Here is a 72,089-nt window from a genome sequence, read left to right on the forward strand (position 1 = left end):
AGTGGGAGGGAAACGTATTTACACTGGTTTGCATTAAAGGACAGGCTGTCATTGTGTGTGACTGAGATACGATCTCAACACATCGCTTCTAAAACTGCAACGCCCGACAAAGCGATGCGTCACTTCAGAAACCATAAAACGCAGAAATATGACTTGCCGATCCTCTCGAGGGATGTTTACAGCCTTTGACATATTCTAGTGTGACCGAGTTAACCGCACAGAGTCACTGACGGCATACCGAAGATGATGGTTACGCCAGATAACGGCGTCCAGCTCCTTTTTTGGTTGCATGAACGTATTATACAAACATCAGTGTCAAGCTTTGGTTATACTGGTTTAGTTTGGTGTTTTCATTTGTGTGCTACTGTGTGTTTTCATCAACTGCATGATGAATCTGATGTGTTACACAACTGCAGCTCTGAGTGTTTTAAAACCAAGGCAGAGACGTTTTTCATTTGCTGCTGCCTGTCAGTGAATAAATCATGAATTCAATGCATCTTTAACCTGATCTTTACACCCAGCTGTTATTTCAGCCTGTTGATTTACTGCTGAAATTTGCGATACAAAATTAAGTTTCCTTGAATTTGGATGACTTAAAACCAAAAATTTAAAAAGTCTGAAAATAAGATGAAGTAATAAGATGGCACTGAAATGTGAAGAAGAGTTTTTGTCCAAGTAATTAAAGTCAGCATGAAGACACTACAGCTGTAACCTCAAGCTTAATAACTCTTAGTGAGAAATCCACAAGAAAATCCAGTCTCTCTCGGTAACAACACATTTTGTCCCTGATCAGCAGATCAACTCTGGGTTGAAGAAGTTTGCAGGTTCGATTCCCACTACTGTTAGTCTGTGTAGTGAAGGTTAGCTGTGAATGGATTAAATGCAGAGCAGCAACTTCTCCAAGCTGATCAATAAATCCTTCTTTCTTTCAGTGACAATAACACATGATTTGTTAGTCAACAAACAAATGTATACCGTAAGTAAACCTGCAGTACCAAAAAAATGAAGCTTTTTAAATCATCATTGAAAGTTTGGATATCTATGAGTTTTATTTGTTGTTGGTTGTTTTTGTGTCCAGATCCTCTCTATCACTGAGTTTGCGTGTGGCTTTTCAAGTAGTCCAAACTGGAACACAGCTGATTTTAAATAACTGAGACTAAATGACTAAATGAATTCCTGCCTTCAGCTCCAGGACGATATCAAGTCCTTTTCCACTCAGAGATACATTTACACGTGCAGCGGCGCTTCATCTCGCCAACGTTCCTGGTGAAACGGCAACAACAAAGCATGAGCAGAACACTGAGAGAGCCACGTAATCTAATTTAGCTGAAGTTTGGCGAGTCTCACTTGAAATAGACACCAACAACTGCCGGCTGGATGCCTCACATACCTGGATTGCGGTTATTGAGCTCAGGGGTTATTTTTACCCTCTGAATATTGATTCAGTTCACGAAGTTGCTGAGGAAACAAAACTAAGAATTTAGAATTATCCTGAAGTTAAAGACTTATATTACAAGTTCAGCTACGGCGTCCGCGGGCCTCAGTGCGTCTGCCGCGGCGCCCTGCAGGGCCGGGATGTCTGACCTCTCACGTGAGCCACCTGCGTCCCCCCGGCGCTGCCACGCAGCGGTCGCCACAGCAGAAGGCGGCGGGCCGAGGTGCTGCCTGCTACCCTACATGGCTGTTTGGCTCCTCGTCTGCCCACTACTGTACACAGACCCACAGTCCCGCTGTGATCTATTGTTCAGCTGCGAACGGCTCGCCACTTCAGGCCAGACAGCTGCAAGGTGTTTCATGGAGAGAAATCCCGACCGACACTCCCGAAAGAAACCCCCAGATAGCCGCTATTTCTGGGAGGAGACAGATCGAGCGCTGCATCTCCTCTTTACTCTTCTGATTCGGATAAGAATCTTTACAGCCTGCGATGTGCGTTCGTTCGTCCCTCTCTGCTCCCAAAACTCGTGCATAAATTGTTTCTTTACACACTCGTGTTAACAAAGCCGACTAGTTTCCAGTGTGAGAGCTCTTTTCAGGGCCAGACGGTCAAAACAGCGACTTAGCCCCAGGTTGAATAAATGGATATTATCTTTTCTATGGGTATGTGTAGCAGATTTGTCACGGACACTGTTTTTAGTCGTCATGACCGTCATTGATTTTTTTTTTTTTTTTGCCTCACATTGAATCCCATCAGTTTATTACTTGTGGTTTTGAAGACTGATGTTCTTGTTAAGTATTTAAAAGTACTACTTTGTTCTTCTTTCACGTCATATTTTGGTGGAAAAAAACACTGTTTTTGCCTGTTTGGTATGTTCTTTTCATAAAGAGCCTTTTTTTTTTTTGTAAGAGTGAAAAGGATTATAAACAAACAACGCATGAAATAAACCACCACCACGAAATGCTTCTCACAAGTTTAGGAGTTTTTTTTTTTCACTTTTAGTGAAACAACACATTGAATATTAACCAAAAATGTGCATTTTTTTCAGGAACAGGTGGAACATCTGAGCTCCATCTAAGGTCTGCAGCTTCTTTTACTGTCAACACTTAACCACAACGTAGAGGCATCTGATGTTCTTTTGTTTTTTTTAAATCGTCTCTGACGGCACGAGGAGCTGTGGGACGTGTTTGTGATCGCTTTAAATCAAAAGATTGAACCGCCAGCGCCCGAGACAGCGCTGACATAACAATCCCTCAACATCTCCATTCAGTATGTACACATTGCCGGTGGCTCTGCGTTTTAAGGTCCCCGGAGCGGCACTTTGTTTGAGTATATTTGTCTCCTGCGAGAGTTATGGCGATGGAAGCGAGAGGGGAACGGCGGCGCCGGATGAGAGGAATGGGAGCGAGCTGACAGCTTTACCTGCTGGGGAGGACAGGGACTCAAACACACGCCAGGCCTCCCACTCCGCCGCCTCTCACACTCCTCTGTTCCTCCGGGATGCTCCCAGCATGTGTCAAGACTCTCCTCACTCATCTCAGATCAGCTTCACGTCTGCGTCTCCTACCTGCTGTTCTGCTTCAGGAAGGTTTGCCCGCTTCTGATTAGACGGCCGATTCCCCATGTGTCCCGGGGATGATCCTGAAGGCAGGTGAGGATGCAGGAGACCGGCCTGTGATGGTGGGACCGCCTTCCTCTGGTCTACAGCGACGGGAGCTGCCTCCCCTCCGAGCTGTCCGTCCTCACAGGGGGCATGAGAAGAAAAGCAGGGGCATCGCGGGAGAGCCTTTCCCCCTCGGACCTCCCTTCCCTGCCTTCCTCCTCCTCCATCTCCTCCTCTTCCTCTCCCCACTCCCACTTGCTCCTTACATCCCTGGTGCTCTATTTTTTGCTGGGAAGCATTCCCCGGTACCAGGAGGGGAAGTAGGATTGTTTTCTGAGATCAATGGCGATTCCGCTCGGAGTAAACTTCCAGCGCTGTTATTTACTGCGTGGCACACTGGCTGGGTCTGGGCTCGGGGTATAAGTGCGTTTCCAGAGAGTTTGTTTCAGAAACACCTAAAAACTAGAACAAGGTGGTAGTGAACTATCTCAGAATGATCATGTCTGACGTGATGACCGTAGGGTTTGGTGACTGAGCTCCAGTGAAGACAGAGAACAGGCAGTCATATGGTCTCGGCTGAAATACTACTTTGTTCAGTTTTGGGTCACAAAGCTTCCACTCAAAACTCAGGCTGCTCAAAGTTTTGGGATTATCACAGAAAGGTCACAGACAAAACTAAAATAGCTCATCCTGCTCCTCTTTCCTGCGTTTAACCCTGTCGTGTCAGTTATTTAAGTGTTGTGAGTTTCGGTCTGAGCCTCTCGTTCTGCCCTCAGACACACGTTACATAATGCTGTATAATGAAAATCTTTCTAAAGACTGCCTGTCGTCCCGTCCCTGCTGGGGTTTTCTGGGTTTTCTTGCCATGATCCAGAACTGCCGGTGAGGCAGGTTAGGTTGGAGGAGTTTTAATAAAGACTGAAGTGAAGTGAAGATTGAGAGGCGTCACTTTTTTTGTCCATTCACCCATCTCCCATGATGCCTCATCCAGTCGGGGTCACATGGTGCTGGAACCGGACCCTGCTGATTCAGGGTGAAGGCAGGATACAAAACATGAAGAGAACCATCACCGATCCTGAGGCAATGAAAATTAAGACAAAATCCAACTGTGGTCCTAGTTCCTCTGGTCCTGGTCTGTGAGGTCGGGGAGCCAGACGTTGAGACACTGAGCTCTTCCTCTGCCTGGGGGTGAATGGAGGGCCTCTGTTTCTAACATGTCAAGGACTTTCTGCATGAAAAGTGATTGATGAATAAAGACTGATTGACCTACGGGTCTCCATCTGGCCATGAACACCTGTTTTGGTACATTTTGAGGAAAGCAGAAACAAACCACGTTCTCTCTGCTGGAGAATCTTATAGTGGACTGAACTGAACAGAGGATCACTGTACTGAATAAAGATGCAAAGATCTGTTTCTCAGATTGCTTTTGTTGATTTTCTAGATGTCAAACATTATCTGGGAGCCACAGTGATAACAGCTGTGCATGCTAAATCCTGTCAGCGGCAACAGAGCGAGAATAGAAGTTTATTTTGTATGTTTAATCCGACTTGATGATGTGATTAAAGCACAGAAAAATAAAAGCTTTATGTTGATCACATCTGGGTTTGACTTCAGTCAAAAGTGCAGCACAATCAATGAATTCATCACTTTAACCATATAGAAACAGTAAACTAATCTAATCACAATTTAGATGTATTCCTTATCAATGGATGTATAACACTGAGAAAATGCCCATCCTTTTATGAACAAATTTATGATTTAGAGTAAATGTCTTGTGCTAACACAGGGATTTCTGTTTTATTGCGTGATCTCAGTTTTCTTCTGCTCGCCAAGAACTGATTAAAAACAAACAAAACAAAACAAAAAATACTTGACATTAACTAGTGTTTTATATGCATGTACACAAACCTATCTAAAAAAACAACCAACTCCAGCTATTTCCTTTTTTTTATTATTTTTTCTTCTTCTTCTTTTACATAAAATGTTTCTGGATTGATTCACTTTTGTAACCTTAACTTCTCAGTGGAATCGATTTCTTGCTGTCTAGGTCTTGATTAGAAACTGAACACCGTCATTAACCAAACGTCAGGCCATTAAACACTGTTTCCTTTACTTTCAGGCAATCAAAGCCCCATAATTTGACTCTTGCTTGTTCATTGAGGTCTCTAGTCTCGCCCCTGTGTGACGGCCTAATCAGTGATCTGAATGGCTAAATTATCTTCTTTAACAAGCATGGTTCAGATAAAATGTTCTTCAATTCAAAAATAACTCGTGCAACCAAGTGGAGAGGATCTTATGACATCTCTCCAGACTTTCAGTCAACAGCTGAGGCTCTGCCGTCGTCACTCTGTTCTTAACAAATTCAGGCGCATTTACATTTTCATATGCACCCAAAAAAAAAAAAAAAAATACACACCGCACAACTTTTCCTCAACATACAACAAGAATATTTGTTCATCTTGCAACGACTGCATTTTAAATTCTCAAACAAAAGCCAACAGAGCATCTGACATCCCTTCATCCCTCGGTCAGTTTTCTTTTAAAGGATAAAAATGCTGCTGCTAATTCCTAAACATGTCGTCTTCCTCAGATTAAATGCTGCTTCGACGTTTCCAGTGCGCCGTTCATCAGGATGGATTTAAAAGTGGAACTCCTTTCAAACCGGGAAAGCAGCATGATGCCGTTTCCAACAGAACGATGATTTTCTGCAACTTCACTTCACTTTAGTCGAGCCAGGATTTAGTGTCAAGATGTGCGTGTGTTTTTTCGTGCTGGTCAGTTTACATGCAAAAGAAAGAGTGCCTGTGCTAATGTGAGCTGTACTGAGGGGGTTCTGTGTATATCAGCGTCTGATGGAAAACCTCCACCCTGTCAGGACGCATTAATGTCACCCTCGTCTGCCCGATCCCCGCCTGCCGTGAAGCTCGTGACGCTAACTTGACGGACATGTGCTCCTGAACGCTCTCTCCACCCTCACAGACTCCCTCGAAACTCACGCTGGGTTCGATGCATTTGCTGGTGGGTCTGTTCTTTTTAGATAATTAGTGGATTGATGTGAGTTACGCCTCACGCAGCCTGCGGTACAACATTCAGACACTCAGACTGACCGAAACCTGACCAGACCTGAGTGGCAGGGAATCAATCTCTCCATCTCTTCTCTTTGTTCAGTTTAACAATACACAAATCAATCAAGCCGCCATGTGTGGCTCATTGAACAAAAGAACACACACTTCGTTAGGAATAATTTTAATTCATGTCAGGCCAGAGACACATTTTCCGTCATTTCTAGACATCCTGGTTGTTACGAGTATGAGAAAAGTGCATGTCAGCTCCTGTCAGGAAAAAGGTGAAGTTGTTCGAATGCAGGCAGTCCGAGCGCCTCTAATCCTCTCATCACTATCTTTAGTGAGAGCTGGAGGTTATTATTAAACTGCTGCTGTCACACGGAGGAAAGCGCGCGGCCGATGACAGGAAACGATTAGCCTGTTTGCTCATTATGGAGTGACAAAGCTTTGGACCAACAGGTGAGGGAACGCCAGACGCTGCGGAGTATTTCAGACTTGTGTCAGATTTAGACCGCTGCTATTCTCACAATCTGATCCACTCAGTGAAATCCAGACGAGATGAATGAGCCATGTGCGTCACACGTGTGTAGGCATGGAAAAATTAGGGTTTTATGTGGTGGCTCAGTGTGTGTGTGTGTGTGTGTGTGTGTGTAATATGGATTGATCTTGATTGTAGCATTAACTTCTAACTCGTTCTAGCAGCAGACATCATGTCTAAAATGCAATGTGCACGAAGAAACAGGATTTCCTACTCATAGCTTTTCATATTAAAACATGAATGCATTCAAAACTTTAAGAATTCACACTCTTTTTACCTACTGGTGATGTGATTTATATGAGAATTCAAATCCAATGTTGTAAATGGAATCGTGATCTGGTTTTATTATCAAATAGTGATTTGGTTTAAGTGAAAGACAAAGTTATCACGTCACACATACAACAAATACCGACAAATTCCAAGTATGCAGAGGGTTGAATTCTCAATAAATCAGTCGAACCAATATGAATTTAAATCAAATATAATGTAAATGTGTTGTAAGAAAAGGATTTTCCTGACAGGAATTAGCTTAACTTGTAGTCGACACAACTTTTTCTGACAGTGAGGCTTCTAGAAATGACCTGAAATAGAAAAATAAGCTCAAATCTTCTTCTGCTTTGCAGACTCAATGTCGAGGTGCAACAGGTTATCATCCTGAGTTGCAATAACACCTGTGGAGTGAAAATATTTACGGAGAAACTCGCCCTCGGCTCTCGATTATGCCGCAGCAACGAGGCTGAAAACCTTCTATCAGTATTTTGATTGCTGGAGTTTTTATAAGATTATTTTAATGTTGACAGAAAGCAAACAATCCGAATGCAGCGGACCGTGTCAGTTCCTCTCCCACCCTGCAAAGAACAAGGTTATCAAGATATGGAGAGAACCGAAGGAAGCGCCGTCCCTTAACGCCGCGGCCCCCCCCCCCCCCCCGGCTCTGCCACCGCCGCCGACTCACAGCATCCCGGCGTGCAGCCGCGCTGAAGGAGCGGCCCAACAAACGCAGGAAGAAGGATAACGGCAAGACCCCTCACACAAGACCACCAGCCGACGCAGACATGCGGACAGACGGGCCGTGTGTGTGTGTGTGTGTGTGTGTGTGTGTGTGTGTGTGTGTGTGTGTGTGTGTGTGTGTGTGTGTGTGCTGTGCCAACAGATTGACCTTGTCCAGCCTGTATGTTTTCTGCGGGGACGATGACTGAGGACGGACGCAGGGTGTGTATCTATACTCCTTAAACTACACAAACAGTGAAAGGGCAGCATTTTTCATCGGGTCTCATAGAAACGCGACGCCGGGTCACCGGCCAAGGTCGATTGGAAGGAAATCTGAGTTTATAGTGCAGATCCTTTCTCCCTGTTTGTTATGAGATCTTTACTCCTGTAGATCCAGCTTTTTACAGCTGATGTGACAAATTACACACAGTCTGAAGTGGCTTTCAGGGGAACCCATCACGGTAAAGGAATTATAATATTTACTGTAAGTTTTATGACTTCCTGCTGCCATTAGTCATTGTCACAGTGACACGGATTCAAGCGAGGGAACGCCATCAAATTGTAAATTATGACCCTCCAAACGTATGTGAGAAAGTTTCTGGGGTGGCGGATGGTTGACCGTGTGTGCCGGCACTCCTATCCGCAGATAACATTGTGTTGGGCAGCTGGCTGACTGAGGGGGCCCGAAGGCATGAAATCATCCTGCGACTGGCCATGTGTTCCCCTGATAGGGACGCAGAGGGTGTGACCCTCGGCTCAAATCTACCTCCAGCCCTGCAGTCTCTTCCTGTCTCCAGCGCCACGTCGCCCTCTCACTCTGAACCTGGATCACCTCAGATACATGTTTTATTATAAAACCCTGCTTTCAGCCTCCTTTTGTCTTTGTTTATGTATAGATTTCAGAATTCAACAACTGGCTGTTTCAGAATTCATCATTCGGTAAATCAGTGAAATAAACAAGTTGTCCCAGGACTTTTTGAAGTGACTGAAACACAAAACGTTAGGACTTCATCTTCAGCCACTAGAATATAATGACTGAGAGTAGCTACAGAATGTAATTATAATGAGAAAGTTTCCTTCAAAGGAAGGCACAATAAATGCGGCATCTAAAAAAAAAAAATGTTGGGATGTTGTGGGAAAGTGCGTCCATTCATCAAAAACTCAACACATGCACAAGAGTCGAGGAATTTTCTCCGTCTCCTGCGTCATGTGAACTCCAGACACTCATCGTATAAGCCTCTCTCATCCCGGTCCTTGCATCCAGTCACACACAGCACTTACATCCTTCCTTCTTTCACGCCTTCGGTCTGCCCTCCGCCCACCGCCGACTCCATTGTGTGCGCTTCGATTCTCCTCTCCCTCCCATCGCGCTCGGAGAGGAAGCTGCTTTTCCACTTCCTCCAATGCTGGTGAGAACAATTCCTGCCTTGTCTCTCACCCTCTCTCTCTCTGTCTGGTGAGAGGTGTCAGGGAAGCTTGGGGTAGTAGGGTGGAGACAGGGGGGCTTCTGGGATGAAGGGTCTTGAACCAGCAGTGGAAATGGATCCAGAACACTTCAGGTCACGAGTTCACTCCTCTAAGCTCAAATAATCACTGATTTCTAGTTCACACCACAACGTTTTGAAGAGTAAACACAAAACTTTCATCACATTTTGGCTTTCCACTTACCTAACAACGCTGCTCAGAGTCACTGAAAATGCCACTTTTTGAGAATGACTCCCAAATTTGAAGTTTTTTGAAAATGCTACGACTTCCTTGTCATGTAAACAGATGAAAACACAACTATTTGAAAATGCTCAGGCTCAGTCTGCATGCAGGCTGCTGCTGCTAAACATCTGTGAGCAAACAAACAGCTCCCACTGGTGGCCTGGCATACTAACTACATCCTCTTTAGTGTTTCTGCCGTTTCCATATAAACGGAAATAATTTTCAGAACTCTGTTATTTAAATGTGAAACTTTTATGAAACAAAAACACAAAATGTGAACCAGTTCTCAATCAATATCTGTTTTATTGCTCGCACTGTGGTGGGACTGAGAATAAAGGACGTCTTGTTGGTTCTGTATGTAGGTCAACTGAGCTGATGACCCGAGAGCGATGGATGAAAGAAGAAATCTGTGGTCAGTTGGGATAAACAAACTTCTGTCAACATTCAGGTTGTCGTGTGGATAATGTGCACACGGCACACGACACACAAAGGAAAAGACATGAGAAGAGATTCAATAAAACATCAATAAAACAATAAAAAAATCTGCAGTAAACTGCATCAGCCACACCTCTGTTAGCAAACTGGCGTGGATTTATTTTATGTTTTACTGTAGCCTACATCAAAATGCCGCTCGGGATTAATAAAGTTGTCCTTGAACCTTGAACCTAATGTCTCCTTGATTCCCAACAAAAAGTTCTCCCTTCCCAGTTTTCTTGAATGACTTCATGTGTGGGGGGGTGTAGCTGCAGGCCGGGAGTCATTAAGGGACGCTGGAGCTTTGTTCTCCGGCACCGGCGCAATGACCCAGTCTTTCCAAAGATGTGGAACAATGTGGAGGTGAAGAGACTTTCAGGATCATTGAAAAAATACTTCTGCCAGATGTTGGGCAGAGTTTCTCACAGTCTGGCCTGTGATGGCATCACGACTCCTGAAAGCACTACAGACTTCGGCAATGGTACACTCCAGCAGGGCCACATTCTGGAAAACACACTATTTATATGAACTGTAGCTATTTTAAACTATTTAGCTATTTAAACATTTTTTTTCACTGAAGCTTCCTTGAGAACTTTATTTACAAATAGTTCAATTCTAAAGGTATTTAATTGAAAATATTGTCTAATTTTACCCTTCACTCATTTATATCAGATATTCCTTTCAAAATAATTGAAAGTAAGGCATCTCCCTAAGCCTCACATTTTCCCTGCTGCTGCCAGAGAGACCAACAAACACTGTAAAAACTACACACAGAATCTAGGAAATCTCATACATGTATGAATGTGTATTTAGGAGCAAACAGACGATCTGATCCAGCACTGAACTGGTTAACCCTTGTATTTTCACACAGGTCTTCTCACTTGAAGGGATGTCAGCTGCTTCTGTGTGTGGTAACAGGACACGGAAAAGGGAAATGTTAAGCACAAATGCAGGTAGTGAGTCCAAACAGCTCAGTCTTCTCACTATTTAAACTCACTGCTCTCCCCTGCAATCTCACCAACAATCACTCTGTATTTAAGTCTCCAGCAAACCGTCACACAATAACCGGTGGAAAATGTTTACCGAGGAACAAACTTTAATTTTTCAACCCAAGGTTTTTTTTTTTTGTCCCCGGTGACGCATGTGGCTTGTCTTTGCATTTAAAGTTTTATGTGTGACTGCTTTTGTTTGCCAGTTCCGGTAGTAAAGCCAGTTCAACGGGCCTGGTTTATGCCCTCCCGGGCTGGAGAGCCGCTCCGTCCTGCGGGGCCGTCGTCTGTGTGAGGAGCCGAGCGCTCGAAGGACAGCGGGCCGGTCCAAATTCAACAAGTCTGCCCTCCCAAACACAATGGCAGAGTCCAAGTCCAGCTGGGATACGAGGACTCAGCCCTCCAAAACACAATGTGCTGGCACCGGACCAGATGTGACACATGCTGTAAAACCCAAGTGTATATTAATCTAACCAATGTGAACGTGCGTGTCCTTATATATAAGCTCATTCTGACGGAGCGGCACTTATTTCTCTGGAGGTTCAAGATCCCCCATGAAGCACAGCTTTTATCTCCCGTCTCAGCGGTTTCCGTTGGCTAATGAAACGAGTGGCCACCGTGCCACCAGTGTTTACTCTGCCAATTACTTAATGGCTTTCCAGAATGTTTTCACACTTTCTCACCATTGCCGGAAACCAACGACAAGTGAGGCTCGCAGGGGAAATGAGAAACTTGCCTTGGAAGGACTTTTCATGCGAGGCCTGCGGCGTTACAGCACGACAAAGAAATTTGCAGGTGAACGTGGGTATCTTAAGTCTTACGCCTCCATTCAGAACAAAAGAAATGGCTCCAGACTGATGACTCATGAAAATAATGAGATAAAAACGTACAAAGAGGGAAGGAAAAAAAGCAAACCGAGCCTTTGTGTCTGAGGCAGCAGGTCACCAAGACACAAAGAAAAGCGATGAAACTCACAAATATGCGCACAAATATGTATTGACGCTTGTTTGCGCGCTGAAAAAACAAGTGTTTAGAAACAAGTATATCTCTGTCTTTAAGCGTAAGCCTTGGACCATTGAGGTCTTAGCGTTGTGCTATGTCATGAGACGCGGCGCTGCCCTCAGGTCACGCTGTATCTGTGAAGGGCATCGCTGATAGCATCTCTCTAAACCTGCTGTGAATGAAGCCTCTGTGTCCGCCCGCCGACGTATGACTGATCAGTCATGAGAAGTTCAGGTGATTAAAAAGTGAGGAAAAAAAACAAACAAGAACCTTTATTAACTTGGAGAAATAAATAAATCGTTTTATTGAAAACGATGTGTGGCGAGCTCTGTTCAGAGTAATGTGCTTTTCAATGGAATATAATTTTTGTTTTTTATTTAATGGCAGAACACACGCAGAGGGAATCGATTACAAGTAGCGACTGTTGTGCATAAAAGCACCACAGTTCAAGTCTTGTTTAGTATATTTAGTTGATATTTTCATCCCCGAGAGAAATGATACACAGAAACAACAACACACTGATTGTGACTGACAAATTGTTTGATTGTATTCAATTCAAAAGTCTGTCTTTGAAGAATGAGTCCATTTATATGTTTTTATTCTACTTTATTCAAGTGAATTTTGTTAGTTTTTACTTACTGTCTTCTATCACCCAACAGAATGTTTATGCTGGGCTGAACACGAATGTTCTTAATTTTTATTTCCACATTGTGAGAACATGTTTGGATTCTGGGTTGTGTTAAAATGCATCCACTGAAATACAGCACTGACAATTTGTCACAATGTAAATTCCGGAATAAAACTGACGTGTGTTTGAGTAGAATAGCTGATACGGTCGGATCTCCTCTAAGCTCGGCCCTCTGCTCAGGGGATTAAAGTAAATATAAACCTAAATAAAGAGGCGAGGAACACTTCTGACTGCAGTAAGCTCCGTCTTTTCACCTCACATCAACTCTAACTTTGAGGAGGATTTAAATAGTTGCTCACAGTGACTGAACATCCTCTGTCTGAGCTGGTGGAAAAAGCAAGCAGAGGCCTGAAAGCTCTCTGTTGAGTCAAGGATGCCCCCTATCAGCTTCAATAGCCCGTTCAAATCAAGGGTGAAGTCAGTAATACATGCAAACTGCTGTGTCTAGTAAGTGTGTAAGTGTAAGTGTGTTCGTGGTGTTTAAGGCCTTTTGCACATCCAGAACAGCAGAGGAGCAGAACTGCGGCGACAGCCTTTATTGAACACTGGGGAATGGAGCTTCTCAATATGTTCGACATTATTAGTTATTCTTGAAAAAAAAAATATTTATTTCAGTTTTTTTTTTTTTTTTTTGTCATGCAATTCCTTAAAGCCAAGGTTTTGATTAAGATTCTGCACAAAGTGTGGCAGAATGTATGCTTCTGCAAATGTGCATATTTTGCAGGGGCTCGGCTTACTATTGAGATCTCACGCAAACATGAGAATTCAAATGAATGTTCTGAATGCAGAAAGGTCTGCTGGAAACGCTGTGTGTTCACCTGTTTGCGATCATCATGGAGTGATTCACCCAAGTGCAGAGACTCCACCTGCAAGAAAAGTGGAATTAGGACGTTCTGATGGAGAAAGTTATCATATGTATGAGAGGGCTACAGCAGATAAATCTGAATTTGGAACAAACAAATCATTGTTGCTGTAATCGCAGAAATCACGATTTGGCCAATAAAAGACTTCTGCAATTATATTTTTAAGCCAATGAAATGTAATATAGGAGATGATCTAACCACCATTTAAGGTACATTAATGATAGTGTTTGCTGTGTTTGTGTGTGTGTGTTTGTGTGTGAGTGTATTAATTTCAATCCCTATTCTTCTACTAGTTACCGTCAATATTTGCACATATTGATATTCAAAATAACTTCTTTGATTTTATCCTTATTTGATATTTAACTTTATTTTCTAATTATTCTGTGTGAAGCAATGCTTAAAGGAATTTTCCTCTGTGATTAATAAAGTATTTCTATTCCATTCTATTCTATTCTATTCTATCATCATAAAGTCTACAAACAAGAGTCGTGGTGAGCCAGTAGAGGAAACGTCTTTCACCACAGTGACAGCAGCATGTTTTCTAGTTTGAATTAACTTTGGCAAAAACTGTTTCCAGATTAAGTTATAACTCATCACTCTTACTGTAATCTTGAAGGATCCTCTCCTCCCAGATGTTTTTTTGTGACCTGCAACATAAATCTGATAATCCGTATTCACGTACAGTGTGTGATATTAACTGTCAGACGTTATCCTCAGTTTGCAACACACAACATTTTAGTAGACCAGGTCCACAGAGTTCTATCTATCCATCCGTCCATCCATTCATCCATCCATCCATCATCCATCTGTCCATCCATCCCTGGTCTACGCTGCTTCATCCAGCTGAGGGATGCGGTGCTGGAGCAGATCCCAGTTGACTCGGAGGTAGGGCAGAGCACACACTGGGCAGGTCAAAGGTCCAGTCCAGGTCAAACACAATACAGAGAAACGACAGTCTCACTCTCTTTCACACACACAGGCAACTTTTATTTTCCAATTAAATTCAAACATGTTTTTGGGCAGTGGGATTAAACCAGCCTCAAATCAGGAACACTGCATTGCATTGAGGAAAGAGTACTAACCACTACACCACTGTGTCCTGCTTAGTTTAAAGTCTGCATTTTAAAAATTCAATTTGCTGGCGGCGTCCTTAAATAGTGAGCCGAGACCTTTGAGTTGCTGCAACAAAAACACAATCATTGCTGGATAAATCACTCTGTGCCTTCATGGTGGCACAGAGTTGAGACGTATGGCGATATGTTACATGACCCTGTTAAAAGACATTTTCAGCACTTTGAAGTACTTGTGTGTTTTTCTTCGGGGAGTGTTTGGAGATCTTGTGCCAGCGCATTTAAACCGCATAATGAATATTGTTAGCAGGTGTCTTAAACTGCGCGAGATGGATAAGGTCATTACAAAAGTAAGATTTCTGTCACTTCCTGTCTCTCAAAGAGCAGGAAGCGCATGGCACCATCGCTCTGTAGGCAGATTGGGGTACGATATGTTTGTTAGCGTGTTAGCATTCTGATTAACGGGCAGTTGGTGCCCTGCTTCAGAGGTCTAATCTGGCCTCACGCCTCGCTGCGTGTGCTCAATAGGGTCCGCACCCTGCATCATGACATCATGTCTTTGTGTGAAATCCCTGGTGCCATTCACGGGCCCACCGTGGGGCTTAGCATGCAAGCGACCACTATACCAACACACAGCTCTTTAAAGGGAGTCCCCTGGTCCCCCAGCTCACTGGATACACCCTGACGCCTCCACAGAGTCCTGAACATGGCTTCTGTCCGCCCTCATACGACGGGCGAGGGCGAGCGTTGGGGCTTTTAATCAGGGGCAGCTCAGTCACATCGCATTACATCCTTTATTTGGAAGAAGCTGTGTGATCAGTGAAGTTTGGATGAAAACCTGGAGACATCAAGAGGTCAACGTCCCAGTTCACCCAGTCGGTGGTGACAGCCAAGATCATCAATGTGATTGGCTGAGAAGCAGGGATGGGGGGGCTGTGACAGGGACGGGGGGCAATGTTTGTTTGATCTGAAGGTGTCACAATATAAACTGAATAAAAGAATTCACCGGATGCAAATCAGTGCTTGGCTTTATTGTAATATTCGAGCAAATCAGAGACGTGAGTGAAAATTCCACTGAACCCTGGTCTGGACATGTCCTCTTCTTCAGATCCACTGCATCCATCATCAAGGTCTGATTTTCATTGTTGTTCAACCCCTCAGATGCCACTTTAGGTGGAACAGGAGCTCATTTGAATTCCAACATATAAATAACGAGGAGACACTGGAGAGTCCAAACACTGAGTGAGACACCGGAGAGCTGGAAATAAAGACAAACCAACAAAAGATGCCCAATATGTACTTAAACCACCATGACAATAACACACTCAGGTGAAACACATCAGAGCAGCAAGCAGACACAAAGAGAGGACGTCGGGGAGTCTGAAACAAGAGTTTGAATCACAAAATAACGCGATAATGCATGTTAAACCCGGTTCGATCAGCAGAAACTTGAGCAGATATGATTTATTTTCATTTTAATATATATTAAAAAAATCCTGTTGAACAGCCATATTAGTGTTCTTGGGAATCGAGCTGTTGAAGCTGGAAATTTGTCTGTTTGGAGGGAAATGAGTTGGCTAACTAAAAATAAACTGACCGTTTCAGACCGCCATGTAATTGTTTGGTTCCTTCCTTTAATTTGGTGCATCAGTGATTTACAGGAGAGCGACTTTTCAACAGTTTACATAGCGAACAAACAAAAGCGTTTGTCACATAAACGTTTGCAAAGTCGCTGGGTGGTTTTATAACAAATGTATTAAATGTTGGCACAACGTGATCTTATTGTTGATACGCAGCAGGTCCCTGCTCCATGATGGAAAACTTCTGTATCGGCACACAATGTATATAGTATGTAGAGCATCCTGTTGTGGTTTGCTGATAAGCTGTTCTAGACTCCTTCTGTTGTAGGAAAATCTGTGCTAAAAGTTCATGAAGCGGCATATTCACGTTAAAACATTAGCCACAGTTTCAAACTTAAAGAAACTTAAACTTAAAACCTGTGTTTGAAATGTGATTCTCAGGGCAGCTTTCTGAAGACAGGTGCCAAAAAATAAATGAAACCCACAATTTGTTGAGTTACAAAAGGAACTCTTGAATAAATCTGTACAGAAAGTTAATGGAACACAGTTAACTGATTCCTGATTCTTTCACAAGTTATGAATTTAATAATAAAATAAATATGTCAACCTTTAACCCAGTTAAAACTTTTTTTTTTTTTTTTTTTTTAACTTTCTACAAGTAACGATCTGATCTTTTTCGAGACATAAACTCTCCTGCACTGCACTTCTTTAGTAACCAAACTCAATGATCCTATTTTGGCTACTTTGTGACTGAGCTGCGCTGAAAGCTTCTCACTAACATCTGAACCGATTTTGAACAGCACATTGTTCCTTGGCTGGATTGACGATCCTGCAGCTCCATCAGCAGATTGACAGCCTGGGTTTGATTTCTCCTTCCAGCTACTCCATTTCAACACATTTACAGAGTTGGATCATTTTCAAAAAGTTCCACCTTGGAAGTGATTTCCAAAAAGTAGCATTTTTAGTGGCTCCTGGCACCATTTTCATGTAAACAGACACCCAAAACGACATCCATCCATCAGCCATCCACCCATTCATCATATTAAATTTATGCTGTCCTATACTCGGTTGAAAATGCATTTATAAAAATCATTTCATAAAAGTTAACATCAAAGCCATACAAGGTGTTTAGAAACAAAGGTGAAAAATTAACTTAAGCAAAGACAATGTTTTTTTTTTATTGACTTAATTTTTAATTATCTTAAACTGTTCATTGAACAGAGGTAGCTGTGTCCAGGTGTTCATATATGCAGTGATGTGATGTTTGGATCCTGACAAATCACCAAATATATTGGATCTGGAGCTGAAAACAGAAGGTGGGAGGAGCAGTCAGACAGCAGGACTGAACAGGACCTGCTGATAAGATAAAATAATTTGTAAAGATGTTTTTGCATATTCAGTTTGGTTTAATTCGTCTTAACTTGATTATCACATCTATGGATTTTATGGTTTTAGGTCTTTTGTTGCGACTTTATTTCCCTGCTGTACACTTACTGTTATACTTGTAATTTTCCAATGTTTCTTTTGTATTGTCGCCCTTATTTCTCTCAAGGAAAAAAAAAAACAGAAAGAGGACAGAAATCTCTGCTTCACTGCTGCATTTCTCTGTTCAAACATCTGTGGAAAAACTTTGAGATCAAAGATTTTCCATGATTGTTTTTCTCCCCTGAGCCGGTAAAGTTTGCCTAACGCTGCCCAGTAGAGACATTTCAGTGTGTGCTGTCACTGCGCTCACATTCTCCACATTCCAGCTAAGTGACACAGATATGATGATATAAGTACACACACACACACACACACACACACACACACACACACACACACATACACACACACACACACACTCCACTATGTGAAAACTTGATCACAGGATCTGATTATGAAAGATTTGAGATGTAGAATGTTGCAGTAACAGTTTGTATAATTCATTTTAAGATGACTATCAAAATAAAAAAAGAAAAAAAAGAAATCGCAACGTTGAATTCAGAATACTGAGTTCTGACAAACTGATGTTCGCCAATAAATGACTGATCAGGTAAAACCTTTTGACATCTGAGTAGACCAGCATATTTAGTGCTTACAAAGACACCAGTCATTAATGCAGCCAGTTAAAAACCAGATTATTTCATCTTTCTTTGAACTATGTGTGTTGGTGCTTGCATCAAACCATGTTTTATTCTTTTGAAAATGTAGATTTTTGTAGAATGGAAATTAGAATTAACTAATTATTTATTTAATAAAATTTTCACTCCATGTTATACTGCAAATATTTGTGCTTGTGACAAATAAGGTCTAGTATGTTTACATATGGATCCTACATGAGTTGGCTGATTTAGAAATAAGCAAGATAAAATCCATAATTATTTTGTATGATCTTATTTTGCAGGCAATAAATAAGAACAAAACAACACAGCAGAAGTAGAAGCATGAGCCTTTTAAATCCGACCCTCCTCCAGTCCATCTGTTTGAATTGTGATTTTTTTTCTCCATCAACAAATCATATACTCAGAAAATTTTATATACTGACATAACCACAAAGACAGCAAATTGGTAAATGAACATATAAATAAACCCAATGTAGACATTTTCTACACACAGTGCATATATTCCACCCCCTTTTTCCCTGGAGAACAAAAACCTTAATTACCTTATTTCTTCATATAACCTATAATATATTCCTCCCTGTTGTTACAGTCGCTGTTCATGTCAACTTTAAATACTGTAACGTTTAAATATTTGGTTGTGTTCATAGTTTGTAAACGCATTCATGGCAGCATGATTCTGAATTTGTTGTTTCCTGTAACGCCTGAGCAGAATGAGAGAAACTGCATGCCTGAAATACTATTGAGAGGTCAATCATTCAGGCAATCAAAAAAAAGAGTGAAAGACACAGCTACACTGTTCTCTACCATCAAACAATGACTTCTGAAGCAGATGTTGCTTTTAGTGGATTTAAAATAGCTGGATGGGACTTCATGCTTCCTGTGCTGATAGCATGAACAGCAATGTGGCGTCCTCCTGCGCGAGGACGCCAGCTGTCCTCCAGCCCCTCGGTCCGCACTACGCTGGCCGTGGCAGCACGGCCGGAGGCGCGTTCTGCCGCCGGCGCTCCATCTCCCGAATCCCCGCTGCCGCACGCAGGACATGTTATAAGATGCCGGCGTGGAGCCGCGCCGCCGCGCCGTGGACCCGCTGCCCCGGCCGCGCGGTGTCCATGTTGGTGTGGGAGCCTGAGGCCTGCTCCCATACATCCCCGCTCTGGCTTTGTTGATCCTATTGTCTCCTGCGTCACCACACGTCGCCCGGCAAATAAAGGCCGTCTGGCTCCAAGCTTAAATATTGCAGCTAACTAAAAACCAACCATCAGAGCCGATTCATTCACATCTGCTCAGTGGGGCGACAAGGACAGGGCTTTAGGTGGGAAAGAGGGCAGAAAAAAGTTCACTTTTCCCCGCCGGGTGCCAAGAGAACGGGACAGGACTCAACCTCGCCGGAGCCGCAGCTGTGGCAAGTTGCCCATTTGATTACATTTTATCCTTTAACGAAATTTAAAAGGAGACGTGGATTTTATGTTATTTATTGATCTGTCTTTGGTTGGTTTGATTGGAGCGCTGTGCGACTATTCGAGAGGAAAAGCTACATTTATGTCATGTTTTTTCGTAAATAATCCTGGTTTACATTGTGGAAAAGCAGCGATCGGTGCGGTTAAATTCCTGTGTGAGAGGTTTTGATTAATAATCGATAGATTTAGAGGATGACCTTCGATTGATTACTAATCTATGGACTCAAACTTTGAGATTTCTGCATTTTCGAGGCGACAGAGTTCTCGCGCTTTCTCGTCGGAACACGTGTGTTTTTATAAAACTATGATCTACAGGTTAGATTTTCAAAGATTTTAAAGTTTGAATTTTCCTCTCCTGCAATGGGCTTACTTTTGGCACCCCTCTCTTTTCCCTCCCCCTGTCCATCCTCCTAACCCCACCCTCCCTGCCCGACTGCACCCTTCGTGTCCCTCCCTACCCCACCCTTCATTCCGCAGTGCTACGGACCGATCATGGGTGACTGGAGCTTTCTGGGTAACATTTTAGAGGAAGTCAACGAGCACTCTACGGTGATCGGCCGGGTGTGGCTCACGGTGCTCTTCATCTTTCGCATCCTCATCCTGGGGACCGCCGCCGAGTTCGTGTGGGGCGACGAGCAGTCCGACTACGTCTGCAACACGCAGCAGCCCGGATGTGAGAACGTGTGCTACGACGAGGCCTTCCCCATCTCCCACATCCGCCTGTGGGTGCTGCAGATCATCTTCGTGTCCACGCCGTCGCTGGTGTACGTGGGCCACGCCGTGCACCACGTCCACATGGAGGAGAAGCGCAAAGAGCGCGAGGAGGCGGAACTGAGCCGGCAGCAGGAGCTGAGCGAGGAGCGACTCCCTCTGGCTCCCGACCAGGGGAGCGTCCGCACCACGAAGGAGACCAGCACCAAGGGAAGCAAGAAGTTCCGGCTGGAGGGCACTCTGCTGAGGACCTACATCTGCCACATTATCTTCAAGACTCTGTTTGAGGTGGGCTTTGTGGTGGGCCAGTACTTCCTCTACGGCTTCCGCATCCTGCCGCTGTATAAATGCAGCCGCTGGCCCTGCCCCAACACGGTGGACTGCTTCGTGTCTCGCCCCACGGAGAAGACTGTCTTCATCATCTTCATGCTGGCCGTGGCCTGCGTCTCTCTGTTCCTCAACTTTGTGGAGATCAGTCACTTGGGCCTGAAGAAGATCCGCTTTGTCTTCCGAAAGCCGGCGCCGGCCCCGGCCCCGAGCCAAGGCGAGGGCCCGGCCCCGCTGCCCCCGGCAGGGAAGAGCCTGCCGCCGCTGGCCGTCTCCTCGCTGCAGAGAGCCAAAGGCTACAGGCTGCTGGAGGAGGAGAAGGCCCCCCCTGTGACCCACCTGTACCCTCTGGCCGAGGTGGGCATGGAGGCCGGCAGAGGGACCCCACCCTTCCAGGGGCTGGAGGAGAAAGCGGAGGAGGTGTTGCCCATGGAGGACATCTCTAAGGTGTACGACGAGACTCTGCCCTCCTACGCCCAGACCACCAAGACGGCGGGGGTGACTTTACACGAGGACGAGCCCGAGGAGGCGCAGCCGCCGGAGGCCGAGGCAGAGAGGGTGGAGGAGGCCGCGGATGAGGACGCGGAGGTAGAGCAGGCAGTCAGCAGGGACGCGGCGACCCCGGCGGAGGCAGGGATGGAGGCCGCGGATACGATAGAAGACACCAGACCGCTGAGCCGACTGAGCAAAGCCAGCAGCAGGGCCAGGTCAGACGATCTCACCGTATGAACCCGCGAGAGGGAGGCACACATGCACACCTGCACACACAAACCCTTCAGCGTACAGGAGAGAGAGCGCACACTCTCCAACAGGCAGGTCAAAAACCAAGTGGAGCAACAACCAACAGGGAGAGCACAGAAAACGATTTAATACGCAGACAAAGAAACAACAAAAAAACCCAAAAATCCACCAAAGTAATCTGAGTGTTTGTGATCAAATTGAAACATCAGCTAAAGTAGAAGAGGAAGAGGAAGAGGAGAGGAGTATTTTTCTTTTTCTTTTTTTAAACTAAGTGTGTTCTTACATTTAAAAGACATATGTAAAGGACACGTGCAAGAGGTGAAATGTTTTTACTTGATGAAAATCTATGTTCAATTTTTAAAACCATCTTTTCTATAAAAAAAAAGAGTTATAATAATATACAATCGGGGGATAGACATTTTTACATGGGGTTTGAGTAGATAGGGGGAAAGAGAGTTATAATATAATTGTGTGTCTGAAAATCAGTACTCGCGCTGTAGTTAGCCACTGACTTAAATTTCCACTCAGACAGTGACTTAGTGCAAACGCGGCATGCGGCTGCAAGCACTGCAGATGGGAGGGCCCTTGCGCCGAAAAACACACACGCCGCTCTCTGGAAAGTCCGTGATTTTCGGGCTGGGAAGAGCACGCCTCTTTTGCACGTTCGGAGGTTCCAGCTCGGTGCAAGGCCCCCGAACCCTCGTAACACCTCATTTACGCATCTGTTTCTACTGGACTCTTTCCAAAGTGAGGAGAGGTGTGCATCAACTTCAGAGCATCTCTCTCTCTCTTTTTCATATTTATATACCGAGTAGCAACAGCCACAGCTGACATAGTGTGGAAAAAGAAAGGAGCAAAAAAAAAAAAAAAAAAAAAAAAAAAACATAAAAGAGACCACACGTTAAATGTCTTTTTCAATGTCTCTCCAATTTAGATTTGCTTAAGTTTTGTAGCCTTTAAGAAAAGTGTACTGTGATATGAGCTGTCAGTTGAAAAGCACAGGGCTCATGTTGCCCTATCAGAGAATGAACTATAGTAGTGACCTCAGGCCAAATCCTCCCTTTTCGTGCTGTACAAACAGGCGTCCGGGCGATAAAGATCGCGCAGCATCAGCACAAAGTATTGTTGGAGGCGAGACAATAAAAGAAACCGTGCTCATCAATGAAAACAAGCATCCTTGAACTGGCAGTGGAAAAAATCTTTCAGCTTGATCTCGTGTGATCATAGGAGATCCTCAGCCCGCAAGAACACACAATAGATTCGACATGCTTTCAAATTCAGAGAGAAACAAACAACTTGGGACGAATTCAGCTGTACATAAAGTCCGATCTGGTGTCTTCTAGTGTACAGAATTAGCGGAACGGCTGTTCTCACTCATTTCGCTGTCTACTGAAACACACACGTGAATTGTCAGAGAAAAGATTGGTTTTATCAGACAGACTCGATGCAGTGACGACAGGCAGAAGCAGCAGTTTTATGTGTCTGAGTAAAACAGATGGACCTCTTTGCAAAAAACTATCTGAAAGCAAAGTGTACTGAGCCTTAAAGCGACCTTCAAGTTTATCACAACTCTTTCTACTCCAGCTTTGTTTAGTCAACTGTTGCCACTGTATGCTTTTCTGTGCCTTAACTGTAAATGTAAATTCTCAAATGTAAGATTGTAGCAAGTGGTTATATTGCTCTGGGACCTTTAATGAACTTGATGTTTTGTTAGCTTTTCTTTCTTTTTTTTTTTTTTCTTATTTATTGATTTCAATTCTGTATATGACCCCTCAGCAGGCACGCACACACACACACACACACACGAATCAAAGTCTGTGATGTAACTACTATGGTGAAAAACTGAGCCTTAATACAATAAACCGATTAAGTCAAGATGTCGATGCATGAAGTTGTGCGTTTGTAGATGTTAGAACACTAAGATGATGTGGGCTTTTCCTCAGACATGTGGCCATACACCTGACACACACATGCACGCATGCAGCGCGCACGCACACACAGCCTCACAGTGTTGGTTTTGGGGGTATGATCAAACAGCTCTTGGAAACACGAGGAGAGAAAACGACTTTGACCCTTTTGTGACACCCATAATCTCTTCACCTCACACGATCCAATGCAGCCTGAGCCTTCAGTGAATCACAACATTATTGTTCAGACATGAGAAAACAGCAATGTTAAGATCCAAAGCATGACGCTGGTCCTTTTTTACATCAATATGACTGGTAATGTATGAGTTTTGTATTTTAAGATTGTTGAATTGCTTGTTTGTTTGTAAGAAGACATGATTAATATTTGGAAAGAAAACAAATCCTTTTTACTAACTTGTAGTCTTCTTTGCTGATAGATGTGTGGCAGTATCTTCCTTTTGAAATGTGAAGCAGCGCAATAAAAAGTCACACGTGGTCAAGAAGTGTCTGTCCATATCTTTCTGCAATCAGCTCATCAGCTGCATGAAATACTGATGTCTGAACACCTGCACTGCATCCTGCACAGAGCTGCAGGTCCGAGCACCTCAGTTTGCATGATACCCCGATGTGTGTGCTGATTTTCATCCCACAATTCAAAAACACGCTTTTCAGGCCAGTTGGTGAAGCTAAATGTCCTCTTGGTGAGAATGTTCTGGAGTGTGGTTGTTAGTCTTTCTGTTTGACCCTTTGATGGACTGGGATGGATCCTGTCTTCATCCAAAGAAGCCATTTGAATGTCGTTTCACATTCCTAAGGCACAGAATGAAAGATCAAGTGCAACTAATATGGTTTACAAAAATAAACACTACTTACCTTGGCCAGTTTTGAGAAGGTTTCTGATATCTTCTTGTTCAGCTGTTAATATTTAGAGGCTGAAGATTTGCCAAATTCGCTCACATGTAGAGAAAAAAACCCATTTACAAAAATACCTCACAGTGGGGGAAAACTCACGTTTCCCTTCAAGCTGCTGAACTGTGGAGTGAAACAGGAGTTTAAAGTGACAGTTCCTGGATATTCAGAGCTGACTGCAATAACGTGTCACCACAAAACATTCAGCACCTTTCATTACTTGGTTTAAAATGAAAACTTTCTTTATTTCATTAAATATTTTTGGATTCTTCGACAAGGTTTCATTCTGAAACTCAATTTAAAAAAGAAAACTTGTAAAGATTAAGATCACCACTAAGGGGCAGTGTCTCACAAGGGAGTTTCTGGAAGCCAACAGGTTTTGGTCCATATTCTTTTTCTTTTTTTTTGTTGTTGAACAATTTAATTCAGTGGTCATGCATATTTGAAGGTAAATTATAAATAAAATATTTCTTACTTGAAAGGAAAATGTTTGGTTATACATGTTTGGTTAATATCCTGGTCCTAGAGTCTTGACTTTTCATTTGAATGAAGTTCCACTGATACATTTTTGGGTACCACACAGAAGAACAACACCAAAACAAGTTTCCATCTTCATATTAAAAAGCATTAGTATAAATCGCAGCGATTCCTGACAGATGACCTAAACCATCACTGTATCCTTTGCAATGACAGAAATGAGAAACTATAGCACAAATAAAAATTGATAGAGATTCATGCCTTCAATACAGTCAATTTTTGTTTTCTTTTTGTTTTTCTTAATTTTTTTTGACTTTAGCATTTTTTACAGTATTGTCTGTAAATCAATCACGACTGGCTCATATCCAGTTGTGTTCACTGAAATGATAATCATTCAAATTAAATCTTTACCTTAATAAAGACACAGAAGTAAAACAAATTCAGTGGTGCAGGGCAGTAACGTTACCTGATCCACCTTACTTTGCTGATTTTTTTACTGTTTTTTTTTTTTTCTTTTTAACCTGTCCTGTCCAGTATCAAAGCAGCAGAGTGAAGTCTGGCTGCTATAATGTTCCAGACCGATTTGTTCTTCCAAGAGGAGCTTGTAAGCATGAAGCTCCTCTTCATGGCATGGTTTCTTACTTTATTTTTTATTAATTTCCAATTCTGCTACGTGATATTTCTGGACCTGACAAGGACAGGAAAAGAGACAGAGAGTGAAGGAAACAAACAAGTGAACAAACAAGCAAACAAAAAAGAGTGGAGAGAAGGAAGAGAGTGTAAAGATATGATGAGCCTTCAATCGGAACCGACACTCCAGAGGACCAGCTGTTACAACTACATAAAGATATGACAGAGGGCATCCTATGGACTTTTGTTAGAGAACATAGCTGGGAGTTACTTGAGACTTGCAGACTGAGGATTCAGGTATTTAATTACAAACCAGGGCATCAGGAGTGACTTAATACAGATAGATAGAAAACAAGGTGACCGAGTCCACATGCAGAATATGAAGAGTGATTAAAGATCAACGTGATCATGAAAATATGGCCTCTGACCTCTGAGAAGACCAGAAGCAGGTCAGAAAGGCTTTCAGGGACCAGACAACCAGCGCCTATCTCAGAGACCAGATCCCAGCCACCACCCCAGGAAGACATCCACACACCGGTCCAGAAGGGGGCAGAGGAAGGCCTGGCCAGGACCCCCAGCAGCCACAGGGCCCAGGCTCCAGGGGACCAAGACCAGCATGTGACATTTTGGCGTGATGATGTAGGATTAAGCATCACCATTCAGTATCCAAGATTAACTTGCAAACCCGGTGATGGGTGATTCAAAGCAATTAATTAGCTTACAGAATGTTAATGTGTCCTCGGTTCCTCAAAACCAAAAAACTATCACAATTAAATCAACACATCACAAAGTGTTGAACATTCTACAATTTGCAAACTTGTCCCAAGCGAATTGTCCAGATAGCTACCACTTTCCATTGTCTTCGGGGAAAGAATCGCTCTGGTGCAGCGAGCTGCTCGGTGTCAGTTTGTGGTTGCTCCTTTTGTTGCTGTGCAGAGGTAGAAGATGAAGGAGTGGAAGAATTGAAGAACCGTCCTTGCTGTGGTTCTGATGGTGGCTGATTCTTACTCAGGAAGCTCCTCAGAACAACTCAGAAAAAAATTATTTGTTTTGGGGAGAACACAACACATCTTATTTACTGTTAATATATATACATGCAAAAAACTGGATAACAGAATCTTTTGAGGGTCTTTTTGAGTAGTTAATCCAGGAACTAGTGAAGGTTACAATGAATCAACAATTAATGAAAACTAGTCAACAAACTGAGTAACTGTGGAAAATAACAATTATAAGAGAAGTTAATGTCAGCTCCTTAATGCAAATCTCCTGAAAGCGCTGGAAGGGTCTAGACCAGACCTGTCAATCAAGTAGCCACGCCCCCTCATTATGAAAACTTAACGCTCTATATAAAATTCAATATTAATATATTTTCAGATGGTCCTCTGTTCTGGACGATGAAATGCCATGAAAAACAACAACTCTGAACTGTAGAAACTCAGCTGATCAGTTTCATTGATGCTTCATTTTGAATTGGAGTCTATGGACTCACAGCCTTTTTGGAGCCAGCCCCTGGTGGACACGGTGATATTGCAAGTTTTTGAAACTTCCAGGCAGGCTTCATGTTGGAGTCACATGCTTTGTCCACTTTTTATATGGTCGATGCATGCACCGGTTTGAATTTTGTGTTCGTCGCATAAAGAAAACTCTAGTACAGCAACTGAAACTTATCTTCTGACTCTTAAATATTTGTGTTCCTAAAAAATAGAACAAGATACAACATGTAGGAGGGAAAACTTAAAATTGTGATTTCAATATTGGCGAAACTCAATATGCCAAGCCAAGTTTATTCAGTTGTAACAATTGAAATTTGTTTTAAAGCCATCAACAATGAATTTTGAGTTTAAATTGCAAGCAAAACTAAGTCGATGTAATGAACATTATTTGATCACAAAATTAAGTTTGCAATGTAGAAAGTTCGTCAAAATCAACAAATGGAAATTTTTAAGTTGGAGCGTCACTTCACCCACTGCTCAGCTGTGCAGTGGGAGGTGACAGAGAATGTACCGATCTCAACCCACTGGTCCTGCATACTGCAATGTTAAGATGGGTATTGCGCCTTGGCCCCCAACTCTGCTCATATGATCTGACATGCAAGTTACTACTGAGTGTGAACATGCAGGCAACCATCAGGCAGCCTGGAGAGCCAACGAGCTCAATCATTTCTTCAACAGGTTCAGCTCACAGCCGATGCTCTCCCCTATGCATCAGGCCCCCATACACCCCCACCCCCATATTTACCCCTCATCCAACACCTCTACAACCTGAGCCTGAGTCAGGAGAGAGTTCCGGTGCTGCGGAAGACGTCCTGCCTGGTCCCTGTGTCAACCCCCCCCATTGTCTCCTGGATTACTGAACACCTGAGAGGCAGACCGCAGTTTGTCCGTCGTTTGTGTCCGTCGATACAATTACCTGAGGCTTAACGTCATCGAAACCAGAGAGATGGTGATCGACTTCAGAAAGAAGAGTAAGCCTTCACAGCCACTGTGCATGCTGGGAGAGGATGTGGAGGAGGTGGAGGACTACAAGTACCTGGGCGTGAAAACACCAACGCTGTACAGGAAGAGGATGAGCAGAATCTACTTCCTCAGGAACCTGAGATCCTTCAACATGCGCAGCAAGATGTTGGAGATGTTCTACCAGTCTGTGGAGGCCAGTGTTCTCTTCTTCACTGTGGTTTGCTGGGGGAGCAGCATTGGAGCCGGCGATTCTAATAGACTCATAAACTGATCAGGAAATCTGGCTCCATGATCGGCTGCAGACTGGGCACTGTGGAGGCTGTAGTGGAGATTAGGACACTGAAGAAACTGTTATCTTGACCACCCTCTACACCACACACTGCACAGACAGCGGAGCTCCTCCTCCAACTGACTGTTACAGCTGTACTGTAAAAAGGACAAGAAACCATTCCTGCCACAGGCCATCACTCTGTACAATAACTAAGACCTGGTTGATGGAGGAAACTCACAATGGTGTGTTGTATCGGTCCATTTCTCTGGATCGCACCCATATTTATTATCTAAAAATTCTTTATTTGTCTTTACATCCTACTCAGCACATGTCTCATTTTTTCAGCACATTTCTCATATGTTTAATCTTTTACTCTTTGGTTTGTGCTCATTGTGTATGTACGTATGTGCAGGTGTGTACTATATATATGTGTGTATATTAGAGATGCGCGGATTGCGGTTCCACCCGCGGAGCCCGCGGATAACCACGGATCGGGCGGATGACGTGTCGAAAAATTAAGATTTTAATTACATTCGGGCGGGTTGCGGTTGAAGCACTCAAATAAAAAAAGCAACATTTTAATAGCCAAACACTATTCTGCGGATGGCGGGCGGGTTCGGTTTTGAAAATTGATAAAAAATCTTTGGTGCGGGCGGATAGCGGGCGCATGGAGATTTTAAGAAGCGGTTGCGGATGGAAAAATGAGCCATCCGCGCATCTCTAGTGTATATCTATCTATACATATATCAGTGTGTGTATATGGGTATGCATATATGTATGAACATATGCGTATATAGTCTTCATTGTATATAATTTTCTGATTAAATTCTGTATACGGTACTTTTTTTATTTTTTGGTTTGATTTTATGGATGCTGTTGCAACACTTTAATTTCCCAGTTTGAGATTAATAACTCTATGCTACTCTCATATATCTCATACATATATCATGTATGTCAACATATAGATATATCATATGTGAATTTGATATATTTTCTTTTATTTGTATTTCCTGTTTTCTTGGGAAACCCTGATTAGTTTGAGGCAAATCTTGTGAAAGTATTTCAGTGAAGTTTCTCCACCAGATTTAGTAACTTTTACAGACTGAAAATGTTGGAGAGCTACTAAACTTAAAAAAAGTCCACATTAAATTGTGAAAGATAATATTGTTTTGTTTATTTGTTTTTCTAATTGTGTACAATTTAGTCCTTAAAATGGATAAATGTACCATTCATGAAGACAAGATCACTACAAAAAATTATTTTCAGCAGTTGATGCCTTCTGTACATGATTGTTTTTAATGCTTCGGTCCTCCTTGAAGGGACAAGGATGCAGTGCATCGAGTGTCACGACCTTCCATGTGCGACAGTGAGTGGGTGGGATGTGTGAGAGTGGGTGGGTTGAGGTGACAGTGACGTTGCTGATATATCATATTTTCCATATATCATCACAGAAACAGTCGCTTTATCTTTGTTGGGGAAAGAAGAGCTGCTGGGTGACATCTCTGCAAAGAACTTGTTTGGAAGGCAAGTAGAAACGAAAAAACTGCAGATCATATCTATAAACTGAGTGGAAACTTTGAGGGTAAAGAGTATATTTGTCTCTAGAGAAGCATTGTGTAAATTACAATAGAGAGATTTCTTCTTTCTGTACATTTTTGTTTTTTTGTTTTGTTTTTGTGGTTCATATTGTGGCTTCTGATCCGTTTCAGAAATTATTTCAAAGATTTCATTCTGTTATGAAAATCAAACTGAAGTCATTCAATGCAGAGTATTGTTTTTGTGGTTAAATGTAACTATTAAGTGCATCTCGCTCAGTCCGTGGTGTCCGTGACATTAGTTCCATGGCCACTGAGCAGGCGCTTGATTTTTGTGAGCGCTTGATGGCTGTGGTTTAGCGGGGAGCGCAGTCGTCTTACCATCGGGAGGTTCTTGGTTCAACTCCTGTCTCCCCCTGTCTGCATGTTGCAACCCCCCAGCTATGGGTAAGATAGCACCATTGCCTTGTGGTCGTCATGGGAGAGACAAAGGCTGAGGGGAGGCTCCGGGAGACCCCTGGAGTGGAGCCCCGAAGGTAGTTGGTCCTTGGATTGTGGCACCTTCCAGCAACTCCTGTGGCCAAGCTGGTACCAACTGTACGAGACTGTCCCTTCCGTTGGACACTACCAGTGAGGCTGAGAAGGGGGATCTGTCATTTGTATTAATTTAATTTATCTAGGAATCAAAATTTTTGGAAGCCTAAATCAATGTTTTTAGTTGAACTAACACAGAATTGTGGTTAATTTGACCCAGAATTTGGGCACATTCAACCAATATATATGGTAAAATTGACACAGGGCTGAAATTAATTTGATGCAACATTTGGGTTAAAAATGAGCACAATATTCAACTCAATCATATGGTAGAATCGACCTGGACTAAAACTGATTTGACCCAATGATTGGATTAAATCTGTGAATCCATCTGCTGGGTTAAAAAGACCAACCCATTTTGTTGGGTAAAAATAACTACTGTTGGGCTGGTCCAATATTGATTAAGCTTTGGGTTAAAAAATAAACCAATTGGGTTGTTTTTTACCATTCATTTTTTAGGGTGTACTGCCTGACTTGTCTTGCCTTCATAGCAGGAAACATGTCTAAGACTTCATCATATGACAGGTGTTTCGAGATATTCCGATTTATCGATTTATGCTCATGATTGTCTGTTCTGACGTATAGACAAGCTTGTAATGACACACACACACACACACACACACACACACACACACACACACACACACACACACACACACACACTTTTTTTCCCCCCCTACACCTCATGGTGTACGTGGGGACAGACCATTGATGGTATGGGACAGACCCGCGCAGGCTTGTTATGCGCCCAAGACAAGCCCGAGGAAAGCACCTGGTAGTACCTCACAATTTGAATCATGCACTCTTCTCCCACGGGGCCATTGCTCTTCACACACACTGCGCTCCAGGCAGCCAGGCACAACATCGGACAGCAGGTGCAAAGAAGGCGCATTCTGCTCTCTGTCCGTTATGGACCTTTTCATTCATCACATTCCTCTTAATCGTTTTGCTCCGACTTTCAACCTGCTGATGCTGATGCTCTTTTGGAACCGAAATACACAAGGTATAGAGCTTTTTCTGCCGTCTTTATCCCGCTATATTTTCGACATTGTTGGATCTCCATATAATGTTATTAAAGGGACAGAAATCACTGAAGTTCAGCGGAGAAAAACGACATGAGTGATGTTGACATGTTCTGCAGCTTGGTTCGTGTGTGTGTGACTGAGAGAGAGAGGAAGAGATGAACTGCTGAGTACAATGAATGCATTGAAGGAAAGCTTGAAGGAGCAGGAAGAAGTTTAATGCCACACATAACGATGATCAGGCTGGCTGCAGTGCATGATAGTCGATGGAGGTAAAGTTCTCCTTCATTCTCAACTAAAGTAGAATTATTCACTCAGTCTTCAACAGATTTCCAAACGATCTGTTTAGTTTAAAACGTCACATGTGTAGCCATGACATAGTGTGGATATTTTAAAAATGCTGGTTTCACCATCCAAATACAATACAAGTGGAATAGATATTCTAGTCATAGACATCACCATCAAAGTGAAAACCACGTTGAGGGTGGAGAGGCTGCCATCTAACCACGTGGACTGGAGCAGCATTGTACAGAGGTAAGAGCCTTTCTTTTATCTTAAAGTGGAATTATTCACTGAATTTTCCACTGATTTCCAAACAACGGTTTGATTTGTTTAAAACGTCACACATGTGGCTATGACACAGGGTGTTTGGATGTTTTAAAAACAAAATCCAACATAAAATAACTGGAAAAAATGCCAGATTTTTTTTTGTCTCTCTTATGGATGTTCTAATTAAACCAGATACTGAAGAATCACTTTTCACTGGTAAAGAGTTAGTAAAGAATAACATGGACAGAGCTGCTTGTTAAATAGAGAAATAAACCCAGATTGGGCAGACTGAATTCCTTCACTCTGCCTCCAGGTTCTTCACATTAAACACAGCTCACTCACATTATTAACATGTTACTGCTGCCTACGGCTGCTTACTGGAGAAATAACTACCTTGAGACCCTATTTAAGCTAAAATACATTAAATACACAAATTGTTTAGTCCTACTGATCATGTTTTGTAACAAGCCATGAAATTTATTGATCTAAAAGCTGACATGAAATCATCCCATTATTCATTCTGATACATTTTGAGCTTTAAGATATTAATTACTCTGTTTTTTTTGGGGGGGGGTTAAATTTGTAAAAATTGCAGTTTATATTTTTCCCAGAGGTGGCTGACTTCAGTGGATGTTAAACCTGACCAAAAGAAGATGCTGAGAAGAAGACTGGAGGAAGATCAGAAGAATCTGGATGACAGACTCTGATGATGGACGCCATGGCCAGAACAAAATGTCATCAATAAACCAGTATTTTATATGGTAGTTTATAGTAGTTTGTAGATATGCATATGGTTTTAATGAGACAGATGTTGCATCTATGGCTTTACTGTTTTTGATATTTATCATGTTGAAACTAAGTATGAATCAAAATAAAATATAATATGATAATTAATATGGAAACAGCAATACTGTGACGATTAAAAGATAATAATAGCAATAATAATCCTAATAGTTATAAAATGTAAATATAATAACGATATCATAACTGTGATAATAATTGATATAACAAAGCAATATAATAATGATGAGGATCAGAATCACACAATCATAATATCAGTAACAATCAAGTACAATATACATCCTTAAACCAATTCTCTCAATACAAGTCTCAATCAGCCTGAACAGTTTATGAGTTCATTTCATTCTGTTTATGTCTGTGTGTCCTCCATGTATGATGTTTATAATAAACTAAAAGAGAAGTTGAAAACTGATCAGTTTATGATCACTTCTATTGTGAAACTTAAATTTTTTCAGTCTGCTTTGGAAGTGAGGTCCACCGTGGCAAGATGGCCGCCAGCAGGCATGTCGGCTCCAATTCTCAGCAGCGTGAATGGGGCGTCTACGTATATGACATCCGAGATTCTAATGAGGAGGAGATGCAAACCAGATCCTGGAGAATCAGTGTTCAATGGTAACGTGTCCGTAAAGAACAACATGGAGAGAGCTGAGTGAAACTCTCTGCTCTGCCTCCAGGTTCTTTCCATAATATAACATTTGGAGCTGTGAAGTCCAATGAACGAGTCTTTCGTTTGAACGACTCTTTTAAAGGGCTTATATTATGCTATTTTTCAATCCCGTCATATAGATCTCTGAAGTCCAAAAACATAGTACGGTTTCTAAGTTTGTTCGCCCACCTTCACCTGGTTTACAGTCAAGTCGGCACCACTCCAAGTCGGCCCCGGCCAACTCGGCACCGCCCCGGGATACAGTCAACTCGGCATCAAGCCAACTCGGCATCAAGCCAAGTCGGCATCTCGCCAAGTCGGCCTCGCGGGCGGGGGGGGGGGCCTCTCGAGTGGCCGAGTTGGTCGGTGCGGACTTGACTGTAAGCTGCTTACCAACTCGGCCAAAAGCGTCTTTCTTTTTTTTTTAATCACGATGGTGGATAATGTACCTGGGAGCTTCATGTTTGACGTCCGAGTAGCTTAGCTACGCTTAGCGGCTGTCTGGTCATGTGACCGGTCCCAAGGCATTCTGGGAATCGTAGTGCAGCGATGCCGGCTGCGCCGCGACGCTTTGTAGTTTTTTTCGTGCCGGCAGCGCCGCTTCTCCTCACGTAGCAGGCAGGGGACTGGAGGACAAAATGTGTGGTTATGGTGACTGACAGGTTAGAGGTGGAGAATGGACCTGGAGCTTCATGGTTGACGTCCTGTTTGAACCGAGTAGCTTAGCTACGAGCGCACAGCGCGAGCGGCTGTCTGGTCATGTGACCAGATCATGTGACCGGCATGTGATCCGCGAACGCCGCCTGATCAAACCAGTCGCCTGCATTATAATTTTATTGTAATGTTCTCCACCCCTGAAGTTTGGTTAGCCAGTACAATTAGATCTAAAACATGTAGGGTCACCGCTCCTGAGGACTGGAGTTTGACACGTGATTTAAATGTATACATGACGACCGTCATTTCAGTGAAATGAAATGTATATAATATTTTACCGGAGGGCTACGTTTATGAGCTTATGAACGCCAAGAAACCACATGAACAGCTTAACGTACTACTGGTAATCGTTTGATATTACAGTCCCAGTTGCTATTACTGTTGACGCACACTAGATGGCGGGCAAACAACATTTACAACAAAATACATGCTTTTGCAAATGACAATGTTTGTTAAAGAAAAGAATAATGACTGATAAACTAACAATGTTGATCAGAAATGAACAAATCAGCATAAGCATAATGCAATACAGGTATTATGTTGTGGTTGGGATGCAATACAGCAAGTATGATCGAGTTCGTCATGCAGCTTCGGTCTTCCTAGGTTTCCACTGATTGGGTAAAAATAAATTAATTGTACTGGCTGACCAAACTTCGGGGGTGGAGAACATTACAATAAAATTATAATGCAGGCGACTGGTTTGATCATGCGGCGTTCGCGGATCACATGCCGGTCACATGATCTGGTCACATGACCAGACAGCCGCTCGCGCTATGCGCTCGTAGCTAAGCTACTCGGTTCAAACAGGACGTCAACCATGAAGCTCCAGGTCCATTCTCCACCTCTAACCTGTCAGTCACCATAACCACACATTTTGTCCTCCAGTCCCCTGCCTGCTACGTGAGGAGAAGCGGCGCTGCCGGCACGAAAAAAACTGCAAATCGTTGCGGCGCAGCCGGCATCGCTGCACTACGATTCCCAGAATGCCTTGGGACCGGTCACATGACCAGACAGCCGCTAAGCGCTGCGCGCTTGTAGCTAAGCTACTCGGACGTCAAACATGAAGCTCCCAGGTACATTATCCACCATCGTGATTAAAAAAAAAAAAAGAAAGACGCTTTTGGCCGAGTTGGTAAGCAGCTTACAGTCAAGTCCGCACCGACCAACTCGACCAACTCGGCCACTCGAGAGCCCCCCCACCCGCGAGGCCGACTTGGCGAGATGCCGACTTGGCTCGATGCCGACTTGGCTTGATGCCGAGTTGACTGTATCCCGGGGCGGTGCCGAGTTGGCCGGGGCCGACTTGGAGTGGTGCCGACCTGACTGTATCCCCCTTCACCTTCGTCAGCCTCTGGTCAGACTCTCGTCCACATGCTTCGCCCTGAGGTGTTTCAATAAATTACAAGTGATAAATGAACAAGATCGCGCACTCCCTCTAGCAAATTTAGCATTGCAGAGCTTGCATTTTGCAAAGTGTCGTGGATTTTTATTTAAAAAGTATGCTAGGCCTAGCCTCGTAAACCAGACCCGCCCACTCCTCATCCACATTTGGATTTTGGAGTTGAGCTCAGTCTGGCTAGGAGCCCATAGAAGGGGATTTCACTCAGCCACGAAAAGACTGAGCCAATCAGTGTTGACGCTATTTTTTTTCAAAATTTTTTGGCGAATTCCGGTGGCTAAACCGGAAGTGACGCTATCGCTGTGCGTATCGGAGATGACGGACTTTAACTTCAACCATCGTCTGAAAGCTGCAATCAGTAAAGTTATAGCCAAAATACCAAGAATTACAACAATAAAGCAAGAGCAAGAGTCTGCGCCTGGTGAGTTTCTAACAGAAAAAGGCATTTTCACGTGTCTTTGTGTGGAAGGAAGCTGGAGCTAATGAGCTCATGCTAACCCTGAGAGAAGCGAACGCATTATGATGACATATTTGTTTTGAAGCGCTGATTGGCTGAAGTGCGCTGTCAGTCAAAGGAGTAACCGACGCCCCCTGCAAGAAGTTTCTATGGGCTCCTATCCAGACGCTCAACTCCAAATCCAAATGTGGATGAGGAGTGGGCGGGTCTGGTTTACGAGGCTATCCTAGGCCAGTTGCGATGCAAAAAACCCACAAACATATTTTCCAGACAAACCTTAAAATCTTCAATTATATCCACTCTTGGTTCCTCCAGGAAAAATCAGACGGAGTCGGAGTCAGAATGCAAAATAGAGAGTTTTATTACTACAACTCCCGGCAGCCAGGTGGGCCAGAGCACTGACGTACGGACAAGGGCTGTCACGATATCAAATTTTCTCTTCACGATTATCATGGGCAAAAAATATCACGATAACGATATTATCACGATATCAGCAAAAATTTAACTAATAATGGTACAAACATTCAGATTCATCTTTAATTTTATTTTTGTTCGTTTTCTCTCTTTTCCCAGATGAATTACATTCAGAATACCTGTCAAATGAGGTGTTGAAACTATATGAGAACAGTAACTGTACAACTGCATACCAAAAGTGGAGTTACACTCAACTAATTAAAAATCTGATGAACTGATTAACAGAGGATCCACAGCAGAGGCGTAATTTACGTAGGGTTGGTGGGTTATGAAAACCCTCGGCCCTGTTGAGGTGAAATCCTGTACCACCACCACACTGCCAAGTTGTTTTGTTTGTTTGTTTGTTTAAATCGGAGGCGGAATGAGCGCAGCAGCTGCTTCTCTCCAGCCAGAGGCGCCGCTACTGGCTGGGGCCCCGAGCTGAAGGGGGTCCTGAGGAACGGCTGACATCAGTCAATTTCAATGACAAATTTTAGGCGCTACACTAGACGCTGCAACGACAACGTGTCGAAAATCCCCCGCATGGGGCCCTTTTCCGAGTACTCACCGGTTAGTTGCCAGAAGGGGGCCGGCGGAGAAGACGGCGGATATCAGCGACACAACTTGAACCCCCCCCCCCCCGGACACATTACAATGACACGTCTGGAACCTACCTAATGGGGCCCCACTACTACCCGCTTGTATCAGCGTGCAGTCAGTGTTGCTAAACACACTTTTTTCGGGTTAGGATAGAGCGTCTCGCTGTCGTTGTCGGCCACCGCCGACATGTTTAGTTCACTCGTGACGCTCGCTAACTGGGAGCCCCGCTAGCTAGGAGCCGTGCCGCTACCGCTGCTCTGCTGTGTTTATGAGAGGGGGCAGAGGGAGGGGTGCTGCAGGAGGGAGACGAGGCAGGACGGAAGAACAGGAGCGGATTATGAAAATACACTTCAACACGTTTCAAGTGGCGCTAGATCCTCTTTACGATATTATCATGTGCGCATTTTGAACACGATATTGAAATTTCATTTTTTTAATACCACGATTATCGTCAATACCGGTTTACCGCGACAGCCCTAGTACGGACCAATTTCAGCTCTCTCCTTTTATACTGTTTCTGGAAGAGCACCTGTGTCTTGTTTTTCTCAACTTTACGACATATCACTCAGTGGGGACTTGCACACTGGCACAGCTGCAGGTGTTGTCTCCTTTCTGCTTAGCGTACTCTCTATACATGTCACATACGTGCTCGGTAATTCCCCACAATCCATAAATTTTGCACCACTGGTCACGTGGGTCCCATCGGTGAAAAAATAAAAACTCTGGCTGTGTTTGAAACCGCATACTGTCTACTACATCCTTACATACTCATACTATCCATCCTGCATCCTGCTTATTCAGTCCATCAAACAGTATGCAAAGCGTTTACACTACAGCATACTACATAATAACCCACAATGCATTGCACTTCTTCCATGAGCAGAAATCGATCTGCTAAAGCTGATTTCACTTTAGCTCTAAACTCTTCAAATGTATAACTTCATCGAGATTTGTTTTTAAATTAGGCGACAAAGTGGTCGTTTAGAGCCCAAGTGTGTCGTTTATTTGTCCGAATATCAGCCGTTTATGATTTTGTTCGGACGAATTCGGCGAAATTCAAGCCAGCCGCAGTGAGCAACGCACTTCCGGTTATTTTCACCAAAATAAACCACCCCTTTCCCTTTCTCATGCAAAAAAACCTCAGTGAGAAATCTGTGCTTTTACTTTGAAAACAAGAACCCAACCTTTCAGCCATATATCTCGCAGCGAGTCGCTTAACATCGCCGTTTGGACCGGTGTCCCGTCAATGGACCAGTTATGATGCCAATTATAATGCTTTACCGACAGAGAGTTTTTTCGGCTCTTCAACAAAGATCGGCTCGCCGTCTTCGGTGCATCATGGTCACTTTCAACATGAACTTGTTGTCAGATGTGTTTTTTTTTTGTTACTATTTTTAATCAGTGTCAATCCAATCAGAAATCTCATAATATGACATACCTACGAGCACAAACAATGGAGGGAAGATTATGTCTAGAACCATACTCAGCTTGCTGAATGTACATCATGAAGAAACAGTCATTGTGAACTGAATAAAATTTATTCAAATGTCCGTCGCGTTGCATCTTGGGTAATTTCAGTATGAGTAGTGAACTCACGATGTCTGCTCAACATTTCTGGCAAATGCAGTATGCATCCGGGAACTTCTCGCATACTCAAAATCGCATACTGCCAGTGTAAACACACTGCATACTCAATAAGTTAGTATGAGTAGTCGGTAAGTACGCGGTTTCGAACACAGCCTCAGACGAGGTGGCCTCGCTTCTGGCAGGCTGCCAAGTAGATGCGGTAAAAAAAGAAAAACCGAGCAGGGAAAAAAATAAAAAGAGAGACAGACTAAGGCAGGAAAAAATAGAAGAATACATCTTTTTCCACACACTATACCTAAACAAAGACATGAATAATATGAAAAATACTAAGCGACATAATATAATGAACACTTTAAACAAAAACATGCATAATATGAATAATACAAAATAACACAATGTAATGAATACTAGATAAACATAATATGAAGAATACTATATAATTATGAAACAAAAGCTTGGCTCATTTTCGCTTATATAAAAGAATTTCCACATCGGCGAAGTTTTGGTGAGACGAGCAGCTGTTCTGGATTAATTCCTGTTGTCTCTGCACTGGATGAGACGCTCATGGAGAAGTCAGCCCGTGTAGCTCAGCAAGAGGAGGGTTTCTTTCTCTTTCATTTTCAAGGGCAGCTTGCATCCCATTCGGTTGCTCTACCGCCATCTGCTGGTGAGAAGGGCTTACTACGCGTGGGATTTTCTTGCCTCGAGTATCGGCAGCTGGTATCGGCAGCCTTCAAGAGTACCCGATACTTTGAAATAAGGCCAGTATCGGCCCGATACCGATACCGATACCTGGTATCGGTACTCACACATCCCCACATACTACTTTAAGAAACTCACAAAGTGAAAAAAGCATAACATAAGACCTTTAAGTGAACGTCGAGAGCCGGTTCACGGCTGTCTGAGAGGTGTTCCTATGTGAAAATTGTCCATTGGGCTGGTGTGGTTACACGTGGTCTGCGGTTGTGAGGCTGGTTGGATGTACTGCCATATTCTCTGCAACGCCTTTGGAGACGGCTTATGGTGGAGAAATGAACATTCAGTGCACGAGCAACAGATCTGGTTGACATTCCTGCTGTCAGCATGCCAATTGCACGCTCCCTCAATGCTTGCGACATCTGTGGCATTTTGCTGTGAGACAAAACTGTACATTTCAGAGTGACCTTTTATTGTGGGCAGTATAAGACACACCTGGGCACTAATCATGATGTCAGATCAGCATCTTGATGTGGCACACCTGTGAGGTGGGACGGATTATCTCAGCAAAGCAGAAGTGCTCACTATCAAACATTTAGACAGACTTGTGAACAACATTTGAAAGAAATGGTAATATTGTGTATCTGGAATGAATTTTAGATCTTTGAGTCCATCTCATGAAAAATGGGAGCAAAGACAAAAGTGTTGTGTTTATATTTTTGTTGAGTATATCTTTGGAATATTAAAAACTGGCCTAATAACCTGTGCAAGGACAATTCTGAAGTGTTGTAAAGATCCCCAAATCCCCAGGCTGAATAAGACTCAGATGATTGAAGCAGCAACATCTGAGAATGATGCTGGGAAGATTGAACAATCAAACTGATGTAATCAACAAACAATGGGGTAATTTTGGCAGATTTGCATCAGAGACAGAAAGCTAGAATGCATAAAGACAATCCTGATTTGACAAAAATATGCTGCAGCACTACCTGTGCTGAACCCGGGATCATAGAAGCCCTTCATATAGAAGTATATGTGTGCACATATATAGAAATATGTTTAATCACCTGCTGACCTGCCCATTTTCTTTTTCTCTTCTCTTTCTTTTCCTTCAACTCCCTCATTGTTCAGGCCCACAGGGTTTTGATTCCTGTATAATTATGTAGTTATGTCTCTGTTTCAGTGATGTTGTTGTTCTTCCAGGTGTCTCAGTGACTGGTGGAAACCTGACCGTGGTGGAGGGACATGATGTTACTTTACCCTGCAAGATGACTGAGCAGGAGAAGACACTCACTCAGATATCATGGAGGAGGAAGACCAGAGGAATGCCTGGGAATCCTTTTTTTTTCACCATTTCAGAAGAAAACGGTCAAAGTTTTGTCGATGATCCTGATCCTCGAATCAGTGTCATTGGACATTTTGCAGAGAGGGATGGAACTCTACAAATATCCAATGTTTCGTTAAATGATGAAGGAAGATACAGGTGTATTTTTTCTTTGTTTCCCAGTGGAACTTACAGTAAAAAAATACCTCTACAAGTACAAGGTACATGACATTTAGTATGTGGGGTGCATGAGAGAAAATTGCCGGTCTTGCCTTCTTGCTCGTATTTTCACCTTTCTGTCTACTTTTCATTCTCCTCCAGTCCCTCCAGCTACAAGCCTCAACTCCACCCTTCTTATTTTGGGAAATGAAGAAGTTCTTCTTGCCACCTGCACAGCTGCTGCCTCCCGGCCCGCTGCGCAGCTGCGGTGGATCACTGGCGCTCTTGAGAAGAATTTAAGGGAAACGACCAGCGTCACGGAGCACGATAATGGAACCACGACCACGGTGTCGTCGCTGTTTGGAGTGCCGAGGAGAGAAATCAGCGGTCATGAAGTGCAGTGTGTGGTCAGCAGCTCGGCCCTGGCAGAAGAACACCGCGAGGCTTTCACCTTACAGGTCTTCTGTAGGTACTTTCCTTCCTCACTTGTTGATGGATGTTCTCATTCCAGTTCTTCCGTTGTTTATTATCAGTTTAATTAAGATAGTCACACTGATGAAATCAACAACATTTAAAGCAGAAAGACATGACAGCAAGTTTAAAAATAAAAAAGATTGTGATCAATGTCAGAGTGAAGCAAAGCACAGTTTGGACCATCTGTTTATCTAAATGTCATTTCAGGCTTTGAATTAATCCTTATTGCTCTGCATGTTTCATAGCAGAAAGATTTTGAATATACTTTATTTTCTGACTGTTTGACTCACAGTCATAAAGACACCAAGAAGTCTTCTGTGGTGAAGACATCTCTTGTCCAGACGGAGGCTCAGAGCTTTTCCTGTCGTTGGTCCTAAGTGTTGGAATCAGCTGCCACGGCCCATCAGATGAACCACTGAACTGTTAGGTATATACTTTAATTAGCACTACTGTCATGATGAAGTAAAGGGAACAGCTGTATTAACTGCACATCAGGTCATTGTGAAACTTGTTCCTGAGACAAGTACACCAAGTTTATACGATGTTTTGCTAAAGTGTAAACTAGGGGTTTCCTCAGATATTCAACTATTCGATGATTCGTTCGAAGGGGCCTGATTCGACGGCCAACAGTCGAAGCATCGCAAAATGTGGTTATTGAATGAGGACCATTCCATTACAGCTGTATGGGGGTGCTGAATGACTGATTTTACATAGAATTGCTTGTTTTTTCCAAATAAACATGATATAAAGCCTATTTGATATACATGTCAGCCTATCAAATACACTGTGGAAAAACCTCTAGTGTAAACATACCCACTCGAGGTGTTCCCGACTAAGAATTTACATAGTCGAATCTGATTCGTGCGATCCTGCTGATCGTTGACTGATAGTCGAATCTATCATCTCTTTTTTTTCATTTTAGAATCATTTGAATAGGCTACAGCAGAATGTTGAAGTAATTAAAAAAAAAAAAAACAGCACAGGCAGGTAAAACAACCCTTTTATTTTTTTTCACACTGAAACACAGACTGGAACAAAGTGTCGGTAACTTTCACCATCAAACAAATGAAGTAGTTCAAATGACCAGAACCAAACCCACTTCTAACAAACGGGCTAAAGCATTTAATTTATTTATATCTATAAACTCTGCAGATAAGCTCAAATTTTTTGGCTTAACAATTTCTCACATTATCTGCTCAAATTAAATGAAATGGGCTTGATTGCGCTGTGTCGGTCCGTTTGGCAGTGCAACATCCATGCAAAAACAAACACTAAATTATATAGAATAAGGCTTTTAGATACATTAGAAAAATAATATAATAACCTAAAATATTACAATTAAACTAAATAAAAGTCAGCATTAAAATTGAAAAGTGAGTGACAGAAACATCTTTCATATACCCAGTTATCTGGCTACTGACCCGTTTAAGGTGGAAAGCCATGTTGTTGTGGAATGATAAGAAAGGAGCTGCTGACACAACTTGCATTTGAATTTTTTTGGATCATCTTTGACTTGTTCTGAAGTTTTTTTTCCCGACATTGTGAGCCTTTTAAAGTTAAGCCAAACCACCGCCGAGATGCTGCTCTGTGATGGAGCTCTGCGCAAAATGGGATTGTGCCACTCACCATGGTGGTTCAGTCACAAACACTAAATAGATAGAATATTGAATAAAAGTACAAGTTAAGTAATTTTTTCCACAATGTATTTGATAGGCTAACATGTATATCAAATAGGCTTTATATCATGTTTATTTGGAAAAAAAACAAGCAATTCTATGTAAAATCAGTCATTCAGCACCCCCATACAGCTGTAATGGAATGGTCTTCTTCAATAACCACATTTTGCGATGCTTCGACTGTATGATTGGCCGTCGAATCAGGCACCCCTAATACCCACATGCTCCGAAGATATCAACACTCACACACTCGGGCAGGGTTGGGCAACTGGCGGCCCGTGGGCCGCGTACGGCCCGCACCCTCACTCCGTACGGCCCTTAAATTATTTTTTGAAAACTATAAAAATGTGTCTTTTGCTCCATTGATTCAGTTGTAATGACATACTTTGGCCACCAGAGGGTACCATGAACGGAGACGCCCTTCTTTCCAGCAGCGTTCTCCACCAGTGAGGAAGAGAGAACAAGGGAAAAGAAAACTATACTGGGAAAACCGTGTCTTTCACGTTAAGTGGGAAGCAGAATGTGTTTACAGAATTTAAAGGCAAACCTATGTGCTTGGTCTGCTTAGAGACCCTATCGAGAATGAAAGATTTTAATTTAAGTCACCACTACAATAAGCTGCACAAAACAAAGCCTCCCTGCCATTCGTCCTTGAGATGGGTTGATTTGTATTTTTTGTGTATTCATGGAGAATTTTAAAATGTAAAAAAAAAAAGGGTAGTTTAAAAATTCACAGAATAAGTGCTGTAATTGCAATTAATGTTATGTTTTTATGTAGCTCCCTGCCATCTCTGAAAAGGGTTTTTGTGTTTTATTCATAAGAGCCCTTTGGACTTGGAGAAAAACAGTAAATAGATTTCTTTTTTGTTGGCTTCAAACCTTTTGTATTCTCATTTTCAAAGAAGATTACAACTTTTATACATGCATTTGAGCATGAAAATGTGAAGTTATTGTACTGTGTGTTGGGCCAATAAATATATATTACATAAACATGTAAAATGGCAGTTTTATCATGTCTGGTTAAGTGTGCGGTCTTATGCGGCCCTCTGGTAGTGTTGACAAAAAAATGTGGCCCTCTCCATCGTTTATGTTGCCTAACCCTGCACTAGAGTTCTAAACATCCTCGATCATGATGTCTGCTTTTGGTTGGCAGCTGACATCAACTCCAAATTGTCCAATTGTGAACAAAGTCCAACCGATGTGTCGGGGCCCAGCCCAGAAGAACATGGAATAAAAGCTCTGTCTCATGAATGATCAGGATCCTTCACTTTCTAGTAACTGCAAACTATATTTGTGAATTCCTCTTTAAAGCATGCTTGAGCTGCTGTGAATAACTCTCTCACTCTTGTCCTGTTTGCAGTTCCCCCCATGAACGTGACCATCGTAGAAACGTCAGACGACACCCTTGAATGTGTTTCTGAGGGAAACCCAGAGCCGAGCGTCAGGTGGACCAGGTACAGCTATCTGAATATCAAGCTCTTTGTTGGTCTGATTCCTCTCTCAGACCCTCCATCTCATGCTGTGTCTTATGTCTCTCTTTCAGATCTGACAAGACTTTACCCGAGTCTGACTTCAGAGTTGATGGTGGGAAGCTGACGTTTCTGCGAAAGGCTTCTGAACTGAAAGGCTTCTATCAGTGTGAGGTTTCAAACCCATACGGACAACAAAGCCAGCAGGTCTACTGGACTGTTGTTTCAGGTGAGGCTACGGCAACGGTTTTACATAGACTGGTGTTGGTGATGTTTTTAAATAAACAATTGTTAAAATGTTATTTATCTGTGATGTTGTGGTTCTCGAGGCTTGATAGGATAGTGGCCCCAGAGGGAACGACTTCTGTTCAGGATGAGAATTTTTTTCGGTTAACTGAGAGCTGCTCAGTTAACCTGGCCTGCTCACCCTCCACTCTGTGCACAACAGACAGTGATTGTCTGTTGCGTTTTATTTGTAATTCACTCTTCATTTACATAAAATCTCAAAGTGCTACATAAAAGCTGAGGAAGGGATAAAAACAACAAAAGAAAAAGTGGTTTCGAGTTTAAAGTGGACATTTACCTGAAAGCTCAGTTAAAGTTCTTCAGAACTTTTTTAAAAGTATGAACTGTCTGGAGTTCTCGGGTGGTCAGGGAGGGTGTGAGGGTGGGACGAAGTTTAGCAATGTTTTTAAGTTGAGAAAAGGAAAATTTTCACAGATGCTTGATGTGGTTGTTTCATGTCAGGTGAGGATCCAGCCTCACACCAAGACTGCTAACTGCTGATGAGAGAGGAATGTCTTTTCTGGAAATAGAGTCAGTGGTTATTGAGGATGACTGGACCTGATGAGTCCCTACAAAAAATGGCTTCGATTTGAGAGCTGTTCAACTGGAGGAAGCTTTGACTTATTCAGGCCTTGCTGTTTCACAAGTTGACACAACAAGAATTTTACTGTGTACTGTAGAGTTGAATGGCATTTGGAGAAAGTGCTAGTGATCTAAATGTTGTGTGTAATCTAAAAATAAAGGGCAAAAATGAAATACAAAAGCACAGTGAATCACTTCAAATGTTAAACAACATATTTCCACCTTTAATAACAGATGCTTGCTTGAAGTCATTCTTAATTCTTTGTGTGTTTTTTTGCTTCCAGGATCCAACCCTGCTCCTTGGATCTCATTTGGTCTTTCGCTTTTCCTGAACATCATCGGTGGTGCAGTGTGGTACTTGTATAAAGCTGGATGCATTACAAGGTAATCAGCCCGATACCCCACAATTTATGCAATGAAGCATGCAAATACACCCTGTTATCAGGGCCCCAACAACTGCCTAAAAAAGTTGTTTCTTAGGCAAAATGCTGCTGCAAGAGTTCTGACAAGAACCAGCAGGAGAGAACCATCAGCCCAACATGAGCTTCTCTTCACTGGCTTCCTGTTAAATCCAGAATGGAATTTAAAATCCCTCTTTTAACCTACAGCTCTGAACAACCAGGCTCCATCATATCTTAAAGAGCTTTTAGTCCCATCATACCCAGCAGAACACTTGTTCTCAGAGTGCTGGCCTGCTGGAGGTTTCTTGGTTCTCTAAAAGTAGAACAGGAGGTGCAGCTTTCAGCTATCAGGCTCCTGTCATGTAGAACCATCTTCCAGTTTCAGTTCGGGAGGCCGACACAACAGGCTCAAAAATCCTCTTTATAACGAGATGGTAAGGTGAAGTGGATTGTTTTTTTGTTTTGTTTTTTAGTTTGTTCATGGGTTTTTCCAACAGACCATGTTCAATCACATAAGTATATCAGAAAAGCAAACAGTCAGTCTGTTATAATCAAATCAAAAGGACAACAGAAGGAGAACAAAACCCAACAAAACATACTAACAAACAAACAAACACAACAGTCAATAGGAAAATAAATAAGAATGAAAAAGATTAAAACCTGCAGCACTGAGCCCACCCTGATCACACATACACACACCATTAGGTGAAATGAATTGTAAATGTGTCACATAAACGCTGCTTCACTCAGAGCGGATTATATTTCAGATCAGATTGTACGAGGTCGTCTATGAGGATCGATAATCTGCTCATACATCATATAAACAGCAGGTGACAGAAGTGGATTGTACAGACGGATTCTTCGTTCTGCCCAAGCGTTCCCTTGTACGTAGTGACGTGATGACGTGCGCAGTAAACAGGAAGCAGGAATTACACACAAGCAGGAGAGCTGGATGGTGGTTGAGGAAACCTTTTTAATAAAAACCCTGAGAGAGCAAAGACTTGAAAGGCGAGTTGTTAAAAGAGCTCTGTGGTCGATGACCAGCGGGCCGCCGTGACCGGCAGAGCGTCGGGCCGGCCCCACTCTGCCCTGTCAGGCTGCAGGAACCGCTCCCGGTGTTGTGCCAACACTCCGGGCGGCTGGCCTCCGTTTTGCGAAGCAATGCAATTGCCTGTCAGTTTTAGTACCAAGTTCAGCCGAGACGCTGGCCAGGAGAGCGGTTCCCCCACACCAGAGCAGAGCCCGGCGGGACGGGGCAGGGTGGAGGCCGGCTGGCTCTGCAGGCAGCGTATCATGGAGATGTTTGAACACTATTTGAGCAGATATCCAGAAGATAAAAACACACTGCTGTCGTCTCTCTCTCTCTCTCTCTGTACACACACACATATGTGTGTGTATATATATATATATATATATATATATATATATATATATATATATATATATATATATATGTATATATATATACTGTATGTATTAGGGCTGTCAAGATATCAAATTTTCTCTTCACGATTATCGTGGGCAAAAAATATCACGATAACGATATTAACACGATATCAGCAAAAATTTAACTAATAATGGTACAAACATTCAGATTCATCTTTAATTTTATTTTTGTTTGTTTTCTCTCTTTTCCCAGATGAATTACATTCAGAATATCTGTCAAATGAGGTGTTGAAACAATATGAGAACAGTAACTGTACAAATACATACAAAAAGTGTAGTTACACTCAACTAATTAAAATCTGAAGAACTGATTAACAGAGGATCCACAGCAGAGGCATAATTTACGTAGGGTTGGTGGGTTATGAAAACCCACGGGCCCTGATGGGGTGAAATCCTGTACCACTACCACACTGCCGAGGATTTTTGTTTGTTTGTTTGTTTAAATTGGAGGCGGAATGAGCAGCAGCTGCTTCTCTCCGGCCAGAGGCGCCGCTACTGGCTGGGGCCCGAGCTGAAGGGGGCCCCGAGGGACGGCTGACATCAGTCAATTTCAATGACAAATTTAAGGCGCTGCAGGAGGGAGACGAAGCAGGGCGGAAGAACAGGAGCGGATTTTGAAAATACACTTCAACACGTTTCAAGCGGCACTAGATCCTCTTTACGATATTATCATAGGCGCATTTTGAACACGATATTGAAATTTCATTTTTTTAATACCACGATTATCGTCAATACCGGTTTACCGCGACAGCCCTAATATATATAGGACATATATATATATATATATATATATATATATATATATATATATATATATATATATATATATATATATATATATATATATGTATATATATATATACACATGGTGATGGTGAATTCTATCATTGTGAATTCTGCTTCACAATGATAGGAAGAGCCGACATCGAATACCCATCATATATCCAGTAAAGAAACATAAGTTTATATTCAATTCAGCTTCATATATATATATATATATATATGTGTATATATATGTATGTATGTGTGTATGTATATATATATATATATATATATATATATATATATATATATATATATATATATATATATATATATATATATATATATATCATATGAAGCTGAATTGAATATAAACTTATGTTTCTTTACTGGATATATGATGTGGAACTTTTCTTGAGTGATTCTTGTTTTTCAGACTCTTGACAAAGGATGAAACGTGCAGTGGCCTTCAAAGGCTTCCCACTCATTCCAGCTCACCAGAAATGGTAAAATTTGCTGTGTTCTCCTGTATTTTCATGTCTTTATCTTTAAGGCCAACTTTCCCTGATAGAAATAGCATTGCAACACATTTTTATATGTTTATTTTCCATGGAGCTGTTGCGTTGCTGTTATTTCAGTGCTCTTTCCCTTTGAATGTTTTTGTCTTCAGATCTGCAGACAGTCTGTAGAAAAGCCTTTCTGCTGGAGAGAGATGTTATTTTGACCACTTGTGTTAATGTGTCTGTCACCAGGTACCAGACAATGGAGGGGGGGGAACGACACTCCCAACACACAAAATGGTTGTAGCAGCAGCGGAAACGTTCACACACCCTCTGGTTGCAGTGAGCGGGTGATAAACCCCGCTGCAGCGTTGCCACAGGATCAGCTGGCTGCTGCCTTTCAGTGTCTCTGTGTTAAAGTTGATTGTCCAGTAGGCGAGGAGCTGACCCCAAGACACGCCTCAAAGACCAGCTTCCTCATTTACATACTGAGGCAGAAATGACGACACGTAAAAAGTAGACACATGAATAATTACGAGCGGAAAAAAAATAGAGGGAGGATATGCAAAATTGGAAATAATGAAGACATAAATGTGACCATGAATAAAAAAGCGTCAATTAGTAAATAAATAAAATCTCAAATGAAAATGAAATACAGGCATATTTGGAGAAAAGAAAATGTGAAAGTAAAAAAATGCAAATACAGGCTTGAAAATTCATGTGAAATAAAAAAAATCAAATTAATAACTGATGTCATGAAGTGAAAATGAAAAAATACATATTTTAGTCACATTTTATAGGTTTTTACATGAAAAAAATGTTATTTGCATATGAATTTCATTATTGAGCCACTTTTTATGTATTTTTAATTATGGCAATTTCAGTCCTCCGAATGTAATCAGTCATCTTGTTATGTTAGTGGCCTTAGTCCTTTTCTATCGTAAAAGTAAAAAAAAAAAAAAACTATTGTCAAAGCATATTCATTGAGATGATCAAACACTCTGCCTGTTAATAATTTTTGAATTAGGGACTACATTATAGCCGTATAGGAGCCATAAATCATGTTGAATTAGGGTAGATTACAGCCTTTTTATTCATTAAACAGTATTGATTATTGTTTGAATAATTTACACCCTAAAATAACTTTCAACTAAAGTCTTATTCACAGTTAATTTACCAAATTATTGACAGTGGTTATTAAAAGAAATTTAAAAGGTTATCGTTACGTGTTTGTCAAACTCTTCCTTTGCGGTGACCACAGAGCAGGAAGTACAGCAGATGTTTGCTTTGAAAACTTGAAGCTCTGGTTGAGTAACTCCACTCAAAGCAACGGCTTTACAGTTTTTCACAATTGCTAAAACACATTTCTTGAAACCGCCATCAATTTTCTCAAAACCTTAAACACAAATCCAAAAATCCACACTACATTCACAAAACCTCAGACATTTCTGTCAAAATCAAACTATCACCTCAAAAACAGTTCTCCTGTGTTCAAAACCACACTATGCGTTCAGATCTCACACACAGCAGGTAAAAACATGTTCACCTCAGATCATTCATTAGACACTACATGAAATAACTGAGGACACAGCAGCAGTCCACACTCTGAAACCTGCTGGGTTATTTTCCCAACACATTTCCTGGGTGGCCCTAGATTTTGTGCAGATTGGGTCACTTTTACCCAAAATTAGGTTCATTGTGTTGACCCAGCAGAGTGAGTTGATGATTTTGTGGCTGAAGGGAAGAGAAGAATCACCATTTTGAACATTCCTGCAACTCCTTCTCTTTCTTGCATCTGGAGACTTCTGGCAACTGGAGTCCAGAGAATTAGTGAAATGGCTAAGAAGCAAAAGACGTATGACATCCCTCTCCCTATGGACATGTGTGGCTGTGGCTAAGCTGGTAGAGTGGTTGTCTGTCTGTTGTGAGGTTGTTAGTTCAGATCTTTTCCTCTAAATGTCAATGAACTGCACTGAACCCCAGTTGGCTTCCAGTGGAGGGTTTGACAGCCTTGCATGGCAGAGGGCACTTGTGTCTGAATTCTAAGGGATTATATTTTTAAAGTTTTAAAGGCAGACATCGACGGGGCATCAGTAACACCTCTCCTAAAACAGCTTTAATCGTCCAAAAACTCATTAGTTTCACCAATATTTCATCATGGTCCACTCACGCCACTCCTCCACGACAGCCCGGTGTCGCGAGATAAACATTGTAGTGGTTTTGTTGACCTCTGAACTGAAAGCTTTGGTTATGGCTGCCACGCACATGCGCAGTACGGCTCATTGTTTCCGGGGCTACCGGAGGCTACACAACAACTTTCTTCCTCCAGTTTAGTGCAAAATGGACGAATATCTATCGGATGAAGATGTTATGAACGTGGAGGAGTGGCGTGAGCGGACCATGATGAAACTAATGAGTTTTTGGACGATTAAAGCCGTTTCAGGAGCCGCGCCACACATGACCCGTCTGCTAGCCGTATACGGATGTCCGCCGCTTGATTTTGGATCTAAATTTCTCCTGAAGCACTGTTCGGATCAGAAAAGCCTTCTGAGTGAGTATATTGTTGTACTTCATTCTATAAACAATGTGAAAACTGTTTAAATCGTACTTTTCCTTTAAGACCTTTCTATTCAATAAAGCTTACAGTTAGGGCTGGTTCAGGCTTTTCTTTTAAACCTTGAGCTTGTGTCTGCACTCTCTCTCTCTCTCTCTCTCTCTCTCTCTTTTTATCTCAGGAACTGTTATGTAACTGTTCTGTAAGGTGATGTTGGGAAAATGAATCGTGGATTTATTGTATAAATCTGTGAACCTGTGTCCACTTCAATGGAAATAAAATGATCTCTCCCCCTCTCTCTCTCTTTCCACTATGGGAGACTAAAAAGTCAGAACACCAAAACCCTCGAAGAAGAGGCTGTCTCTTAGGTGGGCTAGAGCCGTGATTGAGGGATCGCATACAGAACATCAATCATGGCTGATCCATTGATCTAATGAGACTACGTGGACTCAACGGGTACAATCAGTTCTAATTGGGCATCAATCAAAACAGCTGATCCATTGATTGATTGAGATAACCCGGACCCAGTGGGTGTAAGTTTTTACTTAACCCCGGGCTCCTACCATGTGGAACCGGGTCCCAGTTCTCCTCCTTTCTCTCGTTTCAATGTAATTTCATTCTATTACTACATGTCATTGATGATTGTTCCTCTTGCAGCCTATGTTTTCTCTGTTTATATATGAAATGTATGTAGATACAAGAAACTGTCCTATCTCCTTCTCTTTCTGTCCCCTCAACCCAACCGGAACAGCAGAAAGCCGCCACCTCTGAGCCTGGTTCTGCAAAGGTTTCTTCCTGTTAAAAGGGAGTTTTTCCTTTCCACAGTCGCTTATGCTTGCTCATGTGGATCTGTTGGGTTTCCTCTGTAAAAGTGTCGAGAAACGACTATGTTGTAATTGGCACTTCATAAATAAAGCCGAATTGAAAGCTGAATTGAATTTATCGACGATGACAATCAGTCACAGAGACAGGATGGGAGGAATTTAAATGAAGTCGCTGTAGAGCAGCACATCAGACCAGGCCTTTCTGAGCACACTTGTTAAATCAGTTCATTTAATATTAAGAACTGACTAAACCAGTCCGGACTGCTGCTGAATATTTGAAATCACAACATTACATCATGTACTTGGCTCCAACAGTGTATAAAAATACTGTATGTGCCACAGTATGGCTCGAGGTGGAGGGTTTTAAAGAGAACAGCAAAATGCCTAAAAAGCACTCAGGCTCAGCTAAATTCCAAAGCCGTGCACTTTACAGTTTTTCACAATTGCTAAAACACATTTCTTGAAACCTCCATCCATTTTCTCAAAACCTTAAACACAAATCCAAAAATCCACACTACATTCACAAAAACCTCAGACATTTCTGTCAAAATCGAATTATCGCCTCAAAACCAGTTCTCTTGTGATCAAAACCACACTATGCGTTCAGATCTCACACACAGCAGGTAAAAGCATGTTCACCTCAGCTCATTCATTAGACACTACATGAAATAACTGAGGACACAGCAGCAGTCCACACTTTTAAACCTGCTGGGTTATTTTCCCAACCCATTTCCTGGGTAGCCCTAGATTTTGTGCTGATTGGTCACTTTTACCCCAAATTAGATGAATTGTGTCGACCCAGCAGAGTGAGTTGATGATTTGAACAAAATCACCATTTTGAACACTCCTGCAACTCCTTCTCCTTCTTGCATCTGGAGACTTCTGGCAACAAACGCAACAGAAAACTGGAGTCCTGTGTTCTCACAGAAGATTATTGCAATGGCTAAGAAGGAAAAGACATATGACATCCCCCTCTTTATACTCATGTGTGGCTGTGGCTCAGTTGGTAGAGTGGTTGTCTAGCAGTTGTGAGATTGTTAGATCAAATCTTTTCCTCTACATGTCAATGAACTGCACTGAACCCCAGCTGGCTTCCAGTGGAGGGTTTGACAGCCTTGCATGACAGAGGGCACGTGTTTCTGAATTCTGAGGGTTTACATTTTTACTGTAAAGTAACTTTCCCAGACCCGCTGATAAATCTTGACCCAGCATCAGGGTCAAATCTTCAGCCCAAACAGCTGGGTAGAAATAACCCAGCATTGGCTTGGTCCCTTTTGGGCCCAGCGCTGGGTCAGCAATTCCACTCAATGTGGGTTATTTTTACAGTAACCCAGCAGTTTTCAGAGTGTGTAGTGCACAGAAAATTTTTATTTTACGTATTTGAAATGCATTTAGAAAAAAAAAACCCATCTAAGTCAAAGTGATATCTAAATTGACCGTCATAACAAAAAATAAATACAAAACAAACAGAACAAAAGCACACTACTGCATGGTCACGGTCATGGAGATTCAGTCTCCAGCATCTTGTCTTTGTGCACACTTGGTCTGATCACATTATTAGAAATATGTGTGTTCAGTTTTGAGTTGTTGTGTGTAAAAGATGACAGCTGTGTTGGAGTTGTGTTCACATTTTGCTGCCAGTGAGTACAATTGTGCAAAAATGTTGTGAAATGTGTTTAGTGACTGAAAATGTGTCTAAGGTTTTGCAAAAAAGAGCAGATCGGTTTTGAAAATTGAGCATAGGACCTGAACAGTGTTTATAGGGCAACTCCGGTTTTTTGACACCTGGACCTTATTTATAGGTGTGTGCATGCTCATATACTCACTCAGACCAACATCGTGCAGCTCAGAGTCCTTCAGAAGTTATTTAGATCCAAACGATGTAGCCGCACTAGCGGGGGTGCCACAGCAATGGAGCGTTAGCGCGGGACATAATCTCTGCAAAGTCGCTCATTTCGGCTATATTTCTTCATCCATCGCCAGTGTTATCATAAAGTCAGCTCGTCTACCGTCTTCAGGTGGGTCAGCTGAAGAGCTGACAGTTTTCGCTAACTTAGCCACAATTAGCTCGGATGGGAACGTTGCGGCGCTCCTCTCCCCAGCAGAAAGGCACTTTGATCAGGCACTTTCATCAGCTGACCCACCTGAAGACGGTAGACGAGCTGACTTTATGATAACACTGGCGATGGATGAAGAAATACAGCCGAAATGAGCGACTTTGCAGAGATTATGTCCCGCGCTAACGCTCCATTGCTGTGGCCCCCCCGCTAGTGCGGCTACATCGTTTGGATCTAAATAACTTCTGAAGGACTCCGAGCTGCACGATGTTTGTCTGAGTGAGTATATGAGCATGCACACACCTATAAATAAGGTCCAGGTGTCAAAAAACCGGAGTTTCCCTTTAAGTTTTTGCCAAAAGAGTGTTTGATTCGAAAAATGAGTTTAGGCCACTGAGAGTTTGGTTCAGGCAGTGGGGTTTAGTGTTTTAGCAATTGTGAAAAACTGTAACCGTCGTAACAGAAACGTAGTTTCTCCTGCTGTGGTTGATTTGGATTTGTTCACTATATCAAAAAGAGAAGCGGCTTTTTTCTCTTGTCTTGGCAGTAAAGCTATTATTGGCTGACGTTACTGTTGCTCATGCTGACTAGATCTGTTTGCACTGTTGTCATTTAATAATTAACTTGTCATCTTCTTTCTCTTGAACTTCTTATTAAAATGTGAAGACGGTTACTTGATGCCAAAACTATTCTGAGTGTTCTGACTGCACGATACTGGAACTTGTCCAGTGGAATGTCAGTTATCGATTATGGCCAAAATCACGTAACAGTTGAAAAGATATAGCAGCTGAACTTAAATAAAGACTTAATGCATAAAGTAGATGTAAAGAGCAAAGCTTCATGAGAATTACTAAGCTTTCTTTATCAAACACTTTTTAACTGTTAATTGTTCAATGTCACAACTCAGGTTGATCAAGAAGCACAAAAGCACAGAACAGAGTTTCTAACCGTTTATTTAAATCAGATCTTGAAGGCAGAGGTGTCCATGGGATTATTTAAAGAGAAATTAGAACTGAAACCCAAATCCGAAAGGGAATGTACAGGGTGAACACCAAGAAAAACGCGAGATCTATTTCTAGAATTGTTTCTCCTCAGTTTCAGGGATTCTTTCACATTGAAATGTGTTTCCTGAACAAAGGCTTTGTCAACTTTAGATGATTTCAAATATGCCAGAATTTTCCTTTTCTTGATCACATTAAAAACTGTCCACTTTTAACACTGACAGAACCATGTTGACCATGTTTTATTGTGCTTTTATTGAATCAGTTTTTATCTTTCTGTCTTGTTTCATGGTTTGGAAAAGTGTCTTTAAAAAACAAAAACTGTTTGATCCAAGTGGTGAAATGGTCCAGGAAGCTGATGGAGAGTCTCAGCTTCATCTAGAAGTCCTTTACACAAACTGCTGCAGTGAGAGACGACTCCCATCCTCTGAATGGAGGGTTTCAGCTGCTACCATCAGGTCGGAGGTTCATGGTACCTGCCTGGGAAACCAAACGCTGCAAAAACAGCTTTGTACCAGAAGCCATCCGTGCTGTTAACAAATGTGAGAAACTGCAACAGAAATAATGTATTTATATATTCCTTGTACTGTTTGTTTCATCTTGTTTTATGAATGGCACATCTTTATGACCTCCTCAGTGTGTTGTCAGGCCCCATACTGCTGAATGTATAAACACCATGTTTATTCATGTGTCTCAGGTTACATTCAAATTGCAGGTCTTATTGCTCAGTTGGGATTTTGTTTAGCTGACTGCTCAGGCATAATGTATCATTCAGTGATTCTGCCAGTATTCTGACCCACTTATCAGCATTAGCAGTGCACAGAACCGTGCCTGCAAATTACAGTTCCAGTTAATTATAAGTTCATAGTAATGCAAAAAGTTGGAAACATCAACATGTTCCTGCAACACCTCGCAAGTTACAAAGTATATCCATGATTACAACACACACACACACACACACACACACACACACACACACATACACACACACACACACACACACACACACACACACACACCAAAACCTTTTTTTTTTTTTTTTTTTAATAAGATAGCATGTTTTAAAGTCTCTGTTTAGTCTAAAAGACTTTTCTGAAATGTATTTGAAATGTGTATTTTCAATTCTTGTCATAATTTCCTTGTTTTAATTCATGGATTATTGAAAAGTGATTTTAAAATATATTACCTTTTAAAAGTATTGGTTGATTAAAGAATGTATTGTTCATTATGTGAAGTTAAATTGATTTGATTTAGAGGATAGGTCTTGTGTAGGGTTGCCAACTCCCAGAGATTGAAATAAGGAACGCCTCTCGCGGGCAACTGAAAAAAACAAGGTTTTTTGGGGGTGAAAAACGCACATTTAACAGCATGTTGCCACAGTTATACCTATTACAGACTATAAAAACACATTAGGCTACTGCATTACACCTACAGTGGCAAGACTGCAATAACTCATGATCAGCTTGATCTGTTTGTATTTGAGGCCTGCAGTGAGACAGTTATCATTCAAGTATCATCATCATCATGGACAGCAGCTCTCAGCCACTGCACCGGACGGTAGAGGAGCTCAGCAGCTCCTTCAGAGGCGACTGAGACCCTCAGAGCAGGAAGGAGCTACCACAGGTCTCTCATCCCCACCGCTGTCAGACTGTACAGTTCTACTGTGCAGAATACAACCTAATCCTGGACATTATAATATCCTGCACCCGCCCTTTCAGAAATTCAGCGACACTTTATCATCCATTCACTCTGCTAAAACATATTGTACGTATTATATCATACTGCATCATATATTGCATATTGTATTGTATATATTGTATATATGTATATATTGTATGTATGTATGTATGTATGTATGTATGTATGTATATATATATATATATATATATATATATATATATATATATATATATATATATATATATATACATTGTTACATTTTTAAGATTCAGGTTGTGCATACAGTTAGATCTTCATTGTCTTTAGCTTCTATTGTCCATCCTAGTATGATTTGCACTATAACTTGTTAATTATTGCACCGTGCATTACTTTTGCACCCCGCTGTGGGTTCTATGAGCCTATACACCTGTAAATTTCTCCACTGTGAGATTAATAAAGTCTTCTATTCCTATTTTATTCTATATTTGTTGCTAAATGTGCAAAATAACAAACAGCTGCTGTCTCTTCTGGATTTTAACATGTTCTTTTTTTTTATTTTCAACTAAAAAAGTGCAAAATCAAAACTGAAAAACCTTCTCAACAAAAAAACCAACAAGGCTCCGTTTCTAAACTGAAAACACTCCACAGTCTGCAGCAGCAGACACACATCAATGAACTAAACATGATATATCCGATATGGAAACGGCACAAACTTACATGTCTCTGGAAGCCATGCTGCGCTGCTTTAATGTTGTGATTTCCTTCTTCCCATGCGCTCTGTGACCAAACTGACTACTGGCCAATAAATTGCCATAGCCTACTTGGAACGGTCTTTTTTTGACCAATGAGATAAGAGTGATTCTGTGTTGTCGAGCCATGTCTGTCAGCTCATTGGTCACAGAACGTCAGAGAGCCGGTGAACAATTTACCGTAAGTTTTCAAAAAAAAGCGCAAGTTCCACTGCTCACGTTTTGACTCTCACAAAAATACGGAACAAAGTGCGTTCCTTTTCAGCTCAATACGGAACGCACATTTTTACATCCAAATACGGAACGATTCCGTTTTTCAAGGAACGGTTGGCAACTCTAGTCTTGTGTCTGAGTTCAGAGGTCACATGTGGTGAACACCAACATGGCGAAAGAGTGAGAGCATACGGCCACAAAATACTAACATTCTTCATGGTCCAGGAGGCGCACACGGTGACTTTCATATCATACATTTATATTGTGTTGAATGTGTTCATTGTGTTGAATAAGTGACCCCGGAATGGACAATTGAATGTTTCCTGTTGATACCTCATGTGTTGGGACCTGTCTAAATGCTGGACATTCTCTGCTGGACGTTTTTTGAGAGACTTTAAGAACAAAAGAGTTGTTTTACAAACGTTTTTTATTATTTCATTGTATCATATAACTGACCTACTGAAGCTTGGGGAAATGCCAATGCAAACATCAAATTAGTATTGTTTTACAAAGAAAGAGTCAACAAAAAAAAAAAACTGCAGATGTGGGAATATGGACCTCTTTTATTGTGTTTTTATGTTTGTTTTATTTGCACGTTTTTGCTGTGATTTTAGGCTGTTTCCACTCGAGGGCGCATGCGCACGCAGCGACCGGCAGCGAGTGACAGCTCGGCGTCTTTGTCTGTCTTCGGTGTTTTTTAGCGTGTTTTTTAGCGTTTTTCTTTAGCGTTTTTAACGCTCTTATCGTCTTTTACTGTGATTTTATCGCCCTTTTAACTACCTCGGACGTTTTAGCTCCCTTGTTTTACTTATCAGCAATGGATCCTCTCTATATCTTCTCACTGTGGCTTCTTCTACTCTCTCTTTGCTCACCTGCAACACCGGCATAGCGGCGTGTCAGGTGAGAACCGTGAGGACTCAATATACCAGGGACGTGCTGCTGGAGCTAAACGTAGCCACGTTAGCTCAGCCGGCTGACCAGATATACAAGATCCCGGATTGTCTCCTCAGAAACGCTAATAAAGCAAGCGGGCCTGGAACACTTAAGAAGAGGAAGCGGGGTAAACGTGGAGGTCTGAGACAGCGCCTGAGGAAACAGCGTCTCGACCGGATCCCACTGCCCTCTCTCATATTGGGGAACGTCCAGTCTCTGAGAAACAAAGTGGATGAACTCCAGGGAAATGTTCGTTTCCAGAAGGATTTTATGAACTGTTGCATCATGGCATTCACCGAGACCTGGCTGGCCGACAGAGACTTGGATGCGGACCTGGAGGTAGATGGATTTGGTGCACCCATACGGCTGGACAGAGACGCCGCTGCAACAGGCAAGTCATCTGGCGGGGGTGTGTGTTTGTATATTAACCAGCGTTGGTGTAGATCTGTCACTGTTCGGGAGAGACTCTGTACTGCTGACTTGGAACTGCTCTCTGTGTCATTACGCCCTCCATATCTGCCTCGGGAATTTCCACAGATATTTGTGACTATTGTGTACATCCACCCTAAGGCTAATGAAAAAAATGCTTGTGAGCTTATCCATCAAGTCACTCAGAGGCTTCAGTCTGTCTCCCCGGATGCTCCTCACATCATCCTGGGTGACATGAACCACTGCACCCTGAGAACTACGCTGAGAGACTTCTATCAGTACATCACATGCCCCACCAGACAGAATAAGACCATTGATCTCTGTTATGGAAACATCAAAGGTGCATATAAATCCATCCCTCTGCCTCCTCTCGGTTCCTCCGACCACAACTGCATCCAACTCATCCCTGTCTACCGGACTGTGCTGAAGCGAGGCAAAGTGCAGAGCCTCAGAGTGAAGACCTGGGACGATGATGCCTGCCTAACTCTGCAAGGGTGTCTTGATGCTACTGACTGGAATACATTCATTGAGTCCTCTGCCAACATAGATGAACTTACTGATGTCGTGAGCTGCTGGGTTACATACTGCGAAAATTGTGTTTTCCCTGTTAAAACGGTAAAAATATATCCTAACAACAAGCCGTGGGTTTCTAAAACACTCAAAGATCTGTTACAACAAAAGAAAGCAGCCTTCAGGGAAGGGAATAGATCATCTCTGCATAACTTGCAGAAAGAAATCAAATATGAGATCAGAGCCTGTAAAAAGTGCTATAAGGAGAAAATTGAGAATCGGCTTAAAACAAATGACTTGGGTTCTGTTTGGGACAGTCTGAAAACGATCACTGGGGTGAAAGAATGTAGCCGGAAAAACATTCAACTCAATGGCTACAACACAGATTTAGAACTAGCTCAGAGCCTTAATGACTTTTATGTAAGATTCGATGATTCTGATTTCCATAGAAAACACACTGAGCTGAAAAACCGCCTCTCATCTGCTCCTCCTTTAAACCCCTTCTTTGAAGGGGAAGATGTAATTAAGTGCTTCAGAAAATGTAAACCAAAGAAAAGCCCAGGCCCTGATCATATAAGCGGTCGCCTACTAAAAACTTGCGCTGAACAGCTTGGCCCTATCTTCAACTATATCTTTAACATCTCTCTCTCTCTTCAGACTGTGCCATCTCTATGGAAAAAGTCTATTGTGGTACCTGTTGCTAAAACAAAAAATCCCAGCACACTGAATGATTTTTGGCCGGTGGCACTGACCTCCACAGTAATGAAACAGTTTGAGAAATTAGTTAAAATGGAGATACTAGCAAAAACCGAGCATCTACTAGACTCCCTCCAATTCGCGTACAGAAACAATAGAGGTGTTCAAGATGCCACAGCTACTTTACTCAACCTGGTATACAAACACCTCGAGGGCAGCAAAAATCATGTCAGATTGCTTTTTTTTGATTTTTCATCAGCTTTCAACACGATCCAGCCTCACATCCTAGTAGAGAAACTCATGGACTTGTTTGGTCTAGATGTGTGTCTTGTGGGTTGGATTCTTGACTTCCTCACTAACAGATCACAACAAGTCAGAGTGAATGGAACATTGTCCAGCCTTTTATCATCCTCAACCGGTTCACCTCAAGGCTGTGTCCTGTCTGCACTTCTTTACATTTTGTATACTAATGACTGTTGTAGTCGTCACACAAACAGATTCATTATAAAGTATGCGGATGACTCTGTTATAGTCAGCCTGCTCCATGATGAGGAGGTCAGCCACGGCCAGGTACTTGACGATTTTGTATCCTGGTGCGATGATTTCTTTTTACAGATCAACGTTACTAAAACCAAGGAAGTCTGTATTGACTTCAGACGTATGACTCAGGTTCCTCATCGCAGTGTCGTTCACAATCAGGGAGTTGAACTGGTGAGCAGCTACAAATATTTGGGCACTATAATAGATAACTCGCTCAAATTTGATGAGAACTGTGACATGCTCTGTAAAAAGGGTCAGCAGCGCCTATTTTGTCTGAGGAAGCTCGCTAAATTCCAGGTAGACAGAGGCCTGACGAAAATATTTTGCTGTGCTTATATCGAGTCCGTTATTTCCTTTTGTATCCTTTGTTGGTACGGTAATCTTACTGTTAAGGACAAAAACTCCTTAGGGAGAATTGTGCGCGTTGCTTCCAAAGTAGCCGGGGTGAAGTTCAGCAGCCTGGAAGAAATTTATAATATTCAGCTGCTTAAGAAAGCCAAGAACATTTGCAGAGACGAAACCCACCCTCTGCATCAGGAGTATAAGCTCCTTCCCTCTGGCCTCCGCTTCACTGTCCCTCTAGCTACTAAAAACAGATATAAATTTTCCTTTGTGCCTCTCTCCATCCGCGCTTTAAATGCCGAGAAGAAGAGGAAGTAACAGCATGTCCACCAGTCTCCATGCTTTACTATGCAACTACTGCACATTTGCTGACAGTGGTTTGTCATTTCTTGTTTGCCGTCTGGAATGTTTCGCACAGCTTGGTTTTATGGGTCCACCTTGCTGATCTGCTTTTTATTTGTACTGGAGCTGATGATGCACCGAGGTTTGTTATGCTTTTATGTTGTCTTGTATATTTATGTTATGTATGAACGTGAACTTACTGCACGCTGAATCGCCCTCCAAGGGACAAATGAATAAACTGAACTGAACTGAACTGAACTTATTGGTTGCCGTGGAAATTTTAATTGAGTGAGGCCATTCCCACTACCTGCAGTCTTCAGAGGTGAACATGAGTTACAGCTGAAGCTGATCTCACTAATCAGGGCTGCAGTGTGAGAGTGAGGGAGGAAGGATTTAATGAGTGCCGGTGTGGAGCAGCAGGAGAGCACAGCAGAGGGGACGAGGCCAGTCCACGCTGCACAGGAGGAGCGAGGCAGTGAGTGGGACAACACCGAGAGGGCCGACAACACGACCCGCCGGAGACCGCCAGCACCCAGCGCACAGCTCCAACAGCGGCAGGGTCTGATCCCTGCCTTGCCTGTGAGTAGCCGCTGTTGAGAGGTTCACCCACAGAAATAAATCCAGAGCGATGTGTTTCTTCACACTCAATTCATAAGACACTGATTAAACATTACCAGTAGTACATGTTCAGCTGTTCATGTGGTTTATTGGCGTTCATAAACTCAGAAACGTAACCCTACGTTCAAACCCCAGAAAGAACTACAAAAACCATGACAGCATCCATGGATTTGCATCATGGCGAAATTGGGAGTTGTAGTTCTATCTTCAAAATACCCGTTTTCCCTAAATAGAAGAGTGAAATATACGAATTAAGTACATTTAGGGGTTTAGAGTGATGAGGAACATGCTCCTTTGGATTATTTTTTCAAATGAAACTGATATACATAAGTGAAATTTAGTTTTTACCACATATCGTGATGCCCCCTGCTGTTGATAATATCAAGTCAAACCTGACAGGATAGTGGAGATCAAGAGCTTTGTATAACAGTTGGTCCCATGATTCTAGCATTTTTCATTGACAAAATAGAAGCTTTAAAAGAAGCACCAAAGTCAGAGTTCAAAGGTCAATATCTCTGAGCAGGAGCAAATTCAAACTTCCAGTCTGGCATCATCTTACTCCCCTGATCAAGTCCTTTCAGTGATGTATATAGGCAGATCTAGGGGGTGGCTACTTGGGCTCAAGCCCTGGATGTTTTGTCAAGAGCCCCGGATCGCTGATCTGAGGTGGTCTGAGTATAATGTGCAGTACTGGAATTCACCAGAGAGTGGCAGCATGCGCTGGAGAGCAGCCAGCAGTCTGCCGCCTGTCCAGAAGAAGAAGCGTTCACGTCTGTGCGCATGAGTCACTGCTCCTTGACTCTACTGCTAAACAGAGTCGACTCATAATGAATATCTGAAGCTTTTTCAAAAAGCGGACGTCGCCACCACCAGCAGCAGCAGCAGAAGCTGCTACACAGACTGATGTTCCCGGTTTGTGAAACTCTGTCTGATTTTGCTGGCTGGCTATCAGTATTATCAGCTAATACCAACAACAACAACACAGCCGCACTGAAAATGAAAGACGGCAAGATCAATGTTACATTCCAGAATAAGACTAAAAACCCTTTATGAAATATGAAAAGTATTACTAACAAAATGATTAAAGTATTCATTGTGCAGGAAAGTGCTCCCTGTCAGTACTTTGCCATTATATAGAATGTTTTTGGATTATTATACTGTATATTACTACTGCAGATGCTTAAGCTTGACCTAATTTTAGCTAATATGTACACTTTTGTGTGGTTCAATCAACAGTTAATCATGATGTATTTTTCAGCTAATCCAAGGGAGTTTTAAACAATTCATTTATTTGAAGAGGGAGAATGTTCTAATCTCATCAAGAAACATTTCAAACATTTAAGATCAATATATCAGTATGTTTCATAGGTTTTATTTCTAAATATTTTTGTTTATTTTGGTTCATGTGTGAGTGAAGAGGAAAAGACAGGCGATGACCCACATTGAACATTCAAAAAAAGGCATGACAAGACATGAGAACAGCTCTGAAAAAAAATATTGTATTTAAGGAGTAACAGAGACAGAAGAGAGGAAGGAGTGAAAGAGAAAGTGAGTCAGAAAATGAACAGGAAATCATAAAAAATGTGCAGAGAAAGCAAGAGAGAAGAGACAGGAGGATTGAAGACAGGATTTGAGGACAGGATTGAAGAACAGAGCAGTAAAGGAGGTGCCAGCCAGGATCACAGGTAGCCTGCAGTAAGGAAAGAAGGTATTTTATTTCTTTAATTTATGATCAGTCTGAATAACTTTTGTATTTTATATTTTTTTCCTTTCAGTGGACATGAGGCATAAAACAAGGCTGCTGGTGGTAAGACATTTGCATCATTAAAGGGTCTGATTTTTAAGTGTTCTCTGTGCCTTTCTCAGCTTTGAATTGGTGTTAAGTTGATGTAAAAAAAATAAATAAATAAAACAAATAAGGATAGTTTAGTGTGCGTGGCACAACAAAAACCTGGAAAAAATACATCTGCATCTGCACCCTCAGGGCTAAGCCCCTGATCTCCCAGAATCCCAGATCCGCCCCTGATATTCAAGTCATATTCTTGTTTTAAAATCTTTCAGTAAACACCATTAAAGTTCAAATGAAAGCTTTTAAACTGCAAAGACAGCAACGGCTGTCAAACTGATCAACAACTGACAAAATAAAGTCCCATTTACCAAATGAAACAACTGAATGACAGGACCACCACCATGATCTGTGCAGAGACTCCTTCATGAGTCCAGAAGAACTAACTTATTAACTCGTTATGTCCAACTTGAATATACTACAGTTGAAGATTACTTGAATTACTCAAGTAAGCTTCAACTCTTTGCCTTTTTGAAAATCTTTTTGCCGCACAATGTAATCGACTCTGTCATGAAAATTTCAATCATTTTAGTTGACTGAATAACTGGTTTGTTGGATCTCTGCAGTTTTTTTGTTGTTGTTGATTCTTTCTTTGTAAAACAATACTAATTTGATGTTTGCATTGGCATTTCCCCAAGCTTCAGTAGGTCAGTTATATGATACAATGAAATAATAAAAAACGTTTGTAAAACAACTCTTTTGTTCTTAAAGTCTCTCAAAAAACGTCCAGCAAAGAATGTCCAGCATTTAGACAGGTCCCAACACATGAGGTATCAACAGGAAACATTCAGTTGTCCATTCCGGGGTCACTTATTCAACATTATGAACACATTCAACACAATATAAATGTATGAAATGAAAGTCACCGTGTGCGCCTCCTGGACCATGGAGAATGTTAGTGTTTTGTGGCCGTATGCTCTCACTCTTTCGCCATGTTGGTGTTCACCACATGTGACCTCTGAACTCAGACACAAGACCTATCCTCTAAATCAAATCAATTTAACTTCACATAATGAACAATACATTCTTTAATCAACCAACACTTTTAAAAGGTAATATATTTTAAAATCACTTTTCAATAATCCATGAATTAAAACAAGGAAATTATGACAAGAATTGAAAATACACATTTCAAAATACATTTCAGAAACAAATGTCTTTTAGACTAAACAGAGACTTTAAAACATGCTATCTTATTTTAAAAAAAAAAAGGTGGTGTGTGTGTGTGTGTGTGTTGTAATCATGGATATACTTTGTAACTTGCGAGGTGTTGCAGGAACATGTTGATGTTTCCAACTTTTTGCATTACTATGAACTTATAATTAACTGGAACTGTAATTTGCAGGCACGGTTCTGTGCACTGCTAATGCTGATAAGTGGGTCAGAATACTGGCAGAATCACTGAATGATACATTACGCCTGAGCTAAACAAAATCCCAACTGAGCAATAAGACCTGCAATTTGAATGTAACCTGAGACACATGAATAAACATGGTGTTTATACATTCAGCAGCATGAGGCCTGACAACACACTGAGGAGGTCATAAAGATGTGCCATTCATAAAACAAGATGAAAGAAACAGTACAAGGAATATATAAATACATTATTTCTGTTGCAGTTTCTCACATTTGTTAACAGCACGGATAGCTTCTGGTACAAAGCTGTTTTTGCAGCGTTTGGTTTCCCAGGCAGGTACCATGAACCTCCGACCTGATGGGAGCAGCTGAAACCCTCCATTCAGAGGATGGGAGTCGTCTCTCACTGCAGCAGTTTGTGTAAAGGACTTCTAGATGAAGCTGAGACTCTCCATCAGCTTACTGGACCATTTCAACATTTGGATCAAACAGTTTTTGTTTTTTAAAGACACTTTTCCAAACCATGAAACAAGACAGAAAGATAAAAACTGATTCAATAAAAGCACAATAAAACATGGTCAACATGGTTCTGTCAGTGTTAAAAGTGGACAGTTTTCAATGTGATCAAGAAAAGGAAAATTCTGGCGTATTTGAAATCATCTAAAGTTGACATGGCCTTTGTTCAGGAAACACATTTCAATTTGAAAGAATCCCTGAAACTGAGGAGAAACAATTCTAGAAATAGATCTTGCGTTTTTCTTGGTGTTCACCCTGTACATTCCCTTTCGGATTTGGGTTTCAGTTCTAATTTCTCTTTAAATAATCCCATGGACAGATCTGCCTTCAAGATCTGATTTAAATAAACGGTTAGAAACTCTGTTCTGTGCTTTTGTGCTTCTTGATCAACCTGAGTTGTGACATTGAACAATTAACAGTTAAAAAGTGTTTGATAAAGAAAGCTTAGTAATTCTCATGAAGCTTTGCTCTTTACATCTACTTTATGCATTAAGTCTTTATTTAAGTTCAGCTGCTATATCTTTTCAACTGTTATGTGATTTTGGCCATAATTGATAACTGACATTCCACTGGACAAGTTCCAGTATCGTGCAGTCAGAACACTCAGAATAGTTTTGGCACCAAGTAACCGTCTTCACATTTTAATAAGAAGTTCAAGAGAAAGAAGATGACAAGTTAATTATTAAATGACAACAGTGCAAACAGATCTAGTCAGCATGAGCAACAGTAACGTCAGCCAATCATAGCTTTACTGCCAAGTAGGGGTGTTTAAAAAAATCGATTCGGTGATATATCGCGATATGACGTCACGGGATTCTCGCATCGATTCAAAATACGTCTATATCGATTTTTAATTATGTATTTACCCGGCAAATATCCATTGCGGCGTCTTTTTGTGTGCTGCACTTTTACTCCTGGCCACTAGTTGGCAGCACACCACACAAAGAGCTTTGCAGAGCCTCCAGTCCGCCAGAGGAAGAACAGCATCTCGCGAGAGCTCTCCCGGTGGTTCCTTTACACTACCGTCTCGCGGTAACTGGATCACACGACAGTCTCCCGCGGCGGAGGAAATGGGAGACGCTTCGAGGAATATTTATAAAGCCGGAATCTGGACGCACTTTGGCTTTTACAACAAGGACGGTGGGACAGATAAGAGCCACGCCATTTGTAAAATGTGCTTTGCAAAAGTCAAATGCCGCGGAAACACCACCAACCCACATGCATTTGAGCAGGATGTCCCCATGCAGGACACCCTGAGGGCTCTGGACAGCGGTGTGAGGGACAGGCTGCGTCCCCCCAGGTGTGTGAAGGAGCGTTGCCTCCTCAGCAGGTCCTTCCTCCCTGCTGCCATCAGACTCTACAGCCAGCACTGCTTCAACCAGTCCAAACACCACACACTGTTCTAAATGACACTCCTGTGTGTTTGTCTTCTCATGTCTCTCACATTTTTCTATAATATTGTACATACTGTCCTATATGTATATTTAAATAATATGTAACTCATATCTGTTATTAATATTATACTTTACATATGTGTTCTGTCTTAAATGTATATTTAATTTATATTTGATTTATATCTGTTAGTGTATATCTTATTTCTTTATATCTGTCTAAAATTTACATTTAAACTATATTTAAATTATGTCATTTAGTTTGTATCTGTTATTTAATTATATTTATCCTAAATTTATAGTTAATTTTTCTATGTATGGTTGGACCTTGTAAATTCTCATATTTTGCATTTCTTTTCTGTTTCTTTCTTTTCTCTGTGCTGCTTAACATTGCAATTTCCCCCTGTGAGACAAATAAAGGAATTTCAATTTAATTCAATTCAATGTTTTACAATGATTGCACTTTATTTTCTAAAAACATGTTACATTATTGAAGGTATATGTAGCCTTTATTTTTATTTACTGTTTAAATGAAAAAGTAGCCTGCAACTTGTTTGCTGTTAAATATAGTTGCTTGAGTGCTTCTGTTGCATTTGGGATAAATAAAATGTGCTTCATACAAGTTTTCTCATGAAGTACTATTAGTTTACAAATTTGTTGTTCCTAAAGTATCGCAATAATCGTCATGAACATTGGTATCGGGATATATCGGGATATATCGAATCGTGACCCATGAATCGTGATGCGAATCGTATCGCCAGATACTAGGCGATACACACCACTACTGCCAAGACAAGAGAAAAAAGCCGCTTCTCTTTTTGATATAGTGAACAAATCCAAATCAACCACAGCAGGAGAAACTACGTTTCTGTTACGACGGTTACAGTTTTTCACAATTGCTAAAACACTAAACCCCACTGCCTGAACCAAACGCTCAGTGGCCTAAACTCATTCAAACGAATCAAACACTCTTTTGGCAAAAACTTAAAGGGAAACTCCGGTTTTTTGACACCTGGACCTTATTTCTAGGTGTGTGCATGCTCATATACTCACTCAGACAAACATCGTGCAGCTCGGAGTCCTTCAGAAGTTATTTAGATCCAAACGATGTAGCCGCACTAGCGGGGGTGCCACAGCAATGGAGCGTTAGCGCTGGACATAATCTCTGCAAAGTCGCTCATTTCGGCTGTATTTCTTCATCCATCGCCAGTGTTATCATAAAGTCAGCTCGTCTACCGTCTTCAGGTGAGTCAGCTGAAGAGCTGACAGTTTTCGCTAACTTAGCCACAATTAGCTCGGATGGGAACGCTGCGGCGCTCCTCTCCCCAGCAGAAAGGCACTTTGAGTCGGCCTCGGCTGTCACGGTGCCCCGGCGTCTGACTTCCGGAGCAAAACCTTAGACACATTTTCAGTCACTAAACACATTTCACAACATTTTTGCACAATTGTACTCACTGGCAGCAAAATGTGAACACAACTCCAACACAGCTGTCATCTTTTACACACAACTCAAAACTGAACACACATATTTCTAATAATGTGATCAGACCAAGTGTGCACAAAGACAAGATGCTGGAGACTGAATCTCCATGACCGTGACCATGCAGTAGTGTGCTTTTGTTCTGTTTGTTTTGTATTTATTTTTTGTTATGACGGTCAATTTAGATATCACTTTGACTTAGATGGGTTTTTTTTTCTAAATGCATTTCAAATACGTAAAATAAAAATTTTCTGTGCACTACACACTCTGAAAACTGCTGGGTCACTGTAAAAATAACCCACATTGAGTGGAATTGTTGACCCAGCGCGGGGCCCAAAAGGGACCGAGCCAATGCTGGGTTATTTCTACCCAGCTGTTTGGGCTGAAGATTTGACCCTGATGCTGGGTCAAGATTTATCAGCGGGTCTGGGAAAGTGACTTTACAGTAAAAATGTAAACCCTCAGAATTCAGAAACACGTGCCCTCTGCCATGCAAGGCTGTCAAACCCTCCACTGGAAGCCAGCTGGGGTTCAGTGCAGTTCATTGACATGTAGAGGAAAAGATTTGAACTCACAATCTTACAACTGCTCGACAACCACTCTACCAACTGAGCCACAGCCACACATGCGTATAAAGAGGGGGATGTCATATGTCTTTTCCTTCTTAGCCATTGCAATAATCTTCTGTGAGAACACAGGACTCAAGTTTCTGTTGCGTTTGTTGCCAGAAGTCTCCAGATGCAAGAAGGAGAAGGAGTTGCAGGAGTGTTCAAAATGGTGATTTTGTTCAAATCATCAACTCACTCTGCTGGGTCGACACAATTCATCTAATTTGGGGTAAAAGTGACCAATCTGCACAAAATCTAGGGCTACCCAGGAAATGGGTTGGGAAAATAACCCAGCAGGTTTAAAAGTGTGGACTGTATGCTGTGTCCTCAGTTATTTCATGTAGTGTCTAATGAATGAGCTGAGGTGAACATGTTTTTACCTGCTGTGTGTGAGATCTGAACGCATAGTGTGGTTTTGATCACAAGAGAACTGGTTTTGAGGCGATAATTCGATTTTGACAGAAATGTCTGAGGTTTTTGTGAATGTAGTGTGGATTTTTGGATTTGTGTTTAAGGTTTTGAGAAAATGGATGGAGGTTTCAAGAAATGTGTTTTAGCAATTGTGAAAAACTGTAAAGTGCACGGCTTTGGAATTTAGCTGAGCCTGAGTGCTTTTTAGGCATTTTGCTGTTCTCTTTAAAACCCTCCACCTCGAGCCATACTGTGGCACATGCAGTATTTTTATACACTGTTGGAGCCAAGTACATGATGTAATGTTGTGATTTCAAATATTCAGCAGCAGTCCGGACTGGTTTAGTCAGTTCTTATTATTAAATGAACTGATTTAACAAGTGTGCTCAGAAAGGCCTGGTCTGATGTGCTGCTCTACAGCGACTTCATTTAAATTCTTCCCATCCTGTCTCTGTGACTGATTGTCATCGTCGATAAATTCAATTCAGCTTTCAATTCGGCTTTATTTATGAAGTGCCAATTACAACATAGTCGTTTCTAGACACTTTTACAGAGGAAACCCAAAAGATCCACATGAGCAAGCAGAAGCGACTGTGGAAAGGAAAAACTCCCTTTTAACAGGAAGAAACCTTTGCAGAACCAGGCTCAGAGGTGGCGGCTTTCTGCTGTTCCGGTTGGGTTGAGGGGACAGAAAGAGAAGGAGATAGGACAGTTTCTTGTATCTACATACATTTCATATATAAACAGAGAAAACATAGGCTTCAAGAGGAACAATCATCAATGACATGTAGTAATAGAATGAAATTACATTGAAACGAGAGAAAGGAGGAGAACTGGGAGCCGGTTCCACATGTTAGGAGCCCGGGGTTAAGTAAAAACTTACACCCACTGGGTCTGGGTTATCTCAATCAATCAATGGATCAGCTGTTTTGATTGATGCCCAATTAGAACTGATTGTACCCGTTGAGTCCATGTAGTCTCATTAGATCAATGGATCAGCCGTGATTGATGTTCTGTATGCGATCCCTCAATCACGGCTCTAGCCCACCTAAGAGACAGCCTCTTCTTCTAGGGTTTTGGTGTTCTGACTTTTTAGTCTCCCATAGTGGAAAGAGAGAGAGAGGGGGAGAGATCATTTTATTTCCATTGAAGTGGACACAGGTTCACAGATTTATACAATAAATCCACGATTCATTTTCCCAACATCACCTTACAGAACAGTTACATAACAGTTCCTGAGATAGAGAGAGAGAGAGAGAGAGAGAGAGAGAGAGAGAGTGCAGACACAAGCTCAAGGTTTAAAAGAAAAGCCTGAACCAGCCCTAACTGTAAGCTTTACTGAATAGAAAGGTCTTAAAGGAAAAGTACGATTTAAACAGTTTTCACATTGTTTATAGAATGAAGTACAACAATATACTCACCCAGAAGGCTTTTCTGATCCGAACAGTGCTTCGGGAGAAATTTAGATCCAAAAATGAAGCGGCGGACATCCGTCTACGGCTAGCAGACGGGTCATGTGTAGCGTGGCTCCTAAAATGGCTTTAATCGTCCAAAAACTCATTAGTTTCATCATGGTCCGCTCACGCCACTCCTCCACGTCCATAACATCTTCAACCGATAGATATTCATCCATTTTGCACTAAACTGGAAGAAGAAAGTTGTTGTGTAGCCCCCGGTGGCCCCGGAAACAATGAGCCATACTGCGCATGCCTGCAGCAGCCATAATCAAAGCTTTCAGTTCAGAGGTCAACAAAACTAAATGTTATGTCTATAACTTCGGTCCCCTGAAGGAGAGGAACGAGGTACAACACATATTGTATGGGATATCACGCCCCCCTACGGCCTGCTGAAGACACCTCTATTCACGCCTTTACGGCAGATGATCTGTGATGACGTGGATGGCCCGCCCTCCGCTAATAAGTGGCCGTCATCACAGACATCCCTCAGTTTGATAGCCGCTCTTCACGAAGCCCAGCTGACTGCGGGGCAATCAAGTGTTGTACCTCGTTCCTCTCCTTCAGGGAACCGAAGTTATAGACATAACATTTCGTTCCCTTTCAGTCGATTCACTCGGTACAACACATATTGTATGGGACATATATACACGCCCCGCAGAGCTGCCACCGAACCCGAGCCTGGCCTGCAACCTAGTGCGAAGCCGATCCAGCAGAAAGGACAGACTGAGCCACCGAAGGGGCCGTCACGTCCAGCCGATAAAACTGCATAAAAGTATGAGGAGATGACCAGTCAGCTGCAGCACAAACATCAGTTATAGACGCTCCCTTAAACATCGCCCAGGAAGTAGCCAGGCCCCTGGTAGAATGAGCTCTCACTCCCCGGGGCAGCGGGAGGCCTCTGCTGCTGTAGGCGGAGGAAATAGCCTGCACAATCCAGTGAGAAAGCCGCTGCTTAGACAGGGCCTTACCCCATAGCTGGATTAGCAAAGCAAACAAACAGCTGGTCACACGAACGCACATCCTGCGTACGGTCAATGTAGGCTCGTAGAGCCCGCACCGGACATAATAAATGCAACCTCCTCTGTTCCTCAGACTCAAAAGGAGGCGGACAAAAACTCAAAAGTTCAAAGGTCATAGCGCTGTAGGCTGCAGGGTTGACCTTAGGTAAATACGCCACATTCAGGCGTAAAGTAACCTTAGTCCCATCACCAGAAAACCGGGTGCATGAAGGACTCACTGATAAAGCATGCAGGTCACCCACTCTCTTCGCAGAGCACAAGGCGAGAAGCATTGCAGTTTTGTATGAAAGAAATTTCATATCCACAGACTCAATAGGTTCAAACGGCGGCCCACATAAGGCCTCCAACAGCAGAGTTAGATCCCACGAAGGAACGCCAGATCGAATCACCGGCCTCAGACGGCGGACTCCTC

The 72,089-nt window shown here is 42.1% G+C and overlaps 3 protein-coding genes across 5 annotated transcripts in view; 2 read left to right on the forward strand and 1 right to left on the reverse strand.

Moving 5' to 3' along the window:
* Nucleotides 1–3,156, reverse strand: part of gja5a (gap junction protein, alpha 5a) — an 8,936-nt gene extending 5,780 nt beyond the window's left edge. The window contains exon 1 of the mRNA XM_030111840.1: nucleotides 3,003–3,156. The gene's annotated coding sequence lies outside the window, so the exon portion shown is untranslated. The remainder of the gene's footprint in view (nucleotides 1–3,002) is intronic.
* Nucleotides 3,157–20,058: 16,902 nt separating this feature from the next.
* LOC115403012 (gap junction alpha-8 protein) lies at nucleotides 20,059–21,333 on the forward strand. Of its 3 annotated transcripts, none has more exons than XM_030111759.1 (2): nucleotides 20,059–21,147; nucleotides 21,235–21,333. In XM_030111759.1, exons 1-2 carry the CDS (start codon nucleotides 20,059–20,061, stop codon nucleotides 21,331–21,333), a joined length of 1,188 nt encoding a protein of 395 aa, XP_029967619.1. The 3 variants fall into 3 exon arrangements, with proteins under 3 accessions (XP_029967619.1, XP_029967618.1, XP_029967616.1); XM_030111758.1 differs by having other exon boundaries at nucleotides 20,059–21,096; nucleotides 21,139–21,333; XM_030111756.1 differs by having other exon boundaries at nucleotides 20,059–21,333.
* Nucleotides 21,334–27,707: 6,374 nt separating this feature from the next.
* Nucleotides 27,708–44,929, forward strand: LOC115402711 (nectin-4-like). Its single transcript, XM_030111234.1, has 6 exons — nucleotides 27,708–27,921; nucleotides 40,252–40,593; nucleotides 40,694–40,996; nucleotides 44,042–44,135; nucleotides 44,225–44,379; nucleotides 44,898–44,929. Exons 1-6 carry the CDS (start codon nucleotides 27,708–27,710, stop codon nucleotides 44,927–44,929), a joined length of 1,140 nt encoding a protein of 379 aa, XP_029967094.1.
* Nucleotides 44,930–72,089: the final 27,160 nt, after the last annotated feature.

Source organism: Salarias fasciatus, chromosome 16 (assembly GCF_902148845.1).
Source record: "Salarias fasciatus chromosome 16, fSalaFa1.1, whole genome shotgun sequence".
Classification (NCBI taxonomy): domain Eukaryota; kingdom Metazoa; phylum Chordata; class Actinopteri; order Blenniiformes; family Blenniidae; genus Salarias; species Salarias fasciatus.

Bases quoted from the DNA above. Each gene is read 5' to 3' on its own strand.
- LOC115403012 (XM_030111756.1), top strand. From the start codon at position 20,059: ATGGGTGACTGGAGCTTTCTGGGTAACATTTTAGAGGAAGTCAACGAG.
- LOC115402711 (XM_030111234.1), top strand. From the start codon at position 27,708: ATGGTGATCGACTTCAGAAAGAAGAGTAAGCCTTCACAGCCACTGTGC. The intron at 40,594-40,693 runs GTACATGACATT...ATTCTCCTCCAG, and splicing joins AATACCTCTACAAGTACAAG to TCCCTCCAGCTACAAGCCTC. The intron at 44,136-44,224 runs GTACAGCTATCT...TCTCTCTTTCAG, and splicing joins CCGAGCGTCAGGTGGACCAG to ATCTGACAAGACTTTACCCG.